This window comes from Podarcis gaigeae, assembly GCF_964106915.1.
Source record: "Podarcis gaigeae genome assembly, chromosome: 4".
NCBI lineage: Eukaryota > Metazoa > Chordata > Lepidosauria > Squamata > Lacertidae > Podarcis > Podarcis gaigeae.
Genome location: NC_139677.1, coordinates 64065701 through 64137789, shown reverse-complemented (window position 1 = coordinate 64137789; position 72089 = coordinate 64065701). Strand labels below are relative to the sequence as shown.

Genomic DNA, 72089 nt, shown 5'->3' with positions numbered 1-72089 from the left:
CCCAGCTTTTGTATATTTGAAAGGCTGAAAGCTACCAGCCCAAAGAGCACGAGATACTGGCATCATTAAACTCAAGCTTTGTATTTAATAAATAAATGATAGTCTCATCCTTTTTGGTTTGGTTGATGTTCAGTTGCTGCAGTGTGAGGATACAGACAAGGTGCTTGGAGAAGTTTGGCTTGCCCCCTGTTTAATTGCCTACTTTGCACACTGATAATTGTTTCTAACCGTTGGCTGGGCAGAAACATCCCCTCAAGTGGATGATAGCAGTTGAACTCTAGGTCCCTATCAATTTCTAGTGTATTTGTTCTCAGTACATTCCATTTCATAAACTTTTCTCCATTTCTTTCTTTCTGTGGCTGCCTGTAGCTGTTACAGCAACAGGAAATCTGCTATCAGCATCTGCCTATTGAAAATCACCATTTCCTTATCTCATATGCTGTGTTATTCTTGGACTTCCTGCAACCAACACACACACACACACACACACACCTGTTCCCACCTTTCTGGGGTCTGGGGGGGGGGGCTGCCAAAATACCTAAAGAGAAAGGTAAAATTCCATTCTTTCCCCAAATAAGTAATGAGTGGATAAGAGCAGGATAGTGAAAACAGCCTACTAGCTTCAAAAATGTTTTCTTCTTCTTCTCTGTACTAGGTGACCATGCTGCTTTCTTTAAATCCCAGAACAGGAATACATTTTTCTCCCTCCTTACTTTTGGACTTTCATCTGAGCACCTAGGTGGTTCATATGGTTATTTTTACATCCAAGTGGTACTTTTATTTATTTGCATTTTGCATATTTTCCATAACGTGTCAACTTCCCTGTGCCATGTGTGAAGCAGCAACCATTCGTTGTTTCAGACACCTCGTGAAGACTTTTATCTTTTGGCACAGGCTTTCCTGGACCCATCAGGTTGGGCTCTATTTTAGGTATTTGAATCTTCTGGAATTCTCTTTTCTTTTCTTTTCTTTTTAAAATTGCTGTCTTAATGGTCTTAGATTGCATTTTTTAAAAGTGTTTTAGGAATGCATTGTTCATTTTTTAGACAGCATGCTACCTAGACATTTTTGAAATATTAAGTAATATATAAATGCATTCAAATAAATAAATAAAAACACTACACAGTGAAGTCATATATGTGTGCATGTAATTTAATGCCAGTTCAGCTATATGTATGCGGAAACAAAAAAAACCTCTCCACAGCAGGACGTCTGCCACTTTTGCTTTCCTTGTTTCTCCTTCCCGCTCCTAGCAGCCTACCCACCAGTTTGAGGATCTGCTTCAGGCTTTACCTTCTGCCTGTCTTTGTCTCTTTCATCATCATCATCATCATCACCATCATAATCTGCCAGCGCTGCCCATGGTGGTTGCGCTCTTGAGGGGGGCGGGGCACACTCCCGAGGGGGGCACGGCATGGAGGGTGCCCTCCCATGCGCAACAGTTCAGGGTAGGAGAGGGGCGGGGAAGCTGCTACTCACTCTCCTCCTGGGCCCCGCAGGCGGGTCAGACACGACTCAGCAACAGAGCTGCTACGGCCAGGTGCACCTCACCACGGCTGAGGGCTGTTCTCTGCTGCCGGCTCAGAAGAGCTGCTGCCGCCAGGAGCGAGGTGCACCACCCACACCTGCCATTTTGTCACCCCCCTCAGTCATGACACCCAGGGCGGCCTGCACCCACCACACACTCCTTCCTATGCCTCTGTCTCAGTGTCTGGGCTGAACGATGGGGGTAGAGATGCTCCTTCAAGTATACTGGACTGAGGCCGTTTAGGGTTTTAAAGGTCAGCACCAACACTTTGAATTGTGCTCAGAAATGTCTCCCTCCCAGTTCCTTGTTTTTTATCCTCCTCCCACTTACCAACCAGAAGTCAGTGCCTACCATGGCCCTATCAACCAGAAGAGAAGGCTCACAAACAAGCAATAGAAGAGGAAGAATGAGTTTGAAGATCTTGACTATATGTGATGTTCACCTTACATGAAGACTTAAAATCTAACCCCGCATAGGATGAGATTCCACTGTATTTTTTAAAAAATGATATGGATTGTAAAAAAGGAAAAGTTTCTTAAAGGAAAAGTTGCACTCAAGGCTTGCAAGAATTCGTAGTCTCACCCATAAACAAATTTTCCTTTTCCAACCATGCAGGGTGGGTGGGAGGAAGGAGTGGCAATATTCCCGAAAGCACATACTGTGAGCTTCAAAGTGCTCCACACAGATTCTCTATTTATGACACAGAAGCATCTAACTTTCAAGAAATAGGTTTAATTGCAGAGATCTTCAAACAAATTGAAGAATAACCAGAAGCTAAGTGAAAGATTCATTTAATAATCTCAATGAGAACAATCAGAAAGCACTGAAGGGCTTTAACAAGGACTAATGAGGGCACCTGAGGGAAATGTCTGGCTCTGGTTAGCAATGTTATTAATTTTTGTGGGGAAGAGAGAGAGTTCAAAGTCCATGCTCATTACAGTGTTAAGGTAGAACTTAGTCAATATACTATGGCAAAATTAGCCTCTAATGCAGACTTTGGGTTCTTTCCAATGGCAGCTTTGTCTGAGAGAAAAGTGCTTTTACCAGTCAAAGGTTGAGATTTGTGCCAATTCTCCTGCCTACTGTGGACTTCTGCTTCCTCTCCCCTTCTGTTTGATAGGGTTCCCCAGCCCTCAGGACCAGTTTGAGTTGGGGATAGATAATTTTAGTTAAAAATAGTAGACTCCAACTTGTGCAAGCAGAAGAGCTTTCATATTATACTGTAGACATATTGCTTATGATCAACAAAAACATTACTGGATGTCTTTGATTTTTATTATACTGTACCTTGCACTGATTGATAGTCTGTTTAAGATTACTTTTCACATACATACTAGTTTGTATTTCCCCAAGATGAATCTCAATTTGATATTTTCTGCCTACCATTCCAATTTCACTGGGTCCCATTTATATAATTTCTTCACCCTTTTTGTGTTCTTCTTGCCTTCTAATTTATCATCTGCAAATTTCATTAACATGCTTTTCACTCCCACTTGCGGATTGTTAATAAAGATGTTACATAAATGAATCTCTTCAAGATCCTCGTAGATATTTCCCACCACTTCAAAATCAGTAGTTTATCACCCTTTTATTTTAGACTTCCCCTAGTGCACATATCCAAATGAGCGCAAATAGCATTGAACAGACAATATATAATAGGATTTTTTTTTTAAAGTAAACATAATCTAATACCTCAATGCTTTTTTTGTACAGGCCAAGTAAATTCCAGGCTATATATCAAATTTGCTTGTTCATGTATTCATCAGTAAGGAGTTGGAAACAAGTAAATTCTTAACCTACATACTGTGAAGTTGGCAGCATGCTCCACAAGATCATTTTCATTACAGGCATCATATCCTAGATCTCCTTTTGCTCCATGTAGTGCCCCACATCCTGTTCCCAGGGCAGGATGGTAGGTCAAGTGAGACTTCCAAGAATGTCCCACCCTCTGAGCTGCAACAAAGCTTACCAGCAGGCTTTGCTGTAAACAGCAAGGAAAGGTGCGCTCTGCAATATTTCCTACAAACAACCAAGTCAATGGTTATTCCCCCCCCCCTTTCCTATTTGGAAAGCTGCTGTGACATTTTCCTGTGGGAGAACAGTCCTCATTCAGCCTTCTGAACCAGAGATGGCAGAATGGCACCCCCCACTGCTAAACCACTGTTTTGTTTTGCGCTCCTTGGATTCTTCTTTTGACACTGTTTTCTTTCTGGGGGTGCGGGGTGTTGAATTTTTCACTGGGTTAAAGCACTTCCTTCCCTAGCAATTTTCTTGCAGCTACTTAGGGCACTTTCAGATGACACTTTATTGCTATACTCTGTGATAAATACAGGACAATAAACACGGTTATCTGTAAACGATTGCTTCTTGATAACTACTTGACTGATGCTGGTCAGATGCTCTAAGAAAATATGTAGCAAATGTCCAAGGCCATTCAATTCGCTATCAAGCAACAATTGGGTAAATAAAGTCATACCCCCTGGAATTATCATTGTATGTGTATCTTCTGCTTCTATTCTGTGATCACTCTATAGAGTATTAGGCATTTTCTTTTAGGTTTTCAGTATTAGGAACTTTATGTCCAGATTTACATACAGCAACTCATTCCTCCCCTCCACAATACAGTAACCCAGGAAGTGATTAATTAGCTATTCATCCAATGGGAGAAAAAAGGATTCCCAAAATATTGCAATTTTCCCTCTGTGTCTCACCTCTTCAATGTCCACTCTAGCCACAAATGGAGCCTAATGGATTTCATTCAGCTCCGTTTTATGCTTTTCCAATATGAATGCACCCCCACCCCAACTTTTAAAAAATCCTGTTGTTTATATCCTAATACTTTAAACCAGGGTCGTAACCTTTCAAACCTGAAGCCTACGCCAATGATTAGATCTGGAATGACTGCCGATGCACACTTAAAAGAAGAAAAGAAAAAAGCTCACTGCCTCTCATGCCTGCAAATATATGGCAAAAGAGTCTGGATGTGTTTAATTCTTGGTGGAGTTCCCTATTAATACTTGAATTATTAAAATATACAATTCCTCTGCAGAACAAGATTTGAGCTTTAATATCAGGAAAGGTTAACGCTGCTGATGGAACTGTAGGGAAAAGCTGGTGAGTCAAACTCACTGTATCAGCACAGATAAGATAAAATTACCTGTGGGTATCTGGTACCTTGATGTTGTAATTGTTTAAGAAAACTAGAAAGTTTTATCAGGTAGCATTTTTAATTGCTAAAAGGTTGACAAGTCATATTTAAGAGTAAAAAAACCCCTCAGCCACTGAGTTTACTGTAAACAAGGGATGGTGTCAGAATTCACTAGAAGCATCATATTGGCCCGTACAGTGGTACCTCGGGTTAAGTACTTAATTCGTTCCAGAGGTCTGTACTTAACCTGAAGCTGTTCTTAGCCTGAAGCACCACTTTAGCTAATGGGGCCTCCTGCAGCTGCCGCACCGCCAGAGCACGATTTCTGTTTGTTCTCATCCTGAAGCAAAGTTCTTAACATGAAACACTATTTCTGGGTTAGCGGAGTCTATAATCTGAAACGTATGCAACCTGAAGCGTATGTAACCCGAGGTACCACTGTAGTCCATTTGTCTGCTTTCCGCAGATTTCCCCAATACCAGTGTGTGTGTGTGTGTGTGTGTCTGTGTGTGTGTCTGTGTGATGTTTCTTGGGTGTATATGGAGATAGCTCATTTTAGAAACTGAAAAATAAAGCTAAGAAGAATTTTTTAAAAGATCTTTAATATTTGTTAGCTGGGTACTGCTGAAATGTGCATTCACTTTAACTTCTGTCTGATTGATTCACTGTTGAGAATTATCCAGATGGGATTTGTCAACCAGAGCATACCACTGAAAATCCACACAGTTGCCCTTCTTATCTGAGTGATCTGGAACCAGACTTACTTTGACCATGACTTCTTCCTTTGGCATTTTGAGCTTCAGTTTGCCTGCACCAGAACTATCACCAGAGGCGGTTGAAGGGTAATGTGGTTAGTTCAGCTGCACTGGGTGCTGGCGCCGCAAGGAAGCATCACAGCAAATATAGCGTTAGTTACAGATAGGTAGCCGTGCTGGTCTGCCATAGTCAAAACAAAACAAATTCCTTCCAGTAGCACCTTAAAGACCAACTAAGTCAGTTCTTGGTATGAGCTTTCGTGTGCATGCACACTTCTTCAGATACAACATAGAAGTGTGCATGCACACGAATGCTCATACCAAGAACTGACTTAGTTGGTCTTTAAGGTGCTACTGGAAGGATTTTTTTTTCTTTTAGCAAATATAGCGATTAGAGAACAAAAGGCTAGTGGCACCATATTTGAGCATCACACAGGGAGCTGCTGAAATTTGAGCTGCTGGCCCCAAGCAGCAGCCTGTATTGAACCCTGCTCAAGCCCTGAGGGAGATTCACCTTGATCACTTCACTATGGAGAACCCATAATTATCAAGCATATCCAAGGACATTCCTTAGGAGAAGTTTGTGAGTATGACTTCCAAACCTGTTTATGGATCTTCAGGGTGAACACAGAAGTTAATCACAGCATAAAGGCAATGAATAAGATACAGAAGTTCACAAGGAATGATTTGAAAGAGTTTTAGATACTTTCTCTCCCTGCTCATCAGAGTTAAAAGGAAAATGATCTTCTACACCTGGCAAGCACAGAAGCCCTTGTGAAGTGTTTCTTTGCGAAGTTATCATCAAAATTAGGCTCATTTGCTCTCATTTCAAAGCAGCACCTGCCCCCCCTCAAAAAAAAGACAAACAGTGTAACATAAGATTTGGCTTAATATAATTTTTTGTATCAACACTGGAAATATGCAATCACATGATCTTAGCAGAGCACATCTGAGTTGGAATTTGAAAGCGTTTCTCATGGTTGTGGGACTAAAACAATTCATCCACTGTGAGCCACCCACACCTTTCTTTGCTTTCTAAACATGATTGGTCTGTTGAATGTTTGTCCAATAAATTTGTGTCAATCCATCTACATTAGACACATTCCATTGTCCCTCACTTACACTTGCTATGAAGGTTGCAGAACTTCGATCACTTGTTGTTTATGAGATAGCATGGCATGAGCTGGACTGTTTGTTCCTGTTTAGGATGCAGTAAGACACAGGCAGCAGAACCCACAGAAATAAATAGTGCAGATTGATACCGTATATTGATTGTTTCAATGTTGTGAGAAATAAAAAAATAGATTAGTGTCTTGTCTTGAGCTTTTCATGTATGTTTCTTGCATTTTTCTCTAGTCAGAAATTTCAAGTAACATCAGTGTTTCCTTTAACATGATGCCCATTATATTTAATTATCTGTTTCATATATTTAAGATCTTGTACAATGACACATTTAAGCCTGATTTCTTGCATACACCAAACACTTAAATGTATTGCGTGTTTTTGGCATGCTGCACTATGGGTGCCATTGTTCTGTTATACCTACTTCACAAACATCTGGACAATAGAACATAGACTTATATGAAAAAGAAAATAAAAAATGACAGAAAGGATTGGGGTTTTTTGTTTAAAAGAATGTATCACATTTATTAATCATTTTGAAACAGTGCTTTCAATTTTAACAAATAATCAGAACAGAATCTGCATCTGTGCTTGCACTAAATCCCACTGACATTAGGGAGCCTGGTAAATAAGTACAATAGTAATACTTTTTGTTCTACCTCCGATATTATTATGATAATGATGCAGTTGTTCTAGTTATCTTGTTTGTAGTGCTTAATTTACGTGATAATCAATTTCAGTGGGACACCCTTCCGCTGACTATCTGCATTGATTACAGGGTCTTCATACATTGGTAATAGAAAACTTCTACAGTGTTACCTCGGGTTAAGTACTTAATTCATTCCGGAGGTCCGTTCTTAACCTGAAACTGTTCTTAACCTGAAGCACCCCTTTAGCTAATGGGGCCTCCCGCTGCCACTGCGCCGCCGGAGCACGATTTCTGTTCTCATCCTGAAGCAAAGTTCTTAACCCGAGGTACTATTTCTGGGTTAGTGGAGTCTGTAACCTGAAGTGTATGTAGCCTGAAGCATATGTAACCCGAGGTACCACTCTACTCCAATGGCATGTATTGTTTCATTTCAGTATGGACTCATGGACCACACTCTTTAATCTGCAGTGCAGACTGATTTTTCATCTGCCTTGCTATGCCCCTCAGTGACATTCAGAATACTGTAGCTAGTTCTTCCTTCTGCATATGGTAAATGATGAATAAATGCAGTACATTTTCACTAGGGTTGCTGCCTATCCCATATGTGTGTTGCACCCCTTACACTCATTCCCGTTGTCTGTCCCAAAGTGTACTAGACCTTGTACTTACATGAGATTTAAGATCCCTGCCCAAGATACTTCATTTAATTAATTGCAGCAATGATTATTATTATTATCTCTCAGAGTCTACAATTAGAGTTTCTATCTTATCAAGCTACTTGAGCAGCCTTATATTCAAGTATGCTGGGCTGGAATCCTCATTTCCCCTGTGCTTGCTGAAAAAAGTATAGACTCGATTCATGGGAACTGAATAGAAGTTTCCATTGCATCCAAAGGACTTTGGATGAATGGACAGGTGTTTTGTATACTTTAGCTAGTTCTCTCTCTCTCTCTCTCTCTCTCTCTCTCTCTCTCTCTCTCTCATGCTTTGCAACCTTTATCTAATTCATGTTTCCAAAAATCCCACAAGACTGATACTATTCATTTTACAGAAAGGGAACTGAGCACATAAAACTTAAAAGTTATTGTGAGCAGATGCTGGCTGAGGCATTTGGCAAGGGAGGACCCAGCATGAAATTTATAAGGGGAGGGCAGCTGTGGAAGGGGGAGACTGAGGCTCAATGTAACTCAGAGCAACTGACTTTGAATGCAAAAGGTAAGAAGACATTGTAACATAACATACCCTGATATTAACCTTGAAGAGGGAACTGATTGCATGATAAGTGGGAAATCTACTGATAAAAGAAGTGAAGTGCATAACAGAATTGTGAGGGGTTCCGTAACAAGGACCATGTAAACTACTTTAAACAGCCATGGCTTCCCCCACTGAATCCTGGGAAATGTAGTTTGTGAAGAGTGCTTAGAGTTGTTAGGAGACCCCTAGTTCCCTCACAGAACTACAACTCCCAGAGTGGTTTAAGAATCATTCCATCTTCCCAGGCATCTATGGAGATTGTAGATTTGTGAGGGAGATAGGGGTCTCCCAAGAACTTGAAGCTCCCTTAACAAACTACAGTTCCCAGGACTCTCTGGGGGAATAATAATAATAATAATTTATTATTTGTACCCCCATCTGCCTGGGTTTCCCCAGCCAATCTTGGCGGCTTCCATAGAAACCAAAAAACACTAAAATATCACACATTAAAAACTTCCCTGAACAGGGCTGCCTTAAGATGTCTTCTGAATGTCAGGTAGTTGTTTATCGCTTTGGCATCTGATGGGAGGGCGTTCCACAGGGCGGGCGCCACTACCGAGAAGGCCCTCTGCCTGGTTCCCTGTAGCTTTGCTTCTCGCAATGAGGGAACTGCCAGAAGGCCCTTGGCGCTGGACCTCAGCGTCCGGGCAGAACGATGGGGGTAGAGACGCTCCTTCAGGTATACTGCGCCGAGGCCGTTTAGGGCTTTAAAGGTCAACACCAGCACTTTGAATTGTGCTCGGAAACGTACTGGGAGCCAATGTAGGTCTTTCAAGACCGGTGTTATGTGGTCTCGGCGGCTGCCCCCAGTCACCAGTCTAGCTGCTGAATTCTGGATTAGTTGCAGTTTCCGAGTCACCTTCAAAGGTAGCCCCACGTAGAGCGCATTGCAGTAGTCCAAGCGGGAGATAACTAGAGCATGCACCACTCTGGCGAGACAGTCCGCGGGCAGGTAGGGTCTCAGCCTGCGTACCAGGTGGAGTTGGTAGACAGCTGCCCTGGATGCAGAAATGTCCTGCGCCTCCATGGATAGCTGTGAGTCCAAAAAGACTCCCAGGCTGCGCACCTGGTCCTTCAGGGGCACAGTTACCCTATTCAGGACCAGGGAGTCCTCCACACCAGCCCGCCCCCTGTCCCCCAAAAACAGTACTTCTGTCTTGTCAGGATTCAACTTCAATCCATTAGCCGCCATCCATCCTCCAACCGCCTCCAGGCACTCACACAGGACTTTCACCACCTTCACTGGTTCTGATTTGAAAGAGAGGTAGAGCTGGGTATCATCTGCATATTGATGGACACCCAGTCCAAACCCCCTGATGATCTCTCCCAGCGGCTTCATATAGATGTTAAAAAGCATGGGGGAGAGGACGGAACCCGGAGGCACCCCACAAGTGAGGGTCCAGGGGTACGAACACTCATCCCCCCCCACCACTTTCTGAACACGGCCCAGGAGGAAGGAGCGAAACCACTGTATAACAGTGCTCCCAGCTCCAAGCCCCTCTAGATGGTCCAGAAAGATGTTATGGTCGATTGTATCAAAGGCCGCTGAGAGATCCAGCAGAACTAGGAAACAACTCTCATCTTTGTCCCTAGCTCGCCAGAGATCATCAACCAGTGCGACCAAGGCAGTTTCAGTCCCATGATGAGGCCTCAATCCCGATTGGAAGGGATCCAAATGGTCCACTTCTTCCAGGCGTGCCCGGAGTTGTTCAGCAACCACGCGCTCAATCACCTTGCCCAAGAATGGAAGATTTGAGACTGGACGATAGTTGGCCATACTGGCCGGGTCTAAAGATGGTTTTTTAAGAAGCGGTTTAATGACCGCCTCTTTCAGTGGATCTGGGAATGTTCCCTCACAAAGGGAAGCATTCACTACCCCACAGAGCCCATTGCCCAGCCTTTCCCGGCTTGCTTTTATTAGCCAGGATGGGCAAGGATCAAGGAGACAGGTGGTTGGTTGGGAAGCACTGGCTGTGAAAGTAGTATGAGAATGGTTTAAATGCCTGGTGTGGAGGTGGCCTGGAAAGGAGCAGACAAACACAAAAGATTGATACATGGGTTAGTGGCCTGTGGTAAGAAGTCTTGAATTTTCTCCTGGAGGAATAAAGGATTCAGCAGAGCGTGTGAATGATAGAGAATTATGGGACTCTAAGGGTACGTTGAGCCTAAATAATACGTTTATACTGAGGGAAGGCAGTGAGTAAGCTCACTAGTCTTTTTCTTCTTTAATCAATGACAATATTTCCTTCTCCACTACTTTTAATAAACAGACATTCATTTTGACCCAGTAGACCTGTTTTTAGGGCTAGAGATTGAATCTGAAAGATTTTATGTAATAAAAGGGAGTGCCCCATGTCATTTGCAGAATGTATTTGCCTCGCTACCTGGCAGCCATAATGACTGCCATAATACTGGGCTTCTACATCAAGAGCATGGCTTTTTAAAGAAATCTGAGTTAATTCATGTCTCCTTTGAGAAATTATTTCTACAAGACCATTCAATATCATATGTTGACTGTAAGCTTATCTAATTACAGATTTCTGAATGTCAATATTCAGAACATTTTATAATATCTTTGAACAATGTAAGCTTAAAGGTTAAAAAGCCCCAGCATAAATCCTGTGGAGGTGTGTGTGTGTCCAAATATTATATTTAATTTTTTGTTTAAAAATAAGAAACAGTGGGTGGCTTTCAGTGCAATCAAAGCACTTTGTCACTTATTCATATGTAGCAGAGGATGGAAATTATGCTACATGTTGGATACTTTTGTGCTTTATAATGATGTGCCTTTCTTTCTATCAGCCATAAGAAAATCAGAAAATGATACTCAGCAGCTTTTAAAGTGGTCCATAAGGATCAGAACTTGTAGACATTTGACACAGGGATATAATAAGCAATAAAACAGAGTATTTTTTTTTAAAGATATATTGTCATTGCTGGTCTCTATGCTTGCAGCTTGGTACAACATAATGCATTTTACATTCATATCTGAATTACTCTTTTTTTGGAAGATTTGCTGCATTCTAGTTAGGCAGAGGGCAGGGACAAGATTGAAGAAAGTGCAGTTTGGGCTACAAACCTCTATATATTTAACTGGGATGAACTCCATGAAACTTACTTCTGAGTAGATATGCCTTGGGGTGTGCTGTTTATGACAATAAGAATTATTTCTGTTCAGTTTCCCAGAATATATATGTAAGCTACGTTAATGGTATTAATATTATTCCTTACTTCCTTTCCCGCCTTAGATATCCTTAGCCTAAAAGGCTCTTGTTCTGGAATTTGAAATCTGTTTCATTGAAATTAACAGGCCACACTGCCAAATAGTTAAACTTCTTAGAACAAGCACACACACATACACCCTACATCCTCTGCTTTTGGGCATGGGATTCAGCTTGGTGCAATTTGGGGAGCTATGACTTCTGCATCACTTCAGCTGGGCTATAATGCTCAGGAAATATTGTCAGAACCAAACAATGATTTATAGTCAACTTTGCAAGTGGTGTTGTTAATACCAGCTAAGGAATTAGTCAAGAAAAAAAATGTTGCCACGGGCCAAATATTGCTGTGACCCAAAGTCAGAGGTATCACTGTTACTTTTTGTGCACCTAAGTCTCCTGTGAAACACCAAGCAGATCTGACCTAATGATTTGGTGTGACTTTTTCAACTGCCAAACAAGGTAAACATTGCCTGGCTACTCACAACTAATCATGTCCAATTTCATCTCAAATGAGACCTTTACAGATTTGATTCTCAAAATGTGGTGTGTTCTCTAGACGGTATTAAGATAATTGACACTACTATTTAATTAATAACTGGCTGTTTTGCTGCATAAATGTGCTTGTTTCTAAATAGCTCTCCAAATGTTTTCATGAAACCCATTTTGAGAGAAAACTACAGTACATGAAAATTCTTCTATTCCAGTTCTGGAGGAGCCTATTATTCATAGTTACGGCAAGAGTAAAATCTAACACACATACCCCTTAAAATGGATAGTGCTTATTTCAGTACTTCTAACTAATTTTAGAAAGGGGTAAGCTTAGCGTGCTATATTTTCGATGCTATCAGCAATTTTAAACATTGCACATCATCAAACCTGTGTTTGTCACCAAATTGGATAGGGTGTCTTAGCCAATCCCAACTCCCTGTTGAGTGTACCTGTAAGATGTATGCATTTGAAACCACATGAATTTTATATTCACAATTTACATTTTTTTAGGTGCACTTGATAACATCTTAGGCATATACCCCCCCAAAAAACACCTTGTATTCTAGTAGAACACACATTTCACATGCAGAATTTTCCAGATTTAATTTCTGCCATCTCTAATTTGCAATGTCAGTTTCCAGGTGATGGAAAAGAACGCTCCCTGACACCCCCCCCCCCCCGGGGTGTTACTGCCGGCCAAAATATAACTAGAATCTAGCCATCAGGTGGACAATTTTTGACTTTCCTATGTTCCCTACGAGGGGTTTTTTCTGCAGTAGCTATTGCTGAATAGCTACATTGATCATATGAAAGGCATGGACATACAAATTGACTCTGGACCCTTTGAGCCTAACTGAAGGCAAGTGTTAGACGTTACATAAAAGTTTTTTGCAAGATTGAAACTGTTCTTTCCAAAGCATTTAAGGAAGCAATACGACTTGTACGTTGATGAGACAAAAGATGCTGTCCTTGGACAGTTCCTAGTGTTTAGCTATAGCATAAGAAAGCTCAAAACTGCCTTTATGTTTTGTCATTCCATTGTTGTGACAGCTATGCTGCTTCTTGTTAAAGGCAGCAATTTAAAAGAAGAGTGTTAGAGTAGGAAAGATTGCCATGTGTGGCCCAAACACACTTGGCAATTGAGGATATTGGTCACTGTCTCCTGCTAATTTCATTTCACTACATCACAACAAGCTGTGTGCCTCCACTATTCCATCTCATCATATATAACCAAACAAATGCTATTCCTGCACTTCTGTCAGCGTTACATAGACATCCCCCCCTCCAAATTTCATATGGTTTTGATTTGTTACATTTCCACATGCTGCTGAAGCATTTTTTCCTTAAAATATTGCTGTTTATTTCTTCTTTAATTGCATGCAACAAATGTGCCAAATCCCGATGATAGCATTCGACTTTGCAACTCAATATAAAGAAGGGAAACATTCATTGTAGAGCCTAAATTTAGAACCAATCACAGGTAACAGCTTGTTCTGCTGTTCCAGAATCAAGATCAGAGCTCAGTGGTCATCCATTCTTACTCTATGACTTGGGAACTGTGAAGGGCCATTAATAATCCCATATTCACAATGGTCAGGGTTTTGGCCCTATCATTTTCCTGTAGGAATGAGTTCACACAATGCATAATTTGTCAATGCTGCATACAAAGAAGATGTGGCGATGGACACTTTGATAGACTCAAGACCTTAGGACACTGAAAAGAAAGTAGTTCTTCATTCAGCACATACTGAAACTATGGAACTTGTTCCAACAGGAGGAAGTGACGGCTCCAACAGGATGCACTTGGGTGGCTTTAGAAGAGGCTTAGAAAAATTCATGGAAGACAACAGTTACCAGCGATGATGGCTATGTTCCACCTCCACTGTCAGAGGCAGTATGCCTCTAGATACCAATTACTGAGTATTTCTGGAGTGCTCATGTCCTGCTTGTCAACTTCCCACATGGTGAGATCAGGATGCTAGACTAGCTGGGTCTTTGGCCCAGTTCAGTAGACTCTTCTTACATTCTTATCAGACTAAGGCTGAGTTTGCACAGCCACTCTGGCCTATTCAGTAAGATACTGTATCTGTGCACCTTCTAACTGGGACATGTGAAAAATTGGGATGCGTGTCTTCTGGGGTTACATCCCGCACATGTCGCGTGACCTGTGCCCACAGATTGTGGTGCCCAAAGATGGGCTTTCCTTTGGGCAATGCTATCTTGCAGTCATGGCACCACATCGCTGCCCGCCCTTGCTTCATCAAGTTGAAGTGACACTGCTATTGTGAAGGTGGCTCTGCGACTATCTCCCACAACACTGCTGCAAATAAGGGAGGCCAGGTAAACCTAATGGAGATATTATTAATTATGGTGCAAAATGAATGCTTATTAGCAAATACCTTCACTTTGCTGTGCAATATTTAGTGGGTAGGATTACATCATAAACCATCCATGTTCAGTCACATTTAATAAATAATTCCCAACCATGAAGCCGTTGGCTGAACCTGGGCAAATTGTTGTCGTTTTCTAGCTCTTTGTGCAAACATGAAATAAAGACATGGCATCATCACTCAGATTCTCTGGGAAAGAACATGAACTGAAACACAAATTTTGTTATTATAAATAGATTCCCTCCTCGTTTCCCTTTAAATGTCAAGTGTAATTGTGTTTCTAAGATGCAGAAGATTTTATATATCTTATGCTGGAGATGAAAGCATTCTTGGAAGTCACACTACAAGGTGCAGTACTTGCCTGATTTACAGTTATGACAATTCTCTGAGCACCTGTTCATAGGTATTCTCAGTACGGGATGTGGGGGCGGGAAACAAAACAAAAGACCGAAATTTGCCACACACATAAAGAATTAATATTCTCCTAAAAGTCATAATCAGGTTTAAGACAAAAATACCTCACCTGAATTCACAGACCTATAGTTCTGTATATCACATTAATACATAGTTATTTTGGCTGACTATATTTTAATACATTTTAGCCTACCTTTTCACAGGAGGCCAAAAGAGTAATGTGTTTATGTCTTTCCTTCTAAATCATTAATTTTGTTACATTGTATGGTGACATTTTATTGGGAAATTCTTTTTTTGCCCCTCCGGTAATGATATATTGTTTGAGAATTCAGATAACTTGAATGCTTTTCCTGGTAGTAACACATGTTTGCCTCCCTAAAGGCATAGTTTATATTTCTTAGATTTGTTTTCCCTAACCCATACATCTACTACATTACTTTCAGTGTCATTTATAAATGGCTTTAAATGCTCACGTTCAGTTCTATTTAATGTGTCATTTTGGGTTTGATTAGCTATAGATTACTAAACAGCTGTCTCACTTTCATTACCTAGGGGTGGGGTGGTCTGTCTCTTGCTGGAGGTCTTTAAGCCATCTGTTGGAGATGCTCTAGTTCTGAATTGCCTACATAGAACAGACATGTGGACGGGATAGCTTTCTTTTTTTTTTTTTAAATAATATTTATTAAGATTTTCAGAAATACAGAAAGAAAAGATTAAAGTACATTCAAAGCCTTATTTTCATACACCCACTTTCCGGGACTCCCTCTTTCCCCCACCCCTACCATATTCCCCTATCGTATTGTTGGCTCCACAAGCTCTCAGTTCTAATTAAAACTTAGTTTGTTTAAACCATTAGTCGAATTTAAGTTTAAATTTGTACAATCCCCATCAATACCCTTACTAACAAAACAAAAGTTCTTTCCCCAGAGCCCACCCCCTTTCCATTCCACAATTTCCCTTTTTTTTAATGATAAAGACACCCCACACAATAGAAATATAAGAAAATAAGAAATAGAAAGTATAGTAAGTAAAAGAAAACCAATTCAGAAAATAGTTGACAAGCCTTTGGATTCTATTTCTCCCCCCCCCCCCGTCCCCGGTTTAGTTTCCCCCTGACCACCAATCCATGTTGTCTGCCTGGAATTTTTAAAGTCCATAAATCACATTTTTCCCCCAACTCCTTGCTGGCTTTTTCTTTTTATAATTATTTTTAGAGTTATTTTTAAACCATTTAACATCAAATCTTTAATAACGCTCCCCCTATTGTTCTTTCCAAGTTGTAGTCCAGTTTCCTCTTGTTCCGCTGCTAAAACGTTCTAGTTCAGAAATTTAGTAAGTCTGCAGGGGTTATTGTTATTCAGGAACAAAAACTTGCGTTCAGTCCCTTCCTTTCTTCAATAGAAAATTCTATTGTCTCCTTTAGCTGGACACCCTGTAGACACAATATTGTTTCCGTTTTGCAGCTTTCCCAGAAGATAACCAGTCCTGTAAAATTCCGATGGTATTTTTCCACTTACGACCTTCTTTGTAATGTCCCGAAGCTCCTCTAGGGGATTATTGTAACTTTGTTTTCTCTAGTCCAAAAGTCCGATTGTTATCCATGTTTTCGCCATTTTGTATCCAAGTTTTAACGGGTTGTAACTAATTGTAACAAAATTTAACCAGCAAAGTCCTCGTATTAAGGTCCTCTTTGAATTTCCGACTTTGACAGCTACTTTGACAGCTGTCAAAATCTCCTTCGCTTTTCGCCAGGCTCTCTCCTCAATCACCCCGGTTCCCAGGGGGGGGGGGGTTACGTTTTCCTTCTCCCTCAATTCTTCCTCCAGCACAGTTCTTGTAATTTCCCATCGTGGAATTCTTAGTTTTTATCAGCAATAGAATTCTTTTTGGACCTTGGTTTCCCAGTCCTTGTTTTGGAAGGTTTACAGTAGGGAGGGGGACTGACTTCCTTTTTGGATCCCCCCCCCCCCGCTCGTATCAAATCCGAAAAAAAATTCTTTTTTTCTCCTTTTAAACCCGGTTTCCAAATTACTCACGGGTTGTTGTTGAAAGTCCGAATTCTCAATGGAAGAAGTCAGCGCTCTCCGCCGGATGGCATGCGGCTTCGCTCGGCAGGGATAGCGGAGGACTCAAAGCACCACGCTTCTCCCCGGCACCCGATCCGTAGCCTTTAAAAAGGCTCCTTCACGAGTCGGGAGGGCGCTAGTGGTGCCAGCCGAGTCTCCATGTCCACGGCCTCCGTGGCCATGGTTTTTAAGGGTCCCCGCATCGCCGGTGCGGTAGGACCCAGCCCCTGCTGAGCAGGCTCCCTCCGGGGCTCGGACGGAGTCCGCCATTCGGCGATGGCGCCAACCCGGAAGTCCGTGGACGGGATAGCTTTCAAGTAAGGTCCACTCCAACTCTAGGACCATCTACACTATACATGGAAATCAGTATCATGCTACTTTAACAGTCACAGCTTCCCCAAATGAATCCTGGGAGCTGTAGTTTGCTAAGCGTGCTGAGATACCAATCTCTTCCTCTTTATAGGGAACTCTAGGAATCGTGGCTCTGTGAAGGGAACAGGAGTCTCCTTTCAGCACATTGACGTCCCAAACATTTTGTCGGGGAAACAAAACAGCTAATGTAAGGTTGCATTTTGTATCTACTGACTCCATGGGACATGTTTTTTGATCAGACAACTACAAGATTTCCTGTAGCGTGTGGTGTCATGGGGATGGAAGGCAGAGCTGATGAGTTGCCCTCTCATCACCAGCATCACTGTGGATTATTAGATGGCGCATGGCAGCAAGGTTGGGGCTGTGTGGGCACACTAGCAGTAGCACCAGGTTGGCACTGCTGATTGTCCACGCAGCCCTGCCCTCACTGCCTTATCCCGGTAACCTGCAGCAAAATTAGAGACAAGAGGTTGGCTCTGCCCCAGCGTACCAGCCTCTGCTGAGAATTGTGTTGTAAAGCTCTTGCATTGAAAACCATGGCACCTAACCTTGGCCTGGACGATGCCTGAAAGTGAGACTATTAAACTGGTGACAGACAGACAATTATTTCTATGTATTCTTCATTCTGTGGCATGATTGCTGACAGCAGCAAGACCCTGTCAGCACATGTTGACTGTGCTCAGACAAATGCAGTGTTTGCCAATTTGCTACAGGGTGTAGCAAGTTCAAGGTGAAAAACTTGGAACCATTTTACCTACGAGATCACCTTAACCCATATGTACCCACTTGACCACTTCAATCTGCAGAACAATATTCATTTCACATTTGTAAGAAATTGGTGGTTTTGGTGTGACAGCACCCACACTTTGGAACTCCATGCCTATTGACATTAGGCAGATATGTAAAATGATGACATATGTTTTACCCAGGCTTTAAGCTTATTTAAATAAAATTACTTTTGAATATTTTAGAGGTTTCCAACTTTTTTTTTACTGATAATTTCATCAGTTTATTCTTTTTGTAAACCCCTTTGAGGTGGGTACTCCCTTCCCTGCGCCGCCACAACCAATACATATATACATTTTGTGAAATAAATAAACACAATTATTTAATGTTGCCTTCTCATCCTGTCATATCATACTCGTAAGGCAGAAATCTTTGCCCATTGGAGCTTTGATCATGAATCTGCCACTCTTAATCTGACATCTGCCTTGGGGTTTGAGAAAGGCATGATGGAGGATTTGCCTCCCATCTATTATTGTTTAACTGAGCTTCACTGCCAAGCAACAAACAATCTGAGAATTGCATACAATTAAGTTTCTACAAATAAGAAAAGGTCAGTTTGTTTCCCCCCTAGGGGATGCATTTGCCTTACTTGTGGAATGTGTCTGATATAGTAGGTGATTAAAAAGCATTTATTTACATAGCAGCAAAAGTATCAATAACATCCAGAAAGAAGAGGCCTATAATGAGAGGAAATCTTATTGTATTGACATCCTTTGACTTTATGCAAATGTGTATGGGGGAATGAGCAGATCTTTTGCGTTCTTATTTACTAGACACCAAATCCCTCCATGCTCCAACTTCCCATGAAGTTAAATGAAACTAATGAAGTTTGCAATGATAAAGTACAGTGAGATTCAGGCAGTGAACTTGTAGCCATAGCTTTACGGGCAATCCGAAAGTCATATCCCCTAAATATATCTGTAGGCTGCAGCATGTTCCGGACAGAGTTCCTGGTAAAAGAGATAGAAAAAAAAACCAGATCACAAGCTGTGATGAGGGTTGTTTTCATCTGTCTACAGTTACAGTTATTTCCTTTCATAAATACATCCTGTTTAAGCTACACTTTGGCTCCATAATGCATGAGAGTGAAAGGCACAGAATAAACTTGGTATGGAAATAGACCAGATGTCCCCATTTCATTTCCATGACAATGTGCAGCAGCATTTGAATTTATTTATTTATTTATTCACCCTGCCTCTGCATGCAAGCCCTCGCAATGCAGCTTTTCTGAGCACAATAAAAACCTTAAAAGCAAAACAGTTGAACGCACACAATGAAAACACAAGTTTTCAGTCACGTAGAAGGGGATGGCAATTGACAACAAAGTTTGGTAGGATTTTAAAAAGTGTTCAGGGACTGCTTAAAGGTCACAAAACAGGTAAGCAAGGAGAGTTCTCAGGAGAGAATGACAGGTATAGGTCCACCAGTGAAAAGACTCTGTCCCTGATCTCAAGAATGATTAACCTGTGTGACGGGTCAGACAGTGTGTTTATATGGGGTGGGGGGTGCGGGGGGGAACATCATCATTTCAGAATTCTGAAACAGTCATAAAACTTTAATACAAAGACATTTTTAACAATATTTTCATACCTGTATCTTAATCAAAATAATTTTAACAATTATTTTTTCTCTCTTTTTGGGGGCCAAACCAGGACAATAAGTGCAAGGGTCTGTTAGGCTGTTCTAAGGGTCAATGGGGGAGCTATTTGCCAGTAATTTCTTTGTAAAGCAAGAAAATCAATACCCAAGCAGTCACATATTCAAACCATTGATGCTTAGGGAATACAGTTGTACCTCGGGTTAAGAACTTAATTCATTTTGGAGGTCCGTTCTTAACCTGAAACTGTTCTTAACCTGAGGTACCACTTTAGCTAATGGAGGCCCCCGCTGCCGCAGCACCGCCGCCATGCAATTTCTGTTCTCATCCTGAAGCAAAGTTCTTAACCCGAGGTACTATTTCTGGCTTAGCAGAATCTGTAACCTGAAGCGTCTGTAACCTGAAGTGTCTGTAACCCGAGGTACCACTGTAATGCAACCCAACTGGATAAAAGCGACTGCTGTTGTGGACAACAGAGGAAAGTACAATCTTCTTCTGTCCTGCCCTTCGTTGGAATCTATCTTAAGCTGAGTCAAACTGTTGTTCCATCTAGTAGACACTTAACTAGCAATGGCATTCAGAAAGCAACCTGCCCCAGCTATGTCTGGAGATGTCAGAAACCTTTTGCCCCCAACTGTACACAGCACATGCAATAAAGTAGTAGAAAATAACATCCCTTCTTTGTCAGTCCCAAAGTTACCTTGCACTCATTGGCCAAAATATTTTAACTCTGGAGTATTGCATTGCAGTACTGTGTTTTTTTATGTTGTACACCACCTTTTATATTTTCTGCAAAAGTACATTTTCTAAATATTTAAATAAATGAATAAAACTATATTTTTACGTACTCCCACTAGTCAATGGTGTTAGGCTGTGACCCTAAGGAAATCCACTTTGAAGTCAGCTCTACTGAAACCAATAGACTCCCAAGTTAATGTGTGGTGTACGTACAGTATTAAAAGAATTCTTACTGAGACCTCAGCATCTGAATATGACACAAAGTTTTGTAGATCCCATTACAGATTAAATACACCGTGCATACTTATACAAAATGCTTTTTAAAGCTGTTGTATAAGGGTATGATTATTCTGTAACAATTCAAGTGAAGTCTGTTGTAATGGAACCAGTTATACTTAATTACCACTTACATCCCCATCCAATATATATTACCAAATGCTTAACAAAAACGGGATATTTTTTGATAGCTTTAGAGAATGAGAGAATTTAAAGAGCTAGGATAATACCATCAAATTGTAATGGAAATATAATCTATCATGTCGAGAATGCAATATAGGATTTGCTTATATTTTGTACAGATGCATTGAAACTCAGATAAAAGATAAGAAAATCAGGAATAAAACTGACATTTGTCAAGCTGAAATGCTGATTTTTACATCTGATTTAGATGGTCGTCTTTGATACAGACCCAAATACACATCTGATGAAATTGAAAGAATAATGTGTGGTAAGTGTTCAAAACACTATCATTAAAATACTATTTTTTAAACAAGTGTCACATGATGTTCATGTGCATATGTACGGATGTGCTATTTCCATGTGGCAACCCCTGCACACTGCAACTTCCCTGCTCACTTACATTAGGTAACTGCCTTTCCTGTATTATTTTGGTGCCTACTTTTGCTGTTGTTGAGGTAAACGTACCCAAACGTGTAAAGTTGATGGGTAGCTTAATCTGTAATTTTAGTTGAGCGTGTAATTTTAGCTTAGAATGTATCCTTTTAGCTGTTGATTTCAATCATTTTGCAGTTTTATAAACTTGTTTTCAACACCAATTTTTATTGAGAAGATTAATGTATGTTTGATCATCTTTGTAAGCCACTTAGAGGTTTTATTTACACTTAAGCATTATACTAATTTTGTTTTGTTTTGTGTTGTTGTTGTTGTTGTTTTAAAAAAGGCCAATAAGATTTTTTTAACATAGATCTCCAAAAAGAGTTGTGAATTTGTTCATAAACCGTACAGCACTAAGTGAAACACACCATTACTGAATTTAAAGTGATCATTTCTAGTAGGGTTTTCTTTTTCATGCAGCTTTTTTGAAACTGGATATTTGCCAGTTATATGCCAGTGCAAATGTGGCTAGTTGAACTTCATGAAGTTCAGCACCTCATTGATCGGCAAATCACCATTATAAGATTGGAGCTTCCTTATTAAATCCTGTTTTGACTGAGCACTGGGTTCCGTCCGTCCCCCCCACTCTGCCAAAGCCCATTACATTACTATTCTGCTTTTACTTGAGGCAATGTAACGTAACTTAACAGTTAAAATGCAGAAATGTGTTATGATTTTATTATGGTATATTTGATTTTGTTAAAAAGATACATGCCTCGCCTGAAGAAATGAAAGAATGTCTATTAAAAAAGGCTAATTATGAATATTTTTCAAACGTGTCTATGCAGTTCATAGAACTGCCCAGAGGCAGAGCTAATCTCTACTTTGTGCATTGTGATATGATGCTTCACAACTATTCTCGCTTGGGTTCCCACTCCCCTCCCCAAATAACACATATTGTTTCTACAGGTCTGATGGGTGCATATGCTGGACTTTCACATGTCATATAGCTCTTATTTCATGGAAGTGCACTTTTCAACAAATGTGATTTCATAGTGTCGTTTGTTACTGATAATAGTTGGAGGCAGGCTTTTGTACTGTAGCATGACATTGGGACATGTTCAATGCCACAGTTAGTTAGCCATGCTCTCCACAGTTCCCCTTTCCACCCAGGGGTCTGTCCTCTCAGCAAAACAAGCTGCAAATGTGCTCTGCCAGACAGTACTGAGGTACCTGGCTGCAGAATGGGCCTAACTTCATAAAAGTTTGGGCAAATGGGCAAACTTCATAAAAGTTTGCAAGGTTAAAGAATAGGTAAAGGTAAAGGTACCCCTGCCCGTACGGGCCAGTCTTGACAGACTCTGGGGTTGTGCGCCCATCTCACTCAAGAGGCCAGGGGCCAGCGCTGTCCGAAGACACTTCCGGGTCACGTGGCCAGCGTGACATCGCTGCTCTGGCGAGCCAGAGCCGCACACGGAAACGCCGTTTACCTTCCCGCTGGTAAGCGGTCCCTATTTATCTACTTGCACCCGGAGGTGCTTTCGAACTGCTAGGTTGGCAGGCGCTGGGACCGAGCAACGGGAGCGCACCCCGCCGCAGGGATTCGAACCGCCAACCTTTCGATCGGCAAGTCCTAGGCGCTGAGGCTTTAATCCACAGCGCCACCTGCGTCCCTCTAGGTTAAAGAATACAAAATAGCAATTCTTGTACTGCTTTCAGGGCTGGCTAAAAAGTGTGTGTGTGTGTGTATGTGTGTGTGTGTTTCAGCATGTAGTGAAATGATGGGAGCTGCAGTCCAGCAACCCCTGGAGGGCTGCAGGTTCATCACCCCTTAAATAAGTGAATTTAATATGCTGAAGGGCAATATATAAATGCTTTAAATACACAAGCCAATTTTAGCATCTATATGTACAATCTCCAAATGGTGCTTACACCATTCCTTCCTTATGTAGCACTGAACAGAAATGGATACCAGGCACCCACAGGTGCAAACTTAATTGCCATTGTCAAAATAAATTAAAAAATTGTCCAGTAGCACATTTTGTGTGCATGCACACTTCTTCAGAAAGCTTATATCCAGAACAAACTTAGTTGGTCTCTAAGGTGCTACTGGACAATTTATTTATTTAATTAATTTATTTTGACTGTGTCAGACCAACACAGCTACCTACCTGAATCTTGCCATTGTCAGTTAACGCTGAACCTAAAGTTGAAAGAATGGCGACATTCCGCTTGGATAATATGACTGCTTTCTAGCAGCGTAAATGCAAAATTTTATCCCGAACAACAGGAAAATATATATGCAGCTGTCCGTAAAGGAAAATAAAAGTAACCACAGGCTTTGTTCCAACCAGCAATACTGGAAACAATGTTTATCATCATTAGCCATTACTGTACTATAGTCCTGTCCTTAACTTGACAAGGAGACCGTGGACCACATTGAGGCAAGACAGCCACCCAAGCTACAAGTTATTGGCATTCTGTGGTGTAAGAAACAGCAGCTTACTGCAGCATTCTGTATCTGGCAAGGAAGGACTGTCTGGCTCTGCTTGTATATGAGGCAAATGTTTTCACACTCCCTTTCTCTTACTGCAGACAACATAATGTTGCATCAGATAGAACAGCCTTAAGACTCCTAGGATTTTAAACAGGAGCGGGAGAATAGAACCTGCTGGAACCTGCATGCAGTTTTCTTGCCTCTCATGCTAGCTAGTCCATGTTACACTGCTGCCTATTTACAATGTGGCTGAAATATGAAGACTATGGAAATACATCTGAATTATGTAATAGTCGCTGTTCAAATTGCCATTCATAATGCTACATTAAAATTGACTTTGTCTAAAATGGCTATGGGTTGTTTAAAGCAAAACAACAGAAAGCCTTTTTAAAATGCCATATGAATGATCACAAATTCAAATTAAAAAAGCTTAGGATTCACAATGAAAAAGCAAATGTATTTATTTTAATGTGGGAATGTGTTTATTTCAATGTCTGCACCATTGCACTTTCAAATAAACTAAATTCAATTTGCCTGGATGTAAGATCTCAGACTGAAATAAATGCTACATTGAATGTATTTAATGGAAATTCTCTGAGATTCCATGTACAGTGTGTAGCATTCCTATTGATGCTTACCATTCACAGCAAGCATATTTAATGCAGAAAATCTGATATTCCAATTTTAACAATCAAAAGTCTCACAAATATAATATCAATTGCAACAAATATTGCTGTTTAGTCAGGGTTGTAAGTATGCCATGATATGGTGGGAGCATCAGAAATGATTACAGCTGGCAGCAGTTTAACTGTGTTGTTGTTGTTTTCTAAGGTGTGTTTCTAGCTCTCATTGCCATGATGATCTATGACTGAAAGTGTGTGGGCGTAGCTTAGCAAAGTCGCAAAATCCCAAAAAACTGTTGTACAATATTTCAGTAGTCAGATAGTTAGCTTCCAGCTCCTAGACCCTCTCAAGACTAGCATTAATAATAATATTAGGCCTTTTCCGTGATGGCTCCCTGTTTGTGGGCTACTCTCCCCAAGGAAGCTTGCCTGGTGCCTTCATTACATATCTCTGTTGTGGGGGGGGGGTATTGTTTCGTTTGTTACTATGTTTTGCATCTCCCTGTGGTTCTCAGATGAAGGGAAATATATTTTTTAAAAATAACAAGAACAATCTTTAAAAATTGTAAACAATGGCAAGCAAGTTCCATGAAATAAGAGAAATCTTGTAGATTTGCTTAGCTTTTGTAATGTATTCATGTCAAAGAATTTAAATTTTTGTAGGATCTGGCTTGTCCTGGAACAGCATTGTTGTTATTTTAAGTGTAGAGATCTCCAGATGACCAATTCTATTTGTATGGTATGGTAGCCATTTTGAATGGCTGTGGTGACAATCATATACAAGTGCTTTTCTTTTTTTCATTAGGGAAAGTATATAAAGTTTCAAGCTGGCTCTTATTAACCATTGGCAATGAAGTATATTGTCACTGACTGAGGGGGAAAATATTATGCTTCTTTTGAAAAATACCAGGGCTTCCAGTCAGGTGTAAACAATCATATTTTTTTACATACAAAAGTCATTGGACTTTATCCAATGCTATTCCTAATCAAAGTAGAACCACTAAAATTAATGAAGCTAGGTTAGTCATGTTACTTCATTTTGATGGGTCTGCTCTGAGTTGGACTGGCATTGGATACAGTGCATCAAATCTTTCTTTTGGGTACGTGTCTTTCATTTGGAATAATAAGACAATTCTGCAATAGAAAGGCAGCTTAAAGTGGTTCTACTCAGAAAGCTATGATAGGTTTTTCAACAAATGCATGATCCCCTCTCAACCATATAAACAGGATATGTTTGTAACGAAGCTAGATTTTATTCAAATACTGACATGGGAATTGCAAAATGCAACCTTTTAGAAAGAAATGAAAGAAAAGAAAAAGCTTAATTCAAAGAGCTGAGAGGGCTTTAACTGCCTGTGGAATTCATTCTTTCTTTAGAACATCAAGTTTAAAGGTTTGTTCACACTTGCCTCTTAATTCCATTGTTTTCAAAGTAAAATCAACTGCACTATTCAGAGATAAGGGGAAAGTTCTTTTCCCATGGCAAGACCATGATATCTTAATTTCATACCCTCACCTTGTCCCCAAAGCTCAGTTCTTGAATAAAATGTCATTCAACAATTGATTGAAACAGGCCTCATTTTCCCTGTTAGTTGTTTCCTGCCTGCTACATCTCCTTCTCTTACACATTCCCCTTCATTTTTTAAATCTAAGTCAGGGTTTCCCTCAGTGTTGTGGATGCTGATGACTGTCAGTATATATAACTCATTCTTCTATCACGTAAGGTATGTGGCATGTGATGGAAACCAATTAGGATCAATGTCAACAAACAGTTTTCCTACAACTGACATGGAAAAACCATGACAGAATAATAACGTACATTAGACAGCAATCTCTGAAGAGAAACACATCTCCAGGCAGCCATTTTTGTATGCTACAGTGTCTTAATATGGTGGCTGGCCTTCTCTCAACTGAGCACACATTAAAGCTTCCAGAAGACACGTCTATCTGTCTATCTAATTACACCTGATATTGAGAGCAGCTCAGCTTAACATGTGTTGTGATCTGAATGTGAAAGAGTGACAGGGAAACAAAACAAAACTGAAATGGGCTCATGTCTCGCGTGAAATCTGTACAGTAAAGGTTTGCTTTTCACTTACACTGCCTGGGTATTTTACAGCTTTGTCAGTGCTTATAATGTTCAGATCCTCCAAGTATCCCTATTTTCCAGGGACAATCTCAAATTCACAGAAGCCGTCCCAGTTTCTGATTTCATCCTGGAATGTCCTGCTTTTCCTTAGGACATCCCTATTTTCATCAGAGAAAAGTTGGAGGGCATGGAGTTATGCAACCCTGAGCCAAGGAGATAAGTAACTATACAACCTTTAGAAGACACCTGAAGGCAGCTCTGTATAGGGAAGGTATTTATTGTTTCCACCCAGAGTGGCTGGGGCAACCCAGTCAGATGAGTGGAGCATAATAATAATAATAATAATAATAATAATAATAATAATAATATAGGACATCCCTATTCTGATCGGAGAAATGTTGGAGGGTATGAATGTTCACAGACACCTTAAACAAATAAATATATAACATTCCATTCTTTGGGTTTCATTCAAGATGTTTCTCCCAATGTTCTTCATGCTAGTATTACTGTGGACAATTCGTATTTTGTAAAGATGATCTAAACTTGGAATTCTAAAGAACAACTTTAGCCGTGTCAAAGGCCTTATTGTAGGTTATCCTAGCAGCACTTTTGACATCTTTTTTTACACAAACCATTGTGTAAACTCTTCTCAGTTTTAAAACTGCCTGTGCCAGGAAGCACTGCTGTTCCAGAACATACAGAACTAGCTGCTTGGTTCTTTGAATCACAAGCCATATGCTTTTGCCCTTAAGTCCATTCAGGGAAAATAAATTCTACAGTATCTGACCTGATGTCATTTTAGTTGTATTGGTGCTCTCTGAATCACATATTTCCAGTTTTCCTAATTTCATTTTATAGCAACAATGTGTGCCATCTTCTTTCTTTCTTTCTTTCTTTCTTTCTTTCTTTCTTTCTTTCTTTCTTTTCTATCTCCTCCCCCCCTTTTCTTAATTTGTTCTAAAATCCATTCTTATCCATCTCTTCTACTCATGACTATGACTGTATTAATTTAAAACTAAACCGTTTAGGGCAATTTCTGTTGTTTACTTACTTTCTACTCTAAATTAATTCTGTCACTAAATCTGCAGCTGTCCAAAAGGAGAAGCTCCTGGATGATACATGTAAAAATGCTGCCTAGATTCCTCAAAAAGATAATTTTGATGACAACCTGATTAAGCCAGTATAAATCACTTTGTCTACTGAACGCTGCCAGCTTAAGCTATACTAGTGCATACCTTTCCCCGCTGCTTCGCCATTATTTTCAATTAACTTAGAGAATGGACTTTTATCTCTTGGTGTATGCCTGCCTGTTTGCAGCATCTCAACCCCAATTGCCTTCTCTGTGCCAATTATTCTTTCCCATTAGCTATTAGCATTATCATAATTACTGAAAAACCCACCTGTTCTGTGAAGGTGAATCACTGCAGCTATAAATACCTCATCCCACTCTTTGCTCATATGGCACTTTCTCCTCAGTATGCTATTGCTTCTGGCCTTTGGACTGCAATTTCTTTATATAATTGTTGTTCAGCACCATCTTGCTCTTAGGTTAATGTCATGATACACCTATGAACACAGCATACATTTTCAAAAACATATACTTGATTGAAACATTCTTGCCCTAACTTTTAGGCAGCTAGGAAGGTGTGCCACTTTCCAGTAAAAGACTCTTGATCAAGCCAGGTCCCCCCCCCACAAGTATTAATTCTTTCCTGTCTGGAACATGATTATGGTGATGGTCTGATTATTTCTTACCTTCCTTTCTGCCAAAAGTGCCAGGGTGGGCTACAAGAAAGGATAGGGAAGAAATTTGATTCACATTGCACATAAAGATGAACCTACACTTTCTGAAAGAGTATGCAAAAAAAGCCATCTTTTGGAATTCACCCTTGTCCTATTTTGCACTACCTTGCTCAAGCCAAGTAATGTGTACATAATGCATATGCTAGGGTGAAGTGTGCACATAAGTGCATATACTAGTGAAAATACCATACAGTAAGTAATGCATTATATTAGGGGAAATTGCTTTGCAAAAATGTGTGTATTTGACAAAATTGCATACAAATATACCTATATTAGAAGAAAATTGCACACAAAAATCTGCTGAATTTTCATGCATATTTTTTTTTAAAAAAAATGCAAACTGATGTGGAAATGTGGAGCTTATGATTGAAAAAATGAGAAAGGGGGAGAAATAAAAATTGGCAGATTTGAGCATCTCGAGTTACAATGATGGGGGAGAAATCAATATTCAAAATCAATATTCAGAAACAATTTACAATCAGAACTACAGGATGGTTCATTAAAATAAAGGTGTCGCACTTACAGGCCAGCATAAAGTGGTTTGTCTTTGGCATATAATGGAAACTATACAATGAAAGTGTCAGATACACCGCTGTGGGAGGCTGAAGGGGTTGTTACAGATGAAACACCAGAGACTGCATGTGCATCATCTCACATTCCCTCAAACGCAATGCTTTACAAGGGATTCATTTCACACTTTCAGCTGCCAATCATCAAGGGTACAGTAAGCAAGCACAGAGAAATGAAGCGTAGGAATCAGGCCCAGGGCTGCTCATCTGATCAGCATTAATAAGATGCTTGAAGCCACTTGGCATACAAACATACCAGCATTCTTTATTTTAACCAAAGGTTACCCATTGATCTCAGAAAGTTGTATCCATGATTTCCCCAATGTTCTTTTTAAAAAAAGCAAAAAAGCAGCTGTGTGGACCAGCAGTAGCTGAGGAAATAGCAGCCATAAGGTCTGGCATATGGACAGACTACTTGGTTGCAAAAGTAATACAGACCTCACTGTTCAGCAGAGGTCCTGTTGAAGCCCCAAGTGAATCGAAAACGCTAATCAAGCTTTGTTGGGTTTTTGGATTTGTTTGACATGAGTAAGGGAACATTAAGAAGACTATCATGCAGAATATAATTAGAGGAGAGCCTACGGGTTGTTACTGAAGGCACCTGAATGTCAATCTCAGCCCAACATTTTGAGGGCCCTAAACTAGACTCTGTTCTTTAAAACATGCAATTGATTGAGACAGTTAGCCTTGTGCTGTATGGAATTTATTCTTTTATACATTTTTCCACATATATTTGTTAAAGTATGGAACTGGAAGACAAATCTTTATGATGCACTGTATGAACTTGTGTAATTATATCCCAAGCTAGAAAGAAATTTCAAAATGATAGGGTTGCTTAAAGCATGATTATAGCACACCCTATAAGTGTTAGCAAGGTGTAGAAAAATGCAATTGTGACCATGCTTTGGTAATAAAAATTCTAGCAGTGTGCTATTGCCTAAAAGAGATTTTTCATTACCTGCAATATTGACCCCTTTGATATTGATGAAAATATAGCTGCTGTCTACCATACAAGCAGTACTTCATCCTTAGTAATAAATAACAAGAACATTCAAGTATAAAATATAGTAATGTACATGCAGATCAGCTTAAAGAACTAGATACACTTTGAAAGCTATTGGTAGTCACAGATTTTAATAAATGTTGAGTTAAGGTGATATTAGTGGAAAATTTATAGTTACTTTCCACCATATTCATCCGTCCACATCAGATGTAAGAAGACCAAGAAGTAAATCACCTGAGTTAAATAAGATTATTGCTAAAATATAATGGACAGGCACTAAGGTCAGCCAACTGTATAACCAAGAAGCAAAGCTTACAAACTAGTCCTAGCTGAAAAAATGCAACAGAAATGGTGATTTATAGTGCAAATAATTTTGAGGGGGGGAAATAGCATGAAATCTCATTTTAGGCTACATATCTCAGAGTAGAATAGTACTGGAGAGCCATGCTCAAGCAAGAAACATAAAGTACCTACAAAGCTCTCAAAGATGTCTTCTGCAAAGAATGAAAACAACAATTACACCCAGCACTCAATGTTTAGATGTCTGTAAACCATTTGCTAAGGTAGTGCACATTGGTGATAAGAGTAGACATTTTGTTGTACTGAATACCAGCTCTATCAAGTAAGAGAATGAATTGTCCCGTAAGATTACATACCATGTAGAATTGCTTTAATATAATGTAACATTCCAGTTAAAAGCAATGTTATCAGGTCCCCTGGAATAAATACCTCTGAGAATAGTGTATATAGTTGAGTAGAACACACAGTGCATTTCAGCTGAGGAATAATTTGCTCACATCCCAATGCCAGTGCAAATTGCAGATCACTTATAATTTGTATGGCTCAAAGACCACATTGGGACGATGAAAGAGTGATCGCCTACATCAGCTGCAACAAAGAGCTAGGGACCGAATACAGCAGTAGATGGACGCTTCCTTTCTTGAACAAACTGCATAAAACCTTCCATCCTTGATGCAGGCAAATTCCTATCCTGAAGACATCTTTTTCTTTTCTTTCTTTTTTTTTAAAATAATTTTTATTAAGATTTTCCAAATTAAAACAAATTAAATCCAATTTATACATTTCTTCCAATAACCAGGACTTCCCCCTCCCCCCCCTCTTGTGTTCCAAATCTTCTAAATAAACAATTAAATTCAACAAGTTCTTATCCCCAAATTACACTCATCGTCAATAACCCAATTTTTTCAAATTCCCATCCCCTAAGATCTGTCTTCCCTTCCACGAGTTCCCCCCTTTCAGATATAGTGCAAATGAAAAGAAAATACAAAAAGGAAAAAATAATAATTTTACAGCCTTTGGATTCCAAATTTCCCTCCCCTCTTTCCCTGTTGCGTTCCTTATATCCCTCCAACTCTAATATCTTCCTGGTGTTCCCACATTTCACTACACCCATATCTCTCTGATTCTTTACCAGTCATTTTTAATCACAAGTGTCCAATCTTAGAAGGAGTCTATCTCAAAAAGGGGCTCATTTCTTCTATCCAGATTTTTGTATCCAGGAGTAAAAACTCCAATTTTATTTCCATAAGCTTGTCAAATCTGGATATCCCAAATGTCCCCACTTCCAGTTCTGTCCAGTTCTTGTTGTTTCCTTATTCTTGTCGGTTACTCTCCTCCTTTTTGTTTCCCTGTTCTCCCGCAGAAAGGTTCTTTTTCCAAAAGCTTCTAATTCCTCTGCAGAGGCTTGTTATTCAGGAGCAAAACATTACGTCATGTCCCTTTCATTTTCCAACAGATAAATCCATTGTTTCTTGTAGTATGTAGACCTCTGTAGACAAAATAATGTTCCATTTCTGCAGTTTCCCAGGAGGTTGAAAGTTCTGTTCAACTGTTCAAGTTTCCTAGCAAAAACACATGCAATATCCCTCAGCTCCTCTAGATGGATTACAGTAACTGAGTTCCCTTCCAGATCACATCCACCAGTCCAAATAGCTTGTTAATCCTTATTTGAAACAATTTGTATCCAATTTATATCCAAATGTAACTGGCAAAGTCCTCAAAACACCGTCTCTATTTTGTTCTTCCGTTTTGACAGCTCTTTGACAGCTGTCAAAACCTCCATTACTCTTCTCCAGGTATTCTCGCAGATCGCTCCAGGGATTCCGGGGGGGGGGGGTTGCTTTTTAATGCAAATTCTCCTTTTCTCCTCCAGCTCAAACTTATAATTTTCCCTCGCGAAGTTGTTAGTTCATCAAGATAGGGTTACACTCGATCTTAGTTGTCAAGTCCTTTGTTTTGTCTTTTCTACAATAAAGGGGGGGCTGACTTCCTTTTTCCACCTCTCCGGTTCGCATCAAATTTTAAAAATTTATCCCTCTTTTTAGTCCATAGTCCAATTACTCACGGGTTTTTCTTTTGGCTCCAAATTTTCAATAGAAGAAGCTAGCGCTCTCCACCGAATGGCATGCGGCTTCGCTCGGCAGGGGAAGCGGCGGACTCAAAGCACCACCCCCCCCAGGCGCCCATTCCTTAGCCTTTAAAAAGGCTCTTTCGCGGGCCGGGGAGGGGCGCAAAGGTGCCAGCCGAGTCACCATGTCCATGGGGCTCCGTGCCCATGGCTTTTGAGGGTCCCCGCGTCGCCGGCGCGGTAGAACCCAACCCCTGCCGAGCCGGCTCCCTCCGGAGCACGGAGGGAGCCCGCCATTCGGCGATGGCGCCAACCCGGAAGTCCAACACAACTTTTTCTTAATGTTTGGCAGTGCCACAGTCTGCTGCCTTCCAAACCAATGGGTAAGGGAGGGAGGAATTAGGACAGTGTGGGCCAAATTCTTGCACATCTACTGTAATAATGTGAACATAGGGGGATTTGAAAGAGTAGGTGGCCTCATGGCCACTGATTATCCCTTTCAATTGCTCCCCAGGGCTAGTCCTGAAAGTGCTTTAATTTCACCAGATTTGGATCTATATTTGTAAGACCTTTTAAAAGAGAGATTATAGAGCCCTTTGAACAATTTTATGTGGAAATCTGGCTCATGCCTGTCGTAATATTTGAACCCTATATGGGTGGTGTCTTTCCCACAGAATCAGCATTGATGTATTGATCTGGTGTGAGAAACTCACACAATCAAACCAGCCTTTTGACTGGATCACTAAAACTGGATCACTCAGCTATGCCAGAAATGCTCGCAGTGGAGCAGGGGGAGAGAAAATATCTCACTGAAGGTAGGTGATGTGTAAAGGGTCCTGGTGTCATACCCAGATGACCCAGGGTAGTCAGATCCAGTGGATATGATAGATGCAAACGCCATAATAACTCTTCAGTTCAGCCGCCTCTATTCTATATCTGAAGTAGTGATGAGAACAGAACCTGATTTCTCTGAAGAGCATGGGCACAAGGTGAAATAGCACCAAAGATTTCAACATTGTCATTATTTCAAGCAAAATGGCTCAAAGTGACTGGAGTGATTATAGAAATATCTCTTAACTGTCAGCTACAGGCAAACTATTGGCAGGCACTCTTCACTGCTGAATGCTAAACTTAAGAGTCACTCTGCATCTATTGACACTGGAGCTTTAATTATGACACAGAGCTATTGGCATCTTCTCTGCCGCTTGACAACTACAGAAAATGTCCAGGCAAGAAAATCAAAAACAAAATAGACACAGCCTCATAGTCTTCATCAGCCTGACAGAAGCATTTAGAATCATAGATGTGAAAGAGTCTTCGGGTTTCTCTAATCCATCTGAGGCAGGATTGCTGCATCTAAACTTGGAATGAGACAGAATGACTTTCGTAGCTTTGCATTTATCTTCCCAATGACCCCAAAACATAACCTTATTCTGACACTTGCTGTAAACATTTAAACATTGTTCTCTTGTACTATTCAGTTTTGTATTGCACTGTTCTCTTGTATTGATTACATTGCACTATTGGGAGACATCTGTACCTATTAATACTTGCTACTGCAAATGACTGTCTTGGGTCCTGTCAAAATAGGGAGGGACCTTGTCACATAATCCTGTGGGATATGCCCAGTGAAGGAGCATAATGTTCTCCCTGGTTATTGACTCCACTGTAGTTGAACATGTACTTACTAGAACATGGGTGGATCTACACCACTATAAATAAGTAAAAAATTAAATCATTATAACAAAGGGGGGGAGGAGTATGGAAAATCGCTTAGAATTTTTATTTTGCACCAGCGGCATCTGGCGTTGCATGTTTATAACACATTCAAAATGCAGTTTTTTTGACTCATGTAGCTGTCCCTTTATCTTCAGTTACAATACTTGGGACTTTTTAGTTGTGTAGGGGTGGGGGAATAAGGGTGCATATGATAGAGAACTATGCATGGTGTGAAGGAGGGGGATAGAGATAAGCCCCCCCCCTTTCTCATAATAAAAGAATTTGGGCCCATGCAATGAATCAGAAAGTTGGATTATTCAGGACAGGGTAAAGAAGGTACTTTTATACAGAGAACATTGTTAAACTGAGAAACTTCCACAAACTGTAGTGATGAACACTAATCCTTAAAAGAGTATTCAGCAAATTCCCCACTCCTGGTTTACATAGGAGATAGATAGATATATCTACCCCTAACCTAGCTATATAGCTTTATCTTGTTTTGAGGATTTTTAACTTAACAAATATATGCCTATATCTATAGAAACAGACAGGTAAATAGACGGAGATAAAGACTTTGAACCACACCCTTCCAAATCATCTTTTGCCTGTCCTGTTGGGGCAGAGTGTTGTACCTGAACAGCCATGGTGTCCCTCCTAACCCCGTGATCTCATAACAATAGAATCCTGCTAATTTGAATCTACTTAACTGCTTCTTCATGCACTACACAGAGCAATCAATGTCTGGCAACTAAGACTGCTTATATACATGCAGGAGTTTTTTCTGTGTCATATGGCATGATGTAAAAGGGTTAATTGATCAATTTCTGCAATGCCATACCATCTGATATACAATAATAAGGGCTTAGTGTGAACTAGGTCATAAGTAGCATAAGTCTGATGGTTTTGGTCTATCATCCACAGGACACAGAAATGAACATATCACAAAAGCACCATATAATTTAGAATAATCAGCAATCTCTGCCCAGTAGACGTCCTAGAATTTCTGCAATTTTCCCCTGGAGGAAAGCATCAGGGGAGGGGGAGGAGCAGTATAAATTTTAGAAAAGCTGTTCATGGTGTCAGGACTATTTTACAAACTTGCATTCTGGGAAATTTTGTATTAGCCCTTTCATGAATGTGCATAGCTTACCTAACAGCTAGAAACATTGACAGCTCAACATCTCTTTCATCATTCACAGCTCAGGGAAATAGAGTTGAAATTAAGTGCTGTTAAGTATTATGCTGTGAGAGTTTGAGGTTTGGTGGACCCAGATATTGGTACACCAGTCACTTTCCTCATATACAGTGAATCACAGTCCAAAAAAGTGCCTAAGAAGTGATTAGGTGATTTGTGAACTGGGCTCTTGACATATTCAAAATTACTAAGGTGAATTACTTCTTGAATTGGGAGATAATTATATCACCAGTCTACTCTGCAGAAACAAAGTAGACCTCAAACAGGAACAATTGCAATGGAGTATTGCATTTTTCTCTGTGCCCCATACTCTAATTAGCACATTCTAATTTAAAGCTTAACAAGAAAGCCACACAAAGTATATAGTTTATAGCTTTATATTGTTAAGCTGGGTGGTTCACAGTGAGACAGAACCCCGTATTTTATTTGATTCAGTTTGTTGCGTCCTTCCCCCACATCAGATAATTAAATAATCCAAACAAGATGAAATGAGTTGCTTAATTTCTTTAGGAATTAGAAGTCATTTAGGTTTGAGAAATTGCTTTTCAAAGCATCTGGATGTTTCTCTGTAAAAGACCAGATGAGCTGGTTTGTCCTCTAATTTCTTTCATCTTCAAAACTTTAAATCAAATCAATATTTTATTGCATTATTTCTCAATGGGAGAAGCATTTTTCCCCTTTCAAAAGACTGCATCTAAGCCTACAATCCAAACCCTTTCTGGTTGAGGGGTGGGCAATGTAGAGGGGCCACCACCACAGATGTAGCCCTACTTCCCACACCAGTTGAGCAACAGCTTGGGGATATAATAATAATAATAATAATAATAATAATAATAATTTATTATTTATACCCCGCCCATCTGGCTGAGTTTTCCCCAGCCACTCTGGGCGGCTCCCAATCAGTGTTAAAAACCGTACAGCATTACATATTAAAAACTTCCCTGAACAGGGCTGCCTTAAGATGTCTTCTGAACGTCAGGTAATTCTTTATCTCTTTGACATCTGATGGGAGGGCGTTCCATAGGGCGGGCGCCGCTACCGAGAAGGCCCTCTGTCTGGTTCCCTGTAGCCTCACTTCTCGCAATGAGGGAACCGCCAGAAGGCCCTCGGCGCTGGATCTCAGAGTCCGGGCTGAACGATGGGGGTGGAGACGCTCCTTCAGGTATACAGGACCGAGGCCATTTAGGGCTTTAAAGGTCAGCACCAACACTTTGAATCGTGCTCGGAAACTTACTGGATAGGCAACTTACTGTGACAGTTTGGAGCTGACACATGAATGGACTCAGATTGGGCCTGATGTTGTCACCTGAGAGCAGTGATCTGCTGTGGATCTGGTGGATTCTGTGGTAGCCCTCCCCACTCTCAAAACTGGTTCTGCCAGTCCACATGTTTGGAGGCTGAGTGTTCTGGGTGTAGAGACACTTCTACCCAGTCCAACTCTCCCAGCCTGGTATAAATGAGATTTGGATTGCAGCCTTCAATGTTTCATATTCTCCTTTTCAACTTGTATTCCTTGGGCTACAATTAGCTGGATATATTAGCAAGGTGTGGTGGTGCTGTGGGTTAAACCACAGAGCCTAGGACTTGCCGATCAGAAGGTCGGTGGTTCGAATCCCGCGACGGGATGAGCTCCCATTGCTTGGTCCCTGCTCCTGCCAACCTAGCAGTTCAAAAGCATGGCAAAGTGCAAGTAGATAAATAGGTACCACTCCGACGGGAAGGTAAATGGCATTTCCGTGCACTGCTCTGGTTCGCCAGAAGTGGCTTAGTCATGCTGGCCACATGACCTGGAAGCTGTACGCCGGCTCCCTTGGCAAATAAAGTGAGATGAGCGCCTCAACCCCAGAATTCGGCCACAACTGGACCTAATGGTCAGGGGTCCCTTTACCTTTTATTATGAAGATAGGACTATTGTTTCTGAACTTCACTTGCTTCAAGAAAAAGAGGAGAGGGAGCCTGTGGCCATTCCAATGTTGTTGGACTTCAACTCCCAAAGGCTCAGTGGCCAGAATTGACTTGTAGCCCAGCATCAAGGTTGATAGAGGTTGCCCATAACTGCAATAAACCATAGCTTAAACTAGCTGCTTTTTCTGATCTTGAAATGTTTGCTTCCAGTCTCCTGTTTGGATGCATGCTGGACAGAGAGGGGGAAGCGATGGGCACTTGCGCCAGAGTCTTCAGCAGGCTGTGGTCTCACATTCTTACAGACTCAATCACCACACTTTTCTAAAGCATCTGGATTATCACACTGAATTGTCTAACAAGCATCACACACTCGACTATAGTGGAGCATAGCAATGGGAAAACACATTGTTGTACTTACACTTGGGCTGTAAATATAATGGGGAAGGGACATGCTAGAAAATGCAAGCCAGATAACTAGTGTATTGACAGACCACATAGAAGGTTGGCACTGCGATCCCATTCAAAATCAGGAATGATAATTATAATAGTAATAATGCATATTCTTTAGCTAGTTGCAGTCCTTACAACAGCCCAGTCAGTATTATTGTACTGCAGATGGGGGTACTTAGGTAGAGAGATACTTTCTAACACTCCCTGGAAAGTTCATAGCTGCGACAGCAATTTAAGTTGGGACTTTCTGGTTAGTAGAATCGTGACAATGATCTCATCTGAAATGGGTGAAAACTGAATGAACTAATGCTGGCAGTTCCAGAGAAAATGGCTTGTGTAGAAGCAATCTACATGTCAAATTGTATATTGATTTGTTTTTATTTGTTGCAAATAGTTGAGATGTTCAGTCCAGAGTCATGATAAAGGAAATGATAATTTTAGTGTGCCAGGGGAGTGGGGGCAGGTAACATGCCATTTCTGTCTTTTCTCCCCTCTCTTGGGGAAAAGCAAATTCATCAGAAGTGAATGCAGTAAAGATGCTGTCCAATGACTCTTTGATGAGACAGGTCTAAAATCATCAAAGGCTGCCCTCTTATTTTTATCAAAAAAGTACAAGCCAGGCCTATAGAGACCACTGAGTAGGGTAGACGATAAGAGTAATTAGCCTCTATGATAGATAAATCTTCCTCCTCTGATGATCAAAGACTGCTGAAATTGCTAAATCATATGCAATGCTTCAGTGATATGAGTAAAATAAAGTAGAATTATAATCTCCACAATCACATTACTTAGGATGTTAACTCTATTTTAAATACATTTGAATTTTATTTTGGTTGCTTCTTCTTTCTTTTTGAAGATATTAGGCCTCTAGTGATATAATTATTAATATTTTCCAAATGTTATTCTTCAGGTAGGTTAATAATTAATTGACAAATGAATGGGGAAGGAGGCTGCAAAAGGGAGGAGATTAATCTTTTAGTTTCTTTGTTTCTTCACTCAGAGATACCTATATAATTTTTCAGCTATTATGGTCTTATGGCTATGGGTTATTGTCAATACTGGAGTAAATCCTGGAGGAGTGAAGAATGGTGCTTCCCAGTAATGATGTCACTGCTTCTCTATCAGGTACATTTCAGAGTGACCAATAATAGTGGGGGTTCTTGTCCTCAGGTCTACCTTTGCTCTGGCATGTCGGCTATCTGGTGCCAATTAGTTTTCAAATTAGCTTCCAATGCAATATGGTGGGGGGAGGGGATCTGTTTCCAGACCAAGGGCCAGGGCTAGTGACATCATTAGGCCAACTAGGCAGCCATCTAGAGTGCAGTGAAGACCTCAGAGAGCCACAGTACTGACCTTTGAGGTGCACAGCATTATACGATTACTCTTGGCTTTACCTTAAAAACTGCTGAGAATATTTAACTTTTATCTTATATGCTAGACAACTGGCTACACCAATAACATTCATACAAAAGAAAAATGGGGAATGGAAAATGAATGGTATTAGTAAAGAAGGAAAAATATCAAAGTCGCAGCCCAGGAGCTTTTCCACTGAAGCTCTCATTTTCACTAATACTAGGTTTGATTAAAAAAAACAAAAACAAAAACACAACCATATCCACTTAGGTATTGTCTCACTAGACTGACCAGCATGAAATGATTTGAGATGATAATAGAAGCATAATTTTAATTACTTATTACAATGTTGCTTTTTCCCAAAAATCAATTCAAAGTGACTTACAAAAACAAAGGTTAAAATAGATATAAACCAAGAATAAAACAACTTAAAATACTCACAATAATGTGCAGCAAATCCAACCCAACTAGTATCATTATCAGCTTAAAATTTCCCATTCCTGATATAATTTGAAAATATCCAACCCAGGAGCGACTTCACTTCACTTTCAGCTACCTTATAATAATAGCAACGCATTATTATTTTAACAACAACTTTGGAGGGCGGTGGAACTACAATGTGCTCTATAAGGGAATAATCATTGTTGCCAAGGAAACTAAGTGGAGTACACGATTAATATATAAGCACTTTAAAGACTGGCATGGCAGATGGAGAAATAAAGTTGAAGATTTCCCCCCCATTGTTATGCACCATATAAAAAACATAATTGTTAATTGTTGACCTATTAAATGCTACGAGTGTGTAATACATTTCCTGCCAATTATCAAGTCACTTCTTATAATGTATATCCAATATTACAATTATAATACTTTCGTTTAAGGGTAAGGACAGTTGAGATTTCTGTAATAAGGTGTGGTACCCAGCCTCAAAACTGTTCACATCTGCTATACTAAACATAGGGGCCAGATTGAACAAATAAGTCCTGTTAGTGGAAATCCATACAATAATTTCTGCTAGTGCAACAACACTTTCCTCTTGTCCTTCCTCCATGCACCTCTGTGCCCCCACAATTGGTTTGGAATAGGTCAGAAGAATCTCCAGAACAGCATGCCAAAAAAAGGAAATAAGGGATTTTCCATCTGCCAAGCAGTAATGGAACGATTACCATAGTGCTACACCAAATACCTTCCATAGGAATTCAACTTAGTCATGTAATTTAATAGGCTTGCTCTTAGTGCAAAGTAGTTAAATGCCATGCATACGATCCATTATCCCCATTCATGCCTTCAGAGGCTGCCTGAATTCAAGTGGAAAGAATAGATTACCCTTGGAGATGGAGGTTAAGAAAGGATGTTAACATTCTAGATCCTAGTTAGTCACTCCACAGAGGTTAAGCTCTAACATCATTATGGACCAAAGAAAAGAGTTGTCACTTTCAGAGGGGAAACTCACTACATTCCAGTTGTGAAGAAGACTATGTAAACCCATGCCACCTTTCTCTAGCTGCCAATAGTAACTGAGTTTTTCCTCAGAGAAAGCGACATTCATAACATTTCCTGCAGCTCCTAGAGTATTTTGCCTTCCTCAGGTGCAGTGGAGAGCACTGTCCCATAGACAGTCTTGATGCAAATTTCAACTACAAGTCCACTTGGCTTCTGTTTATGTAATTGGAAGGATCATCCTCTCATTGTTTGTTTATGGAGGAAGCCCGATGTCTTGGGCTGGCCCTGCTGGTGTGCAAAGAATATCATGAAGAAGACATCTTTGAATTCTTGACAGGACCAGGAGGCTGGCTGTCTCTCAGATAAGTGGGGCCTAGCCATCCAAGACTTTTAAACATTATAAGCAGTATCTTCATTTGTTCTCAGAACAAAATAAGGAACTAGCACAGTGTAACTTTATGTTCTATTGACAACATGTGCAAAGTAACCTGAATGGAAGATCCACCGCTGATTGCCTGGTCACTACTGTGAAACTCAGTATTCAGCCAAATCCAGTTGAATGTATTCATTATCCTCTTCCCACTGTACACTCAAAACTGGCCTCCGTCATCCACTAAGACCATCAAGGTAGATATATTGTCTTGATATAACATGTCCAGCCCTTTCAAATGGACATGGCCAATCATTTTACAGTTCGCCAATAACACAGCAATGAGCACAGCTTTACTAATAGGGCAGTGAAGTTAGGCAAAGCTACTGCCTTTCCAGGATCTGTAGATCACTTGGTGATGCTACTTTCAGTGATCAATTTTAGCACTTACCTCTTCCACATCTTTCGTACTGAATTTAGTAGTTAGACAGCAATCTTTATCTTCTAACTCTCATTTATTTCTACAGTCTCTGTAATATCATTTCATTTTCTTTTAAATTTATCTAAAAATATTACCAGCAAAGAATCAGGATCATCAGATTAAAATTAAAAAAAGATTTCTTTAGGGTAATTATACATGCAAGAGGTATATGAATAGATACATGCCCTTTCCATACACTTGTATTATGTGCAAAAGAATTTCCCCCCAAGATATTTCAGGTTATTACCTTAATCCTTAGCTGGTAGACTGGGATTGCTGAGTCCTAGATAAGAGGGTTTTTAAAAAACCTCCCTCCCTCCCCCCTCTCTCTCATATGAGAAAAAATTCTCATAAATTTTAACCTTGCTGCTGCTTCTACACTGCACATCTGGCTCTCAGGTACAACTGCTTCTTGAAACTGATATATACTCTTTGAACTTTGGTGGGTCATGACCCCAGGTGAGGTAACCAGGGGGAAGAAGATGTAGAACACTCCTGTTTGTCACACATTTATTCCACTTATCTTATCTTGCTAATTGGCACAGTTGCTTGTCAGTCACACTTACGTTGCTCACCTTGTACTAAAAATATAAGTCAGTGTGTCAGATGTTACCACTTTACATAGGACGTATGTCTTGCTTTTCTTGCTACCTTTTAAATTGTTTGAGTTTAAATCCATCTAAAGCATGAAGTTGTAACCGAAATCACCTTTAGCAAACACTATCAGTTCAATTCAAGCACTATACTGCACACAATTGGTTTCCCTGATAAAACACACACTTGTGTAGCAAAAAGGAAAACCTGCATACATTGTCACATATAAAAGTCATGCTGATGACCTTTGCGCTCCCTTCCATGTCTTCAAGTCCACGATTCTATCATTCTGCCTTCTCATGAGACACCCTTGACTAAATGTGACCTCTGATGCAGATGTTGAAATTCCTGGGGTATCAGAGTCCGCTTTGAGATTACATGGTTTATTCTCCCCTTCTTTGGAAGAAATACACAAGGGCACAATAGAGTTGCACCTTAAGCATTTCAGACCACATTTGGTAATGGCACAGGTGAGGAGGGGTCTAAAAGGTTGGGCAACTTCTCCATACCGTTTGACTTCTGTTAGCAATAGTTCTACATACTGAGTTACGGACTGCCATATTCCAGTCCTCACAACTAGGATGGCTTCTTTTTCATATTATATTAATTGTTTGGTGCAATACAGTAATGCATACATTACTCTTATGTGGGAATATGTGTCTTGGGTGGTTTTGTTGTTAATTGACTTTTTGTTGTTGTTGTTGTTGTTGTCTTAATATAATATTGCAATGTGCAAGGTGTCTTCATATAACTCAAAGAAGCAATCTCAGTAGATCGGCCTTTGCTGCATTGTGGAGGAACCTCTGTAGGGGAAAAAATTAGCTGGAAATCCAAAGCAGTCAAAGCTCAATTCTAACCTTCAATATTAACAGTGTTGCAATTTTGTCATAAGCCACTCTCAGCCTTAACAGCGCCCTCCAGAAAAATGAAGACAATGGGCTGGGTTTGCACTAGCAGCGCAGGCTGTGTGTGTGTTAAAATACATTTTTTATATAGCGCATGTTAGCAGTATATTAAATACTTGCTTTTCTGCTAACCTTTGCTCATGTCTGTGTGTGTGGTGGTGGGGGAGCAGTGTTGTTTAGCTACACTAAATCCAGGGAATCTCTACTGTTTTCTGTGGACAGCTTTTACTTTTGCCCAGAAAGGGAAAATGATAGCTTCAAAACATGGGACTCCATCTCCAGATAATTGCACTGTGATTGTAGTATTTTGCCTGTCTTTATGGATATCACTGCTTTCTTTGCATTACATTTTTACCTGTGACTTCCCTCACTGCCCAGAAGAACAGATGGCAGAAGCAAGCTTGTTTTTCGCAAAATGACTAGAAAGAATATTGTCTGCACATTTTGCCTTGTAGTGTTGATTCTACAAGAACTAGACATGTGAAAGAAAGAAAGAAAGAAAGAAAGAAAGAAAGAAAGAAAGAAAGAAAGAAAGAAAGAAAGAAAATTGGGATCTGGGTCAGCTAAACTTACTGAACAGACATGTCCAGAATCTTGGGAACCCAAACAACAAGGAAAATCTATCCCTTGTGTGGATGGCCACATGAAAAACAACAGCTCCATTTTTTTTTAATTCACAAAGGGGAAAATGGCTGAAGAGGAGGAGGATTCTTATTTGTCCTGTCCTGGTAATATTATTTCTACAACTAACAATCATGACAAGTAACGGCTCCTGGGTTAGCAGGCAGAGGCTTCACTGGGTTACCTGGTAAGGCAGGGGATCCTAGATTATCCGAGGCAGCAAAAAGGCACCTGGGACACCTTGGCTGGTAAAGGAAAATATGGCAGGGGAGTCTCACCATTCTGCCTGCCTAGTGTCTGAGGTTGCATAAAATAATGAGATTACTCCTATCATTTATTTATTTATTTTTTATTTGTACTTCAGTGACACTGTTGTGAAGAGTCTGTTTCAATAAGATCCAGGGCACAATGCTCCCTTGAAGATTGCTGTGGATATTAAGTATATGAGATGCAGAAAAGAATGCATTGTGTATTAAAATGGTTATGAAAAATAGATACGTCGAGGCTTTTTCGGAGTTTAATAACATGGCTATTTTATTGTGTCAGCAGATAACATTGTTTTGGTAAATATACAAAGTATTATGTATCCTCTCTAAAGATCTTGTAAGATATGGCTTCAACAGCAGTAGAGAATGAATACTAGCCGTCTCAAATTCAAACAGCTAACAATGGATGGGATAAAAAGCAGCCGCCTATTGCTTCACACGGCAGAGGAGTTATCTTCAGAGCCACGAGAAGCACATGACAGTTCCAGTTTGGGAAAGATGATAATCTGCTATAGGAATGACAGAAATCAGTCAGATGTGATGAAAAAGACATTTCTTACTAAGGGTGTCTCATCCTCCAGACTCTGCTTCATGCACCAGTTTGCAAGGGGAATGTGACAGTGACAGCAAACTGTACTTGGTTCTTTCTTAAGACAGAAATCTGCCTAATATCTTCTCTGACTATTTCTCCATCTAAACCCTGGCTGGGAATGGCTCATCAGCTTCTCAGGAAGAGGTCTTTACTCTTAGCCAATCATTTATAAAAGAAACCCACAAAAAACCTGGAGTTCAGAAAGATTGAGCTTGGGACCTTCTGCTTATGAAACATTGACTCTATCTCTAAGCTGTGGGAACTTGCAGAAGGGAACAACAAATGTGTTAACATCTCTGTTTTGTCATATGCCCTATTAACGAAACTTAAGTTCTGAGAAATTTTCAGCTTCCTCCTGATTGCTAATCAAATCACAGGGGGTGAATATTGTGTACATCTATTCCTTTCTGTGCTTGAAGAAGACACTGAAGTCTGACAACATATTCAGGTTCAGGACAACTCACTAAGCCCTGGAATCAATATTATATATTGTCTTCATTCAGTGCTACCCACTAATGACCCTTAGAGTTATTCCCACCCGCATGGCTGAAATCATGATTCTTTTGTAAGTCAGCCCTTATGGCTATCATGTGCAACTGTTGATATTCCAAAATACCAGTTCTGTTTTCACTCTCTGTGTGCAATAGATATGTAGAAGTAATAAAGAGACTCTCTGTACCAAAATATAGCAATGTTATTGTGGTCAATACATTTTAATGGCATGAGAAAAATGCACAACCTCTAGGAAGCTTCATCAGACTTATGGCTGAACCAGGCCAGGCCAGGGTGGTTTATATTGACTGGCAGCAGCCTGCAGGCACCCCTATGAGACAAAACAACAACAAAACACCAGCTTTGTTCAACCTCTTCCACATGTTGCCAGACTAAAAATCCCCTCATCCCAGACCATTGGCCACACTGGTTGGGGCTGATGGGAGTTGCATTCAAACATCAGGAGGGTGACAGGTCCCCATCCCTATTTTAAGTGGAAATGCCTTACATATGCCAGTGATCTCCATGCCAAGGAGCCATGGTAAAAGGTTTTAGCATGTGGAAGCCACCTAGGAGCAGTTACATGGATATCTAAAGTACATACCAAATTAATAAGAGAATTAAGGACAATATTGTGCTCCTTTTTTCTAATAACATATTATGGTTATTGTGTGTTTATCTGAGGCAATGGTGCAGGAAGTGAGAGGTAATTTCATGAATAATTGCCTATTTAGTATTTTATAGGCCAAAACCAATAGTTTAAAGTTAAACCAACGGTATGAAAGCCATAGGCAATTAGGGCTGAAAACAAGGAAGCTATAGCATATAGAACACTTTCATTGTCCAATTGGATTTGGACTCAGATCAGGCAACGATATAGGGCATCATTATATGCTGATGCACAACTCAGGCGGGATGCAACAAAAACAGAATGTCCAAAGAAAGAGAAAAAAGGCCAACAACAGCAACAACAAAAACCTCTTTCCATAATTAAATAACATATAGTGTTGTCCTCAACCAGCAAGAGAGTGGAGATCCAGATCTGCTCACCTGACTCATATTGATTGGTTTGGTGGAATGTTTGATGTTGCTGGGGATTATATCAGGAGACACAGTTGCTTCATGGGACTTAGTCTGGATCAGTGGCTGAATTGCAATAAGACTTGCACCAGAGGTTGATGCTTCCAGGAGGCCTGGGAAGTGACTCACCGTCATTGTTCTGCCTAACATTTACCTTTTGCTGCTGCCAGCCTCCTCTGGAGGATGGATATGAGGACCAGCTATATGTCATCTAATCTAGTGAGAGGACCTTGTATCTAAGCCAGGCTCTTGGGAGTGCAGGAAGACCAAAGCCAGAAACTTTATTGTTAGTTAACTCTTGTTTTGCTTTGGGTTTATCTATGTAATCCAAGTTTCCTAAACATTTTGAGGGTAAGGTTGAATTTATTCTGCATTTGTTACATTGTTGATTTCTGTCATTTTTGAATTTACTGATATGCTCTGTATTTAATATATCTGTATTTTGATGTTTTGAATGCTTGCTCTAAGATACTATTGGCAATAACAGCTCATTGTGGGACAGTGACATAGAATCATGGAACTGTAGGATTGTAGATTTGGAAGGGACCACAAAGATCATCCAATCCAACCTCCTGACATGCCAGAATATCGCCCCAATGTGGGGCTCAAACCCATGACCCTGAGATTAAGAGTCACTTACCGACGAAAGAAGAATGGCGGATGAAATTGATGGACTATGCAGAACTGGATAAATTAACAGGAAGGATTTGAAACCTGCAGGACCAGAGATTCTTAGAAGACTGGAGTAAATATACAAACTATTTGAAAAGTAATTGTAATGAACAGATTACACTAGTAGGACTGCAAGAAGTTTTGTAAGGATGAATATTTGAAATATTGCAAGAAAGACTATGAGGAGAACTATTGATTAATAGAGAAATTAAGAAATGCATAATAAGTGATAAAGAAAGGAAAATCATCCGAGGGGTTGAAAGAAGTCTAAAATATTGTATAAAATAAGAAGTTATATGATTGTTAGAAATTATATCTTTAAAAAACTGATAAAAGTGTGTGTGTGTGTGTGTGTGTGTGTGTGTGATTAAGAGTCTCATGCTCTACTGACTGATCTATCCTCAGTCATTGAAATGTGAGTGTTTTGCGGGGAGAAAAGCCTCATTATTACATAATTTTACATAGCTGTTTATTTGTATATATTTCAATTTTTTATATATGGATGTTTTCTGATTGCCTATATTTGTAATACCTAATAAAGGTTTGGCGAAATGGAGTATCCTAGCAAGGTTGACAAGGGGTTTTCTATTTCTTTCAAGTGGAGAAGTAAAATATAAAATGGTTTTGCGTTCTCCTTCCTCGCTTTTCAGTGAAGTTTTTCAGTTGCCTGCACACACTATATGAAGATACAAGACACCACCAATGAGTCTAACTATGGGTCTGAGCTTTATTTACATGTTTCATTTGCAATGCATTTTTATGGCTAACTGTTGCTTCTACCCTATTTCAAGTTTCATTTTAGTTTTGCCCTTGAAAATACAGCAGGAACAAAATGTTTGTTAAACAAGAGTTCTAATTTCTTTTCTACTCATAATATTTTTCTTACCAGAACAAATTTGGGGCTGTAAGGCCAAGTTTTGAAAATTATCAAGCAGTGCATTTATTTATTTTTATGGTAAACATGAACCATAATACCATGAGTTTAGTTTTTGCCTTCTCCATGATGGAAACTGAATGGGAAAGTAATTGGGAAAAATGTGGCAGCCTATAATAGATGTGCTCCCCATATATTCTTAACTTTCCCCCTTCTAATGCTTTAGCTTCCTCCGGATGGAAGCTATGAAAATTGTCATCTATCCAAGGAGTGAGACAAAAAAATAAAATCTTCCTGTAGGCTTAAAAATGTTTGTTATATCCTTATCCGTTCTAGTATGATAAAATATTTCAGTGTGATATTGGCCCTAACCTTTTGGCTTGCATCTCAGGCAAAGGCATGTCATTTTGCATAAGCTGACATTGTTTTTGCAGGTAGACATTTATTATTTTTGATGCACATATGCCAGATTCATCCAGCATTATAACACTTTCTGTCACTTCATCCAAACAACATCTGGCAGCTGTTGCCAGAATGACCTTTCAGACACAGTGGAAGGATGCATGCAAAGAAAAAAAGAAAAAAGATGTGGTGTCTGCTATTAAAGGAGCAAGGGACACTACACTTCCACAACTTATGAAATGATCCCTGTGAATTTCTCTAACATTTTAATGCACGGCTTACCTATGTGGGTGCCCTCTAGATATTGTTGAATCACACTGTCCATCTTCATTGGTCATACTGGCTGGCCCTGATGAGCTTTGTAGTGGAAACACATCTGGAGGGCACAGTGTTGGCTACTCTTGTTTGAATACATTCCTCTTCTTGTGGATATGCTGTGTTTTAAGTCAAATAAAACAAGCGCTGATACTGGATAGGTGATAAGAGGATTCCTGTGGGCCAGTCTGCAATAATGGCATTGACTTCACCTTTTATTAATATCTGATCTCACCTATCCACTTGATATAATGTATCTCAGGAGGGTGCACAGGGTGAAAAGAGGTCACTTGTTCCACCTTCAATCCACCATGCTCCAATTAGGAATATATGGCATAAATTCTCATAAACCCAATATCAGAATGATCCTGTCTGTCACTTGCTCTCCATAGTTCAAAAGTACTATTCATTTTCCTCTTGTGCGCAAAAAAGGGCTTTGTACTGTTCTTACTAGGGATGTGGGTGGTGCTGTGAGTTAAACCACAGAGCCTAGGACTTGCTGATCAGAAGGTCGGTGGTTCGAATCCCTGCAACGGGGTGAGCTCCCGGTGCTCGGTCCCTGCTCCTGCCAACCTGGCAGTTCGAAAGCACGTCAAAGTGCAAGGAGATAAATAGGCACCACTCTGGTGGGAAGGTAAACAGTGTTTCCGTGTGTTGCTCTGGTTCGCCAGAAGTGGCTTAGTCATGCTGGCCACATGACCCGGAAGCTGTATGCCGGCTCCCTCAGCCAGTAAAGCAAGATAAGTCCCGCAACCCCAGAGTTGGCCACGACTGGACCTAATGGTCAGGGGTCCCTTCACCTTTACCTTTACTGTTCTTGCTGGTGTTCCACTACATATTTTAACATTACTTCCAAATTGGAGGAAGAGGGTGGGAATCATAGAATTGTAGAGTTGGAAGCAACTCTAAGGTACAAATACCTGCAATGGAGGAATCTCAGCTAAAGCAACTATGACACATGGCCATCATTTGCCACCATTTTGCAGATGACCCCCCACAGCGAATAATGGCTGACCCACTGTGCAGTTGTTGCATGAAGATGAATCTTGGAAATAAACCCAGAACACTGCCTTATATTGAGTCAGACCATTGATCAATCTAGCTCAGTATTTTTTACACTTAATGGAGGCAGCTCTTCGTGTTCTTATATAGATGTTTTTACAGACCTTCCTAGCGATGTCAGGGATTGATCCTGATACTTTTTTGATTCTGAACATGTGCTGTGCCACTGAGCCATTGTCCGTTACTAAAATAAGAACTAATATGGGACACTGAATAATGTATTTTAAGAGTATACTTGTCCAAGACTTTATATGTATGGTTCTTAATAATTGAGGCCTGTTACTTGTTATCCTAAGTTATTATTTTAAGAAGAAAAGTTTTTCAGTTGGTGTTTTCTGCTTCTTCTTTTTTTAAAAAATGTCAAAATAAATAAGCCTTCAAATTACAGGTGTGTTTTATCAGCATGGCAGCAAGCTTAAGTAAACTTGAATCTTTAATTTATCCTTCAGCAAAACATTTTTTCACCTTATCTTTATAAAGAATTTAACATGGAATCACAGTCTAAAGAAAAAGTTACATTTGGTGCCTCTCTCAAATGAACCAGTTCTAAGATGTGCTGTTCATTATGATGGAGCATGCCAATAGAAGTGTATTTGTACTGTCAAAAATCATGTTGTTATGGTAGTGATACTATCCAATGAATGAATAATGAAGATTGAATCCAGTATATAAGAAGCACCAGGTATCTGTACCCACTTGCATGGGAGTATGTTCCAGTGAACACTATGGGATTTGCTTCTTTGTAGACATCTACAGGGTTGAGATGTGAATGACTCTTTTTAAGTACAAAAAAGGAACAAAGTTGTTGGCTCAGTTGCAGAGCAACAATCCCCCGCCTCCCAAGAAGCAACTAGATAACCTGTGGCAGAAGAGACTCAGGCAGACAACAAATTGGATTGGAAAATGGCCACTGTAGGTGTAGGTGGATCTTTGGCTCAGGCATTGAGTGTATATTCATTTCAGCCTCCTGAAACCGCTGTAGGGTCAAGCCAGGATTATGTCCTTTCCAAGACATCAATCTACTGAGGTGGCCTTCCCAAGGCTGCTTCTGGAAGCTCTAAGGCCCACCTGCCCCATGTGTAGACAGAGATTTCCACTGAGACCCCTTTAATGGGGCACCCTGAATACACCATTGGATCAGTACTGGGTGATGCACCACTTCACCCAAGTGTGAAGACTACGGCTGGATCTACACTGACCATGGAATATTATTAGAACAATATTATATATATATTGTTCTAAAATGTCACAGGTCATACTTAGAAATTAAATAGCTTTTCTTACCTTGTTGTTAGATTTTTCTGCCAAAACACTGCTGGTTTCTCTGTAGCCTCTTCTGGTGTCACATTTTAATAACGCATTATGAAGGCTAAAGGCAAAATGTAATGTGTTCAAATGTGTTTTGAAAACCAGTATTCAGCCCTTTCTTTACGTTATAAACCACAAGTGTAGATCCAGCCTAGGATTCCATCCTACCTAACCTCCAAAAGTTACATTTTCCTATGGGGAAAGCAAAACTTTTGGACCGGCAAAAGGAAAGGAATTCCCCCAGACTCACCCATTTCTGTCTATCCACTTTGAAGTAGATCTTAGGAAATTATTGGAATTCCACAGATTTCTCCCCACAGGGCATTGTGAGACAGTCATATTTTAGGTAGTACAACTGCAGCACATTTCTGTTCTCTTAAAATGATGGAAATTCATGGTTTCCCCTCCTGTTATTTTATTTCAAAAGCATTAACTTTGTTTCTTCATTCCCCCCTGAGTATCCTATACAACTGAGAACAGGCAGCAAAGGATGGTTGTCGCCTTATTCACCTTACACTAGAAAGTCTCAGACTTCTTAATCCTGAAGTAATGTCACTTTATCCTCTTGAATTGTGAAGCTTTTAAGTTCCTTTTTAAAGGCAGACTTCACATGTGTCCTTTTGAGCCTCTCTTCTGCTGTTGGCATGCATGTGTGGAAAACTCAAATACAGTTTGAAATCGACTTCTAAATTGATGGATAGCCATTCATGAAGGTGAATTTACTATCACATTTCAACCTTCAAGTGTTTTTGTGTCACTCGTGAACAGATGTATTCTATCTGAAGTGCTTTTTAGTCTGCTCCCCGCCATTGTTTTTCATGCAGTTGCACACATTTGGGAATTGCATTTCACATTTTAAGGTCACCTCCTGGTACAAAATGGTCTTTTCGATCAGCAGTAGCAGGTGCCCTATAACATCTCTTAAATGATTCCTCCTCCTTTTCCATAAGCATACTGTATGGACATTTTTTTGCCCACTGAGCCAACCTCTCAGGTCTTCAGTGAAATTATTAACATGGAGGGAAAGCCTTCTCAATTTCATTGCCACAATATGATTTTTATGTGTACCTGTAATATTTTACAATAATACTTTATTTTTTTAAATTGGAAAAGAACTGATGTGGCATAGGTGAAATTGATAAAGCTAGACAAATGTTGTCAGTAGTGTTTCTGAAAAGCAGTTGTTAGAAATCACAGGAGCGGACACCACTCTTGGGCTGAAATCCTGCTTTCAGGTTTTCTGCAAGCAACTGGTTGGCCACCTTGAGAAAAGGATGTTGGACTTGATGAGCTATTCGTTTGAACTGGAGGGTTCTTCTTATGTTATTATCTAGATCCAAATACGAAACATCACATGGTAATGTTCATACAGGCAACACTTAAGAACACAAATAAACACATTTTTACACATTTACACATTAAACAAGTGTAAATAAATATTATGGGTGATATCTCCTACATGGAGATATCCATGTATTACCTACATGGAGTAATGCAATTTAAGTCTATTTATTTCAGTGAGTCTGCTCTGAAGATGGCTTAGTTGGATATGAGTCTTTATAGCCACACTTTTAGAACTGAAATTTATCAAAAGTTCTCTACTATGCACATTGCACATAGCTCCTCCCATATATTTTAATCATCAAGTGAATGTTCTTTAAGCAGAAGGCAGACATATCTCCATGCTGTCCCTTGCTCACAGGAATACATTTAGTGACATCCCTGAATTGGTTTTTAGAAGAAGGCCATACCAGGCATGATAGGAAAAGGGACTTTTATTATACAGGGACTTTGTGCTGTGATCTGGACTATGTAAGACTTTGAAGGATGCTGCTCTCCTTAAAAATAAAAGAGCATCTGGCAACTTTCCATTGCCAACATTCATGAAACTGGTGATCACCTTCATAAACATTAAATTCCTGACTTCATTTTTCTCCAGGTATATCATTTTAAATGGATGCTCAGACCACTTTAGCAGATTGCTTTGTCAGCTGTAACTGTTTCCTCATTTGCATCAATTTTGAAAGGGCTGCAGTATTTAATCAAGAAGGAATGTCACCTTTTGTTTCTTCCTCTGCAAGAATTAATTTTTCCTTGATTTTATAAGTCAACCAAATACAAATAAGGACAAGTAAAGTCAATGGGAGCTTTGACAATGGTCAAGACTTCTAACCTTTTGAGGCCTGGGTACATGGAGTTAAATGGTCAACCTACTGATGCCACAAGAGCATCTGATTCCACATGTTAGTATATCTATTTCACCTCTATATTCATGTTAACCTGCCTCCTGATACCACCTGATTATGTTTCCTTAGAGGAGCTGATCCATTGACCTCATTGGTGTTTATCTCAATACAATGACATTTTAAATTACAGTGGCTTAACCTATCATATTCCAAAGTGCCTAACCTGAAGATTACACCAAGGCCCATGCCTACATGAATATATCAGCACGACTCAGAAAGTCACACCATTCCTATGAAGACATATGATTTTGCCAATATTGTTGGGATATAGACTATTAATAATGTATACATGCATACCCTCCAACATTTTCTAACCAAAATGTGGGATGCCACCACCGTCATGCTGCCACTGCCAGCCAGCCTGCCACCCACCCAGGCCACCTTGGCCTGCCACCGCCACACCCATGCCACACTGCCACACCTCACCTACCACATCCTCTCTCACTCCTTGGCCTCCCCATATGCTTGTGTCGCCCACTCTCTCTGCTTTCATCTGGTGTTCTAGTGATCACCAATTGCCAGTGTGAGTATCTTTCGGTCTGGCACTTGTGCCAGAGCACCAGACCAAAATATGGGACATCCCTGGATCGAAACAGATGCTGGGATGTGATTCAGGATGTCCAGCTTAAAATGGGACAGTTGCCAAGTCTGTGCATGTCCCAGTGAGTTTCATTTGATTCAGAAAATGTTTAGGGGTATGTGTACCCCTCCATCCCCCTAGAAAAAAAAGCACTGGGGTTTCCAATGTTAGTTGGTACAGGTTTGAACCCCATGCTGGACAGATTGATACATGTGTACTTAAGCACCTCTGGCTGCTCCGACCCCTCTTTCACCGCCCTGGCTATTGCCTCATGGGTGGCACCTAACCCCATAAATTTGCTGGCCCCTTCCCCTGGTCAGTCTCTGGCTCCCTTATCTCTGCCACAAACTCATCATAGGCCTGCCACTCCCTGACACCGAATCTTCAAGTTGCAATGATTTCAGTGGAACTTGTTTCCAAATAAATATGCTTGGGATGAGAGCTTTAGTGTCAAACACATTCCCATCTGGAAGGTAGCTTCCCCACCCATGGAAAGATATTTCAAGGCATGGTGAGAAGCTGCACAGTGTAACATCTTACGTCTAAAATCCCAGCCATCCATGTTTCTCTCAGCTTTACACTGCAGTTTTGAAATCCCAAGGGAGTGTCTACTAGGAGTGAATGCTGGAGGCAGAATCCATTATAGTGATGACACATGCTATTATTTGCACACTGAGCTATAAGTGAATAATCTTATTTTTCTAGCTTCTTATTCCCCCACCCCCCGCCCCCAGCATTAAAAACGTCTTTTGGACAAAATATTTTTAAATTTTAACTATTGGTACTTTTTTTGTAGTGGTGATGTAATAGCAGTGTGTTGGATGTAATGGGCAGTCTGCTGGGGAGATTTAGGTTCAAATGCCTGCTGAGTCAAGATGCTTATTGGGTGACCTTGAACTAGTCTGTTTCTGTCAGCTTCACCCATCTCACATAGAAGTGATGTGGCAAAAATGGGGGGAGGGGCAGGGAGGAGCCCTGAAGGCCCTTGCAGAAAGAGTGTGATATAAATATACATACTAAATAAATAAATGGGTTGTCTGTAGCTGACTTGCAACCACCTGTATCCAATATGCAGTAGGGTGAACAAAATGTGGCTATCATAGCAGGATCTTGAAAAGAACAGAAAACAATCTAAATGGATTTTGTATGAGATGCCTCTTTATGCCCCCAGAGTCTTATGTGGACTCCATAGCTATATCTGAAGACAGATGTATAGCATTTATGTAGATGCATACTAAGACATCTAATGAGCCTTTTCCACTGAGTTGTGAAATAAATAATTTGTGCATTAATTTTCCTCCTTATTTGACTAGCACTGTAGGTGGTCAAACATTATTCAGCAGATAAATTATTCAAGATATTTTCCTGTCAATTTTCCAATGCATAATTCATGCACTTCTCCCCTTTATTATTCCACTATCCCTCACTGTTTTTCTGGTCCAGATTTTCCTGAGACTGCAATAAAGACCTTTCTACAAACATCTGAGGCTACTGTAACCATTCAGCTTCTAACCAGCCATGTGCAGTTGAACCTGCAGATTAAAGACAATCTGTTTTTGCACCAGTTTGAACAGCAGATATTGATTAAATAGGATGTGGAACGCTATAAGCAATATTAGATCTGAAGTAAGTTTGTCACACTGAAAAATTGGTCAGGGCTATATCTACATAAGAAACTCTCAGCTCTTATTATTATAATATATGAGAAGTAAGTAAAGACAAAAGTTTTAGTGCTAGGATGTTATAGATAACCTGTTAATAACTGCCACACTGAAACCCTAAGTTAGAGAATGTCATATGTGTAAGTCATATTTTAGCTTTTTATCTGCTTATTTTCATGAGCCAGTCCATTTAAATTCATATGTCTTCACACAGGATATTATTTCTCCAATATAAGGGGTGTACCTCTTTAGAATGGTGTATTATGCTTTCCTGCAATTGTCTTTTACAGGATTGTTGAAATCAAACAGGTTTTTACTTTTTGTAAAAGGGGAAATTTTACTGGCATGCTCTCTAAATCTAAGACCCAACCTGCTGCCTGGTCCACCTTGGTACTGGTCAGAGGGACACATTTGTGGCTTGTTACCTGAGAGAGAAAACCCTTGGTTCATGGAGTGTAGGGCTGGGCTGGGCTGCCCTTTATAAGGGTTGGGCAGCCACCTATCACAGCAGTAGCATCTGCTCTCCCGCCCTGTCTCTCAGGGTGATTTGTTGGTTGCTTCAGTACTGAGTTTTTGCACATACTCCATACTGAATAGCTGGCTGCTGGCTTTGTTTTTGTTAATCTGGTTCATCTTGTTTGGTCACTTGTGACATAGGTGAGGGGCATTATGTTTAGCCACCTTCAGGGTGTTGGGCTGGCCCTGAGGCTTACTTTGTGGGCTCTGGGGTGGGATAGAGGTCACCCTTGAGGTAAAATTACTCCATTAGCCTGGAGCTGGACATGACCCCTCTCTCAGCTTTGCTGATGTGATCCAAAGGGAAGCAAAGCAATATGTCTGGTGCCAACTTGGCTGTAGGAGTTGCTGGAAGGAAGCATACAAGGCATCATCCAACCACCTTAGGGACTCCACTCTGGATTTGTGCAGGGTTTACTTCTTAGCCTTTTCTTCTTCTGAATATATCCCACAAGGCAGCAAAGGTTTAGGATTAGAGTTTTTCTTCTCCTAGATGGGCTACCTTCTCAGGTTGATGAGCCCCATCTACCCTGCATAATGTAGCATCCTGATTTTGAAGGAGCCTCTCCTTTTTTAACACAGCCATGGTCCACAAGCTGGAAGCTCAGCAGAGTGGTAATGCTCATTACTGTTGCTCCCTCATGTGTTAATTAAACAAGCTGTCTGAACATTTGATGAGGACTATGGTGTGGGCAGTATGGGAAAAACTGTGTTAGTTTGAGATTCTCCCATGGCACACCATTCATTTTGAAACTGATCCATTCTCTGTTGTGGAATGGTTTATACCACAATAGTTTCAAGCCATTGATGAAGACACTGCTTATTGCATACTCACTTCATTTTAAAATATAAATTAAAATATGGAATTAGACACTGTACACTGAGGATGGAAAAGAAGAGGGTGATATATTCATAACAACTACAAAAAATTTGTGGTGATATAGTTATCACATCTGGAAAAAATGGTGTTATTCTTTGTTATGAAAGTGAGAAGTGCGTGCTCATCTCAACAATTTCTGTGATAACAACCTCTTCTATAAAAGGCATGTAGGATACAGGATCAATACTAATACAGAAAATGGCTGTTGGGTTACAACAAACTTTAATTACTTTAACTCCTCTTTTAGAAATGTTGATCTTCAGTTCATTCCCAAACATAATAGATAATTATTTAGTTTTCCAGGTTTAGTTAGAAAGCCACTTAAAGAATCAATAAAGAATCCAGACTGAAGATAAAGCATGTTCACTTTTAAAATTTATCCTAAATGTAGAAAGTGCAAAATGCTGCTGTATTCAACAACATTTTGCTGGCTTTGAGGAATCTAATGTTTGTAGTGCTGATTTCTGTAATGTCTGTAAAGTACATTTTAACTGAAAAATAAAATTATAATTATACAATTTCCCCCTCTTTTCATTCCTGAGGAATTAACACATTCTATTCAGTTGTATAAGTATTTATATATTTATAAGCATTGTTTGACGTGCTATATAAACTGTTTTAAGCTGCATATTAAAATTCAAAACATGCTGAAGTGAATTATAGTAAGCTTTACATTAAACTCTCAGCAATTGTCAGTTAAAATATTATTTATAGATGACTGAAATAATATGTATAGGTACTGAAAAGCTAAAACTAAGAAACTCAAATATGCTTACACCTCGAACCTAGGCAATGACCCAAAGGATGTGCCTGCAATATAGCATTGCGTGTCGAGGTCCCTAAGCCACCCCCAAATAACTTACAACGCACACTTAATTTTGTTTAAGATTTTTGGCATTATTTTGGCCACAACTTTATTTAAATACAAAACTGTGAGTGGTTGTTTAGGCATTGGTTAAGACTATCTGTCCCCCCACCTGGGGACAGAACTGGCTTCCGGGCACCACTGAAAGCCAGTAAGGCAAAACAAGACAGGGAGAAATGGAGCTGAGTCACAGCCCCTCAACTCTCACCCGCATGCTCCCCAAGGCTTGCCAGCCCTAGTCCCATTCCAAGGATTGGATGAGAAGATGGCAAGCCCCAGGATTCCTTTAACAGAATTCCCTTTCTGCAGCAGCCATGGAGGGGCAGGCCCAGCCTATCCTAACCCCTCCTCCACCAATTTATAACCAATGCCTAACCGCAACCTTATAAGTTATGACGATTTGCTACGCAATGGGCAAAAGCCAAATGGCCCAGCCAATCAGCCAGATGGACAAAATTCCTACCAGGCCCCTGCCCCAACGGCAGATGACCCCATGACAGGCATAGCAAGGTCAATGCAACAACCCCTTACTTTAGGGCGGGCGGGCGGGTGATCCATTGCACACAGCAAAGGAAAGCTCCAGGCTGCATGCAGAGTTTTACCCCTCCCACCAAAATTGCAACATAACTTTTACCCCAGCAACCCAGTGAACAAATCGTTGCCCTAGGCCCTCTTTAGAGACCCTGCCTGGCAACAGAGGGGTGGCTCAGCAGACCCCACCGCAACACGTGCTCTCTATGAGGGAGAACACGCTTTCCCAGAATGACACTTTTTGAACGTAATGCTAAACCATAGTTTAGCATTATGTGCATGAGCATTGGGCTCACATGCTCCCACTCCCCTTTCCTGCTATATCAGAGTAACAAGGAGGAAACCAGAAGCATCCACTACTTGTTTTACATAACCAAGCAACCTCATTACATCCAAACGTAAATCTAAACCACGGTTTACTTAAATAAACCAAGATCAAGCCATGGTTATTCTAGCTTATTCTCAAACTATAGTTCAAACCAGGAGTGGGCAACCTCAACCCACTAAGCCTCTCTGTCCAGCTCATCACCCTCCCCAGATTTTACTCCACAACCTCTGGGAGTACTTTTTCTGGCTTGGATGTACCTTTGAACTGTAGAAAGGCCTCTTATTTACCTGGATGATGATGATGATGATGGAAACCTGGATATAGTATGTGTCAGGGAACTGCCATCGGAGCCAGAGGCAGAGGCAAGGCTCCCAAGCGATGCTGGAGAAGGGCCCAGCAGGGAGAGAGGGAGCTCATCAGCTGGGGAAGGAAATCAGCGTAACACCAGGGATAAAGAGGGGCAGATGGGGGAATTGGCGAGGGGGCTCCAGGACTCCTCGCTGGAGACCAGCAGGGAGAGCACGGGTCCTCCACTGCTCACACCCACCCTGCACAGAAGACTTCCATGCAGGGAGAGTAGGCAGAGACTTGGCGTCAAAGAACTTCTTTGCTGGAAGAAGTTCAAGAAACGCCCACTGACGGATTCTGCTAGTGACTGAAACAGCCACGAAGTGAAGGGCTGTCCAGACAGAAAAGGTTTAATCAGGCAACCTAGCCAGGAGTGGCGACAACTTACGCACGAGCAACCCCTATAACCATTACAGTATGGTTGGAATGTAGCCTCCTTTTGGCCTTGGGTCCACCTGTCATGTGGCCCTCCAATAGTTGCCAATGATAGAATGTTGCCCTCAAGGTTAAATAAAAATGTTCCCCACATCTAGTTAAAATTAACTAGAAGTTTGGACATAATCATCACTATTACATTTCTATCCCACCTTTCCTCCATTAAGCTCAAGTTGGCATACATGGTTTTCCCCCCTCCAGATTTAAACCCCACAACAGCCCGGTGATGTAGGTTAGTCTGACACCCTACAATGCCCTAATGTCACCTAGTGGGCTCTGTGGCCAAGTGGGTATTTGAACTCTGTCTCCCATGTCTAACCACTACAGCACACTGGTTTTGTGGTTACTATAGAAGTGGGTACTTGCAATCTCCTCCTTACAGTCACACCAGAAAAAGAGGAGGAAACCGCTGTGATTGGGCTGCAGGATTATTTCTGTTGAAGAAAGAGAACCCGATATATATTACAGCTTATCCATTGCACACAGCACTGGTTACTCAGCAATGAAACCAATTATTGGGTAACCAGCTCTAAATGATCCCAGTGAGAATGTTCTAAGTTTTGCTTGACAATACCAAAGGTCATTTTTCTCTGATAAAAATGGTCTCCGGAGTAAAAAGAAAAAAGAAAAAAGAAAGGATATATGTGTGGGAGCATCTGTTCTTTACGGTTTAGCACCCAAAACTATTAGCGAGCTTTTTCATTGTAAAACATAAGGAAAAACAACAGAGTGGTGGAAACTTAAAGAAAGCAGGCACAGAAAACTGACTCTTTCACCTTGATCATTTTATACAAAATATGATACTCATGCAGGAATTATACATCTCCAAGTTTTGTGCATATAAATTAAGAGATAATAGCAAAAACATAAATAATTGATGATAATCAATTTTCAAAATTCCTTATCTAAAATATTTTACACAATGAAAAGATTTGAGAACTCAAATATATACAGATTATAAAGGAAATGTTACTTGATTGATTAATTAATTAATTAATTAATATTTCAGGCAAATAAGCATAATGGCTCAGTGCCTCACATTTTCCCCTGGTGCATTTCATTTTTTTTTATAAATATTTATTGAGATTTTTTGAATACAATGCATAAATAATAAACAGAATTACTTATATCATGACATAATTTCATCACTTCTTTGAACTCCCTCACGTCTCCCGCTCCCACTTACATCGTTATAAAGTTTTTCAAGCAAATTATCATCTTGTTTACAACCTTATATCCGCTCATTTAAATAGAGTCTAGCAGTTCTCCAAAAAATTCATATTTTCGTTAATCTCACTTATCATCAAATTCCAATCTAATTCCGTGGTAGGCAGTTATTTAGGATCAAGCATCCTTCTTAACATTCAACCAGATTACAATGTTTTTGTAAATAAATCTTGAATTTCTTCCAGTCTTCTTCAACCCTCTCTTCCCCCAGGTCTCGGATTCTGCCAGTCATCTCGGCCAATTCCATGTAGTCCATCAGCTGCATCTGCCACTCTTCCAGTGTGGGTAGATCTTGAGTTTTCCAGTTCTTAGCAATGAGTATCCTTGCTGCCGTTGTTGCATACATAAAAAATGTTCGGTCCTTCTTTAGCACCTTCTGGCCGACAATACCCAGAAGGAAGGCCTCTGGTTTCTTAGTGAAGGTATACTTAAATACCTTTTTCAACTCATTATATATCATTTCCCAGAAGGCCTTCACTTTAGGGCAAGTCCACCAGAGGTGAAAGAATGTTCCTTCATTTTCTTTACATTTCCAACATTTGTTATCAGACGAATGGTATATTTTGGCAAGTTTAACTGGGGCCATGTACCATCTATATATCATTTTCATTACATTTTCCTTCAGAGCATTACATGCAGTGAAGTTCAGCCCAGTGGTCCACAACCTTTCCCAGTCCTCAAACATAATGTTATGCCCAATGTCCTGTGCCCACTTTATCATAGCCGATTTAACCATTTCGTCTTGTGTGTTCCATTTCAACAGCAAGTTATACATTCTTGAAAGTACCTTAGTCTTAGGTTCTAACAGTTCTGTTTCCAACTTCGATTTCTCCACCTGGAACCCTAACTTTTTATCGTTTTTAAAGACTTCTTTAATCTGAGCATAATGTAACCAGTCTCGCACTTTATCCTTCATTTTCTCCAAACTCTGCAATTTCCAATTGTCACCATCTTTTTCTAATATTTCCCAATATTTTGGCCATTTGGCCTCCATATTGGGTCTTTTTCGGGCCTTAGCTTCCGGGCGTGAAAGCCACCTCGGAGTTTTATTTTCCAATAAGTCTTTGTATTTTGTCCAGACATTAAATACTGCTTTCCTGACAATATGGTTCTTAAAGGCCTTATTGATCTTAACCTTGTCATACCATAAGTATGCATGCCAACCAAAAGCATTGTTAAAACCTTCCAGGTCCAGTACGTCAGTGTCTTCCAGAAGTAGCCAGTCTTTTAGCCAGCAGAAAGCTGCGGCTTCATAGTACAGCTTTAGGTCTGGCAGGGCAAAGCCCCCTCTTTCTTTCGCATCAGTTAATATCTTAAACTTAATTCTGGGCTTTTTGCCCTGCCAGACAAATTTAGAGATATCTCTCTGCCACTTCCGGAAGCACTCCGTTTTGTCCACAATCTGTAATGTTTGAAACAAAAACAACATCTTTGGCAATACGTTCATCTTAATAGCAGCAATTCGGCCTAACAAAGAAAGCTTCAGTTTTGTCCAACTGTCCAAGTCTCTCTTAATTTCAGACCAACATTTTTCATAATTATCCTTAAATAGACTCAGATTTTTTGCTGTTATGTTTACCCCTAGGTACTTTACTTTTTTAACCACAGTTAGTTCTGTTTCTCTCTGAAACCGTTCTGACTCTGTATCTGTCAAGTTTTTTCCCAACACCTTGGTTTTCTGTTTATTTAGTTTAAATCCCGCCACCCGACCAAAGTTTTGTATCAGTTGCAATACTCTTTTTGTACTAGATTCTGGCTCCTGCAATGTCAAAACTAGGTCATCTGCAAAGGCTTTAAGTTTGTATTGTTTCGCTCCGATCTGAATCCCTTCCACCAACCGGTCCCCTCTAATCATGTTTAAGAGCACTTCCAGAACTGAGATAAATAACAAAGGGGAAATCGGGCAGCCTTGTCGTGTTCCTTTTTCAATTTTGAACTCTTCTGTAACCACATTGTTAACTATCAATTTAGCCTTTTGTTCTGAATATATTGCCTCAATCCCATTTTCAAAACCCCGTCCCACTCCAATTTCTTTCAAATTTCCCTTCATAAATTTCCAAGAGATATTATCAAAGGCCTTCTCCGCGTCTATGAAGATTAGCACTGCTTTTGTGTTTATGTCTGTTTGCAAAAGTTCCAGAATGTCGATAATGTTCCTTGTGTTAGCAAACATATGTCTACCTGGGAGAAAGCCTGCCTGGTCTTTATGAATTACTTCATTTAAAACTCTTTTAAGTCTACTTGCCAAGATGTCTGCAAATATTTTGTAATCCACATTTCGAAGGGAGATGGGACGATAGTTCTTAAGTTGTGTCTTTTCAGATTCCGGTTTGGGTATCAATGTGATAAAAGCTTCCTTCCACGATTCCGGCGCCCTCTTCCCCTCCATAATTTCGTTGCTGACCTCCATCAGTGGTTGAATCAAGTAGTCTTTTAATGTCTTGTAGTACTTGGAGGTCAGACCATCTGGCCTGGAGATTTGCCCAATTGCATGTTCTGAATGGCTTGTTCAATCTCTTGTCGTGTTATTTTGCTGTTCAGGAGTGATCTATTTTCTTGTGACAGTTTTTTTAATCCATTTTTTTCCAAAAATTGTTTAATCTCAACCTCATTTTGCGGCCCTTGAGTGTATAATTTTTTGAAGTATTTCTGAAAGCATTTTCTAATCTCCGCGGGGTTCTGAATATTTCTTCCTTCAATTTCCAGATTTGTAACTGTATTTAATTTTTGTCTCTTCTTCAACTGCCAAGCTAGCAGTTTCCCACATTTGTTTGCCTATTCACAGGTTTTTTGTTTCATTAGTTTAATCTTCCATTCTATTTCCTGGTTTATCAATTTAGAATATTGTGCTTGATGAAGTTTGATTTCTCTTAGAATCGGCTGTGACTTCGGATTTAGTCTTAACCTCTTCTCTAATTCTTTAATTTTCTCCAAAATCTTATCTTTCCTCTCATTTTGAGTTCTTTTCTTTACAGCATTCTGTTGTATCAAGAACCCCCTCATCACGGCTTTGCTTGCATCCCAAACAGTTCTTTTTTCCACCGTAGTGTTCATGTTTATCTCAAAGTAGTCCTTCAAAACTTTTTGGGCCTTCTTAATGATCTCCTGATCTCTAAACAAGTTGTCATTCATCTTCCATCTAAAGGAGCCAGTTGGTAATAGTGTCATGTCCATTTTCAGTGCATTATGGTCGGAGCAGGTCTTTGGGCAGATTTCCACCTTTCTAACCTTGGGTGCCAGACCTCTAGTTATCCATATTTGGTCGATTCTTGTCCAAGTCAGCTGGGCTTCAGAGAAAAATGTTCCTTCTCTTCCCAAGGGGTTCTTCATTCTCCAAATATCAATCCAATCCATATTGTCTGTCATTTCAAAAAAGGTCTTTGGTAGTCTTTCGTCTTTTGTGACATTTTGGCTTTGTGACTTATCCATGTTAGTTGATACGACCCCGTTCATATCTCCCATCATGATGATGTTGTTGTAGTCCAGGTAGTCCAGCATAATCTCATGCAACTTCTTGTAAAATTCCGATTTCCCTTCATTAGGGGCATAAATTCCTAATATCAGAATTTTCTCTCCTTGATGTTGTATTTCGATTGCCAAAATTCTTCCGTGTTCATCTTTAAATAGAAATTTAGGTGAAAGGCTCTCTTTTGCATATATCACCACACCTCTCTTCTTTACTATGTCCAAAGATATGAATTCCTGGCCAAGCCTTTTATTTATTAATACTTTTCTGTGGAGCCTAGTCACATGTGTTTCTTGTAAACAAATAATGTCCAATTGTTCCTTTTTTAATATGTGAAAAATTTTCCTCCTTTTTTCCGGGATGTTACAGCCATTTATATTCCAACTCAAAAGTTGCAGAGACATCCTGAATAAATCTGGTTATTTTCCTTGGAGTGGTGCTTTGTTCCGCGGGTCTTCCGGATCCGAGGGTGCAGGTACCCCTGGTGGTTCAGGCCCTGAGGGTAATTCAAGTCCTTTGTGAAGGTCCTCTCCGTAAGCAGTCAAGAACTTATCTCTGTCTTCCAATGTTCTGATTTTAATCTTCTTCCCTCTAAAAGTGAAAGATAATCCTTGGGGAAAGTCCCACCTGAAGATGATTGAATTGCTCCTCAGCAGTCTTACTAGTTCCAAATAATCAGATCTAAGGTCCAACAGCTGTTTAGGAATGTCCTTGTAAATTTCAATTCTTTTATCCAAAATGTCCAGTGACTTTCCGTAGTGCAGGCCCAAAATCTTGTCCCTTTCCTCCTTTGATCTCAATGTTATCAGACAGTCTCTGGGCTTCTCTTTCTTTATAAGTCTTCCAAGCCTGAAGGCTGATACAATTTTAAAGTCTTTTTCCTCTAGGTTCCAAAACTTGGAAAATTCTTTAGTCAAAAACTCAGCTAGGTTGTCTTCTTCCACTTCTGGTACCGACCTTATCCTTAAGTTGGTCTTCCTGTTCCGCAGTTCTATCATGGAGAGATAGGTCTGATGTTCACCTACTTGTTTACTGAGTGGCCTTAGCTCTTTTTCTAACTCTCCCAGTCTTTGGCTGGTATCCTCAGCCAATTTCTGATTTTCCCCTGCAGCCTCCTTCAGTTCTCCAATTGCTTGTGCATTCTGTGCAACTTGTCCAGTTAGTCTATTTAAACATTCTGTGTTTTGATCGATTTTAGCAGTTTGCTGATCAACTTTTCTGTCCAAAGACTCCAATTTCTCAAGAATTTTCTCTAAAATAGAGCCAGATGCTCCTGAGGCCATATCTTCCAATTGTAATTCCTCAGTTTCTCCCTCCTCTGCCCGTGGCAGAGAAGCAACTTTTTCCTCAGAAGGCAAAGTAGGCACAGATGATCTGCGTGCCTGTGAGGCTGCAGTTAGAGTTATTAGAGTTGTTTGTCTGGTTTTTGGTCCCTTTCTTTTTGCGCCACTCATTCCAAAGTTATCTGAAAGTCAAGGTCAAGCTGAGTTGTTCCCATGAGAAAACAACGGCCCAGATGGTAACAGTCAAACAGGAGGCCGGGAAAAAGAAAGTAAAACAATGTCACTGTTGTAAATCCCAAATCCTCTAGGGGGAGCATAAAATGTCTTTAGGGAAGAGATCAATTCCAATAAAAATAATAGAGTCTAAATCAATGTCCAAGAACCTTCACTGAGATAGATTTTAGCAGAGTTAGTATTAAAAAAACCACAATGTTTCAGGCAGTGCTTACTGGAATTCCAAAAAATGCTTCAAAGTAGCAATTCCCAACTCCCTCAGATTGTTTCAAAGTTTAAGTTCAAAGTATCCAAATTGGCAGGCTGACTGTTCAGCTGCTCAGGCAGTTCCAGCACCTGGGTTTCTTGCTTTAATTGTAATCCAAATAGAAAAAGAGCATCACAGTCCCAGTAGAGATCATAAAATCAATTACTTAGAGTCCTTAATTTGGTTAAAAGTAATTTCTTTGAGTGCCCAATCAGTTAGGTTAAAAGTTCACTCTTTGCCTCCACTCCTCCAGCTCTTTACTTTGAAGTTCAGTGGCAGCGGAAGACGGACTTCCTTTTTTTTCGTCACTCCGCTTTCAACCCAATTCAATGTTTTTGGATCTCAAAATTTTGTAAAGTCCTTATTACTCACAGGTTGTTGCATTCCGAATCATAGGTATCAGGAAGAAAGGTCAGCGCTCACCGGCAGCAGCAATGCGGCTTCGCTCCGCTGATTGCGCAACGACCCACAGCGCCGCTACCCCCTCCGCGATCCGGAGCCCCTTACGGGGTTCCTTCAACGTTTCGGGGGCTGCTCCTGGCGCCCGCCGGGTCCCAAGACCACAGGCTTCTGCCGCCTGTGGTTTTCCGAGGTGGGTCTCCGCTTCACCGCAGCGGACGACCCGTTCTCAACGGAGCTTCCCTCTCCCAGTTAGGAGAAAGCAGCCATTACCGTTCGCGCCGCCTCCGGAAGTCCTTTCCCCTGGTGCATTTCAGAGGTCCTAATGCTTGCTTCTTCTTTGACAATACAAGTTCCTGTAGCTAATAAGACTACATGTAGTAAGTTTTACCCGCATCTATGAACAGACCAGTCATAGAAAATGCCTCTCTATCATATGGAAGATCCAGCCTATTTTTGTGTGTATTTTTGTGACTGTAATATTTTTTAACTGTTTTTAATTGTGGATTTTAAATGGTTGTAACTCACTCTCAGACCTGCTGGTTAAGGGTGGATAATAAATGTAATAATTACCACTGTTACTAATGATTATAATAATGCTGGACTTCTTGGTACTTCTGTGTTGATCATTGCTATAAGAAACCTTTATTATGGTACTTTACTAAGCCTTAGCATCTTTGCTCAATAAACTTACAACATTTCTGTGAACAAGCTGAACGGTGATATGGGTATGTATCTCGAGGCAATTGTTGCCTATTCATGTTTCCCTCTCATGACTTTTGGTAATAAAAATGTACACCTGACACCACTGTGGAATGAACATTGGTTGTCGGATGTGAAACAGAGACTCGTGGAATGGTTGGCGGGCATCTGAGGATAGGTTTCAGCAGCAGGTGGCAGTTTTAGGCCTTGGGTAGAATCTTTTAGTCCAATATTCAGTCGGGGGTGATGTGGTGATTTACCCCTTCTGAGGCAGTGATATCAGGGTTACCTGTTAAAGGGGTCTTGAGGGGAGTCTCTGGCCACAAGTGCACAGTGGTGGGTCAAAATACTGCCCTCAGCTATGTGGAAAAAGGGGGCCAGCTGAGTAAACATGTGTTTTTGCAGTGTCCCCAAATTCCTGACTGGCCCTGTCTAGCCTCAGACCCCCAGCAGGGGGCTGAGAGGGATACACACCCAGTGCCTAAGCCAAGGTTTTCTACATCTGAAATGTAATAAAATTGTAGCCATTTTAATCCCATAGATGTTTTCATTTGTTTTCCTTAGCTGGGGTCTGGCTCCCAGGGGATGGGGACTGCACCTGGGCACGGAAATGAATCCCCATCATGTACTCCCACAATGGTTGTGGTCTAGATAAATTTGCACACAAACAGGTCTTCTGAACGGCCAAAGGCAGCGCTTATATGAAGGCTGATGGGTGGCTTAGTTGGCAAACCCACAAAACTCCAATAAGCACTGATGTGAGATTCAGAAAACATCACTCATAATATGTTAATTCTGCTTATAATTGCCTTCTGAAAACATTGGCTCAGATTCTCAGATCCTGATGAGCTATATTTGATTCAGCACCACAGAATGGGGAGTTGGCATGAAGCCACTTCAGCCACTTTTGTATTCCTACAGCCCAGGGTTCAGGGAATGCATCCACCTTAATTTACTCCCAGCTGGCATTTAAGAGCCATTCCAGCATTTGGAGAATTGCAAAGGTTGTGAAGACATACCTGCCAGATCACATCCCTGGCTGTGCTGTCTCATTCTCAACACAATTCCTTTGGACCTAGGGCAGGCCAGCTTAGTGTCACTTATGATTTCTTTCACACTACACAGGAAAACAAAGCATTTGGACTGAAACCCAAGATTAGCAATATGCCCCTCTTATTGCATATTACACACAAAAGCTAGCATTTGAATCACATCATGGAGATAAATACTTTTAGCAACTCAGGGCATATTGAATTCAGTTTCACTTAGGCAGTTTCAGTCTTTTGGGTGCAAATGATATCACTATATATCCTGAAGTAGTTTGCATACTTCATTTATTTACTTTTAATTGATTTTAAAATATTTTCCACCCATCCTGCATTCTGATCTCAGGGTGTGATGCAATAAAAGAGGAGGGGGAAAGGAAAGAAATAGCAACATCAAATGATAAAATGAACAAATAAAAACAACAGTGGCAGCAATAGTGATAGCCATCACTATTTTCCCAACGAAATAACAATAATTGATTTATAGGTTTGGGAGGACTATTTAGACATGATGCAGATAAGGTAAAGGGAATGTGACAAAGGATGCAGACATTGACTCAGTTTGCATGTAATGGGAAGCCAAACCATGGCTTAGCAGAAACACACAAGCATGCAGAAAATGGCTGCTTTGCTTCTCCTCTTGTCCTCCTGCTGCTACACTGCTGCTGTGCTAAGCCATGGCTTCTATAGATGCATTGGGTTTTGTAAGTTTCAAGGAAAGCCTAGTTCCATGATCAGTTAGCACAAGATGTCTTTGCCCAGTGGTGCTGTGCCCCATAGATACATTTTTTTTTCTGGCCAAGGCTTTGCCCAGTAACTTGTGTTGTGAGCTTATGGGGAGAAGCTGTCCCATAAGCCCTTGCAAAGGGGAGTGAAAAGCCTATATAAGGCTGCTTCTCCTGGAGCTCAGGGCCATGTTGCCTTGAGAGCTTCCCACCTGCCCACCCTCGGGTTGGAGCAATTTTGCATCACTGATTAACAGGGCCGGGAAGTAATATTTTTCTCTCAGCCTGTTTGGCACTTGGTTAGATTTTTTCCACCTTTCCCTTAGTGAACCATGACCTTCCTTTGTTAGGCGGAAGAAGGTCATTTGTTGAGGGTGGAAATGGCATTGGGCAGGATCAATATAGCATAAAGGGGCCCCATAAGGGGCCTGTGGGGAGGATTAACCATAGCACAAGCTTGGAGGGAATCTGCACCCAGGTCCCCCCAGTGAGACCTTGATTGCTTGACTTGCACCATGGCAAGGTTCAACAACAGCCGACTCCCATGGTACAGGTATGGGGGGGGGGTCCAAACCCAGTGGATGCATTCTATTAATGTGGAGCTTGTGGAATGAGACTGACCCCAATGCCATGCCAACCCTTACCCTGCCAGTTGCTATCTATAAAGATTTGGCCTGGTTTTATCCCACCAACATCATCTGGTTATTTTACTGCTCCTGTGGATCACATATTGCGACTGCTTTGGAAACCTGTAACTTACAATTCTTGAAACCATCAGCTCATATTATTGGATGCACTTTTCATTAATTCTGTAGTATCGATTGCATTGTTGGTTCTTGAATTCCATAGTTATTTTCCATTTTCTGAGGTTCCAGAACAAAACTGCTTTACTGAGCTATTCATGCTGCTTCCTCTGATTAAGGAAACACATCCAATTACATAGGTATATTATTAATGTTCATCTGTAGTTTGGCAAAATTAAAATTGCAATGCCTTCCAATCACTCTCTACGCAGTGCTGTAATCAAGCATTAATTTAGCAAGTTCATTTTTCCATTATACTGTTTTCATCACAAAGTTACTCCATTAATACTTCTCAAATGCCAGTGCTTAGTTTTAGTGGGTCTGGTGCAAAAATGTAAAGGCAACATGTAGTGAGTACAAATAGGGGTCATCTCTTAAAACTGTACTTGGGACTATAGTTTTTAATTATTTTGAGCTGGGTTGGAATGAAGAATCCCAAAACATTAACACTATTGAAATGTAGAGTAGAAACAGCACACTTAAGAAGTATGCTATAATATCTCTTTTTTTCAAGCCCTACTGATATTTTTGTTGGTTTCTGCTTCCTTCACTGTGCAGCGAAGTGCTTGTCACAGGACAATGTTTTGCATTCCACAGTCAATGTGCTGTTGAGTTTCCCACGGGAAGAGGAGACTGGATGTGACGTACACTGGTTTCCTGTTTTTCACAGTTCTTTCTCTCGGAGTTCTTTGTTTCCGAGGAGAGGAGGTTGCTTCTCTGCTCTCGCAGAAGCAAGATGCATGCTTGTAATCTCTCAGCATTGAAGTGTAAATAAAGTAAGTGAAGCATGTGGCATGTACTGCTCATCCTTCCGCTGTGTACAGGAGTCTGCAATTACAACATTTTTCCCATTAGGATAATTCAGAACTGAATGGAAATCCTGCTCCTAGATTCTTGAATTTGAAAGCAGCTAAAAAATGTTCACTACCCTGAATCGGGTCGTTTCAACTTACACTTTTAACTTAAGTATGGCTAGTTTAAAGTGCCTGAGTGGTAGAAAACAAGAGCTGTAACTTCTTTCTAGGGATGAGTGAATCTGTCACTTTGGGTTTCTCTCATTTATCCAGTCTATAGTTCTGTTCTCCACATTTCCACATTAGTTTGAAAGTCTTTTTTTTTTAAGGGCTTCGTGAACATTCACCACCATTAGAGTACTGATTTCTCCTAATATGCACATTTTTCTCTATATATGTTTCCCTAAATGTGCACATTTTTACAAATCATTTTTTGCATAATATAATCCATTTTTATGTGATTTTATGTTATATACTGTATATGCACACTTCACCCTTGTATATGCACTTCCGTGCACATTAGTTTGCTGGAGAACTGCATTGTGCAATTCAGAGATGTGCAGATTTCAAAAATTGTGGCTGACTTTCAGTTCTCATATTGTGTCCAGAAATGCAAATTAGGTAGGTTCATTTTAAATGTAAACTGAATTTCCCCCCCATCCTTAATATATGCAGGCTTTGTTGGGTACCTTGCCCTGTGTGGAGTTTCCAATCATTCCCAGAAGGAAGCTTATGAACTTATACAGTAGTTGCACTGAGACAGCGTTCTATGCACATCTTCGGTTAATCACACAGGGGATTGGAACAGAACCTGCAGCTAAGATAATCCAGCATTCAGATGTGTGTACATTATAAGTAAAACTCAGTTGAATACCACCCAATACAACCCATTTTTCTGCATACAATCAGTTTATAATATATCAGAGTTTACTGGAACCCAATGTGACTACAATGAAATCAGGTGCTTGTGAAAGTCTACTCTTTCCCTCCTGCCCTGATTGCACCACTGGTTCATATCCCTGCTAGGTAGCATGACAGCTATCAATCTGGTAAAATATTGCAAATAATCCAAGTGAGAATGGGGAGAAATGCCTAAAGTTTACCTGACTATTAATTGCACCCCACTTTCTTCAAAAACAAAATGTTTACCATCATTGCAGTTAAAATATTCTGGTAGTAATCTACCAGATTTGAAAATTTGTCTTTCTGTTGTTGTTACTCCATAGCTATTCTTGCACAGCTCATTTTTCCTGTCACTTCTTAATACTGCTTTTTTAAAATTAAAAAAAGACTCCCTGCAAGCAGGTGCTAAATCTGCAGAAGTAATAAGTGGAGACATGCCAAATTGCATAACTAATGATACTGTAGACTGCAAATAATGAGCAGGAAAATGTAAAGTCATGTTACTGGCCTTTGCAAAAGTATACTTTCTCACCTAGTAGAATCTAATGGCTCCCTGTGAATTTATATAGACAGTGATGTTCCTGTGGTCATACTTAGGCATATAATGACAAGCACCAAATTGTCTGTAATACAAAATATAAAAGAATTGTAGAAATAGTAGCATTCATTTGCACCAATGCAACTTTAGTGCTATCCTAAGCATGGCAGGTGGGTTACAGCCATTTGCCTTTGCCCACTGCTTTCTCAGAAATTACTCAAAATGACTAATGATTTGGCAAGCTAATTTATTCTCCTGTGCACATGGCTAGGGAAGATCAAGCCAACTGAATCTGAACAATGGGATGTGTATGTATATGGTAAATGGTGGTCAGGTGGAGTCCCCTTGACTGGCCAAGGTCCAACAAGGCAGCAAAATGAAGTCATTTGTACTCATAATTTAAGGACAGAGTGATGCATTAGTGTTGCGTCTTTGGAGAGGCTCTGAGGATTGTCAAGGTACCATGTGAAGGGCTGACAGTTCTCATCCCCATCTATCTTGAGTACAGCTCTAGTGTTTTACTGAATAGAGTTCAGAGGAGACCACAGGGACAAGACAATAATGATAATAATAATTTATTATTTATACCCCGCCCATCTAACAAGTGTGAATGGAACCACTTCAAAAATAGTAGTAGTAATTAATATCATTTATGAATAATTTCTTATGAGGCCTCTTGAAGAGGGATATAATCACTATTGGATGGGTTATTGTTATTTTATTTATGACATTTATATACAGCTTAATTATTTTCATTTCTAATTGATGTACATACGAACAATCGACAGAAAACAGTACAACAACAGTTCCTTTGGTTTTGCACCCTCTTAATACACTGAAAACTAGATGGGTAAAGGACTTTGAGGAAATTGAACAACAATGGAATGAAATTTGGAAAGATGCCTTCTTTGGAACTTG

At 40.3% G+C, this 72089-nt stretch overlaps 2 long non-coding RNA genes across 2 annotated transcripts; both read right to left on the bottom strand.

Annotated features, from left to right (window-relative positions):
• Positions 1-19057: 19057 nt before the first annotated feature.
• On the bottom strand, positions 19058-39482 carry LOC310842694. Its single transcript, XR_014563305.1, has 3 exons — positions 39379-39482; positions 28328-28357; positions 19058-19144 (listed from the first exon to the last, which is right to left on the bottom strand). It is a non-coding gene; the product is annotated as an uncharacterized lncRNA (long non-coding RNA).
• Positions 39483-43857: 4375 nt separating this feature from the next.
• Positions 43858-45839, bottom strand: LOC310844150. The gene is made up of 2 exons (XR_014563987.1): positions 45752-45839; positions 43858-44126 (listed from the first exon to the last, which is right to left on the bottom strand). It is a non-coding gene; the product is annotated as an uncharacterized lncRNA (long non-coding RNA).
• Between the last annotated feature and the right edge of the window lie 26250 nt (positions 45840-72089).